This window comes from Diadema antillarum, unplaced genomic scaffold, assembly GCF_040938485.1.
Source record: "Diadema antillarum isolate AM-2024a unplaced genomic scaffold, OU_Dant_1.0 seq00001504_RagTag, whole genome shotgun sequence".
Taxonomy (NCBI): Eukaryota; Metazoa; Echinodermata; class Echinoidea; order Diadematoida; family Diadematidae; genus Diadema; species Diadema antillarum.
In genome coordinates, this window is record NW_027272238.1 from 1,109 (window position 1) to 73,197 (window position 72,089).

At 38.4% G+C, this 72,089-nt stretch overlaps 2 protein-coding genes across 2 annotated transcripts in view; one reads left to right on the top strand and one right to left on the bottom strand.

Annotated features, from left to right (window-relative positions):
• Positions 1-31,230: 31,230 nt before the first annotated feature.
• On the bottom strand, positions 31,231-47,803 carry LOC139710137 (pre-mRNA splicing regulator USH1G-like). Its single transcript, XM_071622070.1, has 3 exons — positions 47,293-47,803; positions 34,698-34,869; positions 31,231-33,705 (listed from the first exon to the last, which is right to left on the bottom strand). The coding sequence occupies exons 1-3, from the start codon at positions 47,454-47,456 to the stop codon at positions 32,791-32,793; spliced, it is 1,251 nt and encodes a 416-aa protein (XP_071478171.1). The 5' UTR covers positions 47,457-47,803; the 3' UTR covers positions 31,231-32,790.
• A 22,035-nt stretch (positions 47,804-69,838) lies between these two features.
• The window catches only part of LOC139710138 (small ribosomal subunit protein uS5), a 4,834-nt gene continuing 2,583 nt past the window's right edge, over positions 69,839-72,089 (top strand). The window contains exons 1-3 of the mRNA XM_071622071.1: positions 69,839-70,019; positions 70,602-70,762; positions 71,317-71,490. Of these exons, the coding sequence (XP_071478172.1) occupies positions 69,839-70,019; positions 70,602-70,762; positions 71,317-71,490 (516 nt within the window). The remainder of the gene's footprint in view (positions 70,020-70,601; positions 70,763-71,316; positions 71,491-72,089) is intronic.

Genomic DNA, 72,089 nt, shown 5'->3' on the forward strand with positions numbered 1-72,089 from the left:
TCTCTAAAACCAAATTGCTTCTTAAACAGAACATCATTTTTATCTAAAAATTGCAATAATCGCACACTTATACATTTTTCAAAAATTTTAGCAAAACATGTTAACAATGAAATTGGACGATAGTTGGTAAAATCATCTTTTGCACCACTTTTATATACAGGAATAACTTTTGATATCTTGCCTGCATTTGGAAAGACCCCTTTTTCAAAACAATAATTAATCAAAATACTCAAAGGTTTACATAAAACATGAATTGCTCTTTTAATAACTTTGATATCTATAAAATCATAACCAGGAGATTTACCATTTTTAAAACTTAATACAATATCAATAATCTCCTTTTCTGTTACTGGCTTCAGAAAAAGTGACCTAATATATGAACCTTTGAGGTAAGAATGAACAGATAAATCAGTATTTGCAAAACTAAGTGATAATTTTTTACCTATATCCACAAAATATTGATTAAATTTTTCAGCAATTTCCTCTTGACTATAAATCATACCAGAGCCATCTTTGAATTCAACATCTTCAGATACCGTAGCTTTTTTCTTAGCAAGTATGTTGTTAATTAATTTCCATGTTCCAGTACTATTTCCTTTCACATTCAAAAACTTTTGAGTATAAAATCTTTTCTTGGTATTTCTAACAGCATTTGTATACTTGTTCTTGTAAGTCACATAAACATTTTTACGATATTCAGTTGGATTATTTACAAATTTCCTGTATAATATATTCTTCTTTCGATACATTTTTCTAAGATTTTCATCGAACCATTCATTTTTATTGCTCTTAATGCAAACTTTCTTATATGGAAAACACTGATTGTATATGTTCAAAACAATATCGACAAACATATCATACAGAACATTTGGATCAGAACATGTAGAAGATATCTTATCAGCATCAGATAAAATTTTAAAATCAGCTTTATCTATTTTCTCCAAGAATAAACAAATATTATCTTCATTTATGATACGTTTATTAATATAACTTGATTTCCTCTGCAATACAAATGAGTAATTTAGAAAACAAAATACAGGAAAATGATCTGAAATGTCACAGACAATAGAACCAGATGATACATTACATACGCTATTCACAAAAATATTATCAATCAAACTTTTGGAAGTTTCTGTAATTCTTGTCGAACTTTCAATCAGAGGTTCATATGAATATGATACTAATATTTCTAAAAATTCACTTGCAATATTACAACTATCAACTTTATTTAAGTCAACATTGAAATCACCAAGTATAACACAATCTTTTCCCTCTTTATCAATAATATTCAGAGACTCTCCTAATTTTTCATTAAATTCTAATACAGATTGATTAGGAGGCCGATAACAAACCCCTACAAGCAAACTTTTATTTGGTTTTGGTATTTCAATAAAAAGCGATTCACATACATTTCCAAATATACTTAAATCTGGTCTGACTTTAAAAGACAATTGATTATTAACACATAATCCAACACCCCCTCCTCTTTTATGCTCACGTTCTGATCCAACAAATGTATAACCATGGAACATATGAGGAGGTAGAGCATTGTCACTAAGCCAAGTTTCTGTGAGTGCTATAACCTTGAATGGACACTCAATCTGACTCAACGTAGCTTCAATCTCATTGTAGTTCCTATTCAAACTTCTACAATTAATGTGCAATAAAGAAAATAATGTATTTGGATGTGACTTAGACAGTTCGCTGAATTCAGTGATGCTATATTGATTACCAATATCCATACTTGTGGGTAAAGGTCGACATTACGTGAAAGAACCTGACATCTGATGATTCATAAGGTACGTATAAAATTGTAAGTTCAAAATGCAAAATGTAATGACAGAAAAGTTTTGACGGGTTAACACTATTCGAAATTACATAAAAAAGATCAACATGTACATATAACAAAGAAAACCTGATCATAGGGAAGATATACACTATGAGTGAGATCAGCTCACCAGGAATTTACAAATTTCATCTCTGTTGACTGACAAGAACCTGTACTACAAAATGTGTACAGCGCTTATGTAGCCCTGTTTCAGTGGTGTAACTTTTGTGGTCGTAGACTATGCCTCACTTTCACTGTGTGAGACAATGAAAATCCATTCACAGAAGTAGGTCAGCATGAAGAAGAGTTTTTTCTTTCTTTGCCAGTGCCAATATTTGACAGCGTCTGAATGTGCCATGCTTCGAAAGCCAAAAAGCTATAATGTGGCTTGATTGGAATTCCTCATAATCGTGGTATTATCACTCGGCCACGTAAATAGGGCCTACAATCAATTATTATAATGTAAGAGCAATTTTCATGGGGGGGGGGGGCATTTTCGTAAAACGTTTTGTGAGATTTTTTTCTGACAAGCTGTTAAAAACTATATATCCTTGTGCTTGAGAGCAAATTAGTACAAAAAAAAAATACGAAAAAACTCTTCATGAAATTGCCCCGCGGGTCGTGGATTGCGAGTCGCTTTTATACCAATGATTATACTGCAGGCTGGATTTGACCATGCATGCGAGCAATATTTCTATTGATAGCTATAATGGTGCTTCTGCGTGCAGAGGACGTGGTTATTTATTCATTTTCAGACCGACTCATCTCAGAAAGATTACTATAAACTATTGATGTCGTCATCGTCAACGGAAGGACAAAATTGGTGGTCCCAGCGCAGACAAGTATATATTATTAAAACGTGAGGTCCATTGTACACACGTTTTTTGCTGTTTGATGTTGAACTGTAGACCGTCGGTAGATGAGAAGTCATGTACTCAGAAGAAAAAAAAAATGTCATCAGAAAAAAAAAGCGTGTGTGTCTGTTTGTCTGAATGTATGTGTGTGTGTGTGCGTGTGTGTGCTTGTGTGCGTGTCTATCTGTTTGTCTGCCTGTGTGTGTGTGCGTGTGTGTGTTCCTGTTTCGACAGTATAGGTCCTATTATATTTTTTATTATTACCTGTAACTGATGCTTGTCATTATTTGAGGGCTAAGTGGAGAACATTAATTATACATGATAAGACTTCATGGTCATCGAATTATTCTTTGCCTTCTGCCGTCAGTCGAAAGCAACTCGAGTTGCTCTATAGATTGGTGGAAGAAAGGGGGCAGTAGACACTACAATAGACACAGACAATACGATAGAGATATACAGAGGCATCAGTGAAGCTAAGAGAAATGACGGAAAGTTTGGGGGAAAAAGAGAGAAAGAAAGATAAAGCAGATGCAGAGGGAGAGAGGGGGAGAGGAAAGGGGGGGGGGGGGGAGGGAGGGATGGAGAGGGAAAGAGTAAAATGTATGAGACAATATAACCAAACCCTTGACTTATCAATTTCCTGTTAATCAGTGGCCGCTGAAGAAACGAGAGTCAGTCGCCATCCGCAGAACAATAGGAGTTCACGTGGTCGACCACAAAGATGCTTGTTACGTCAAGATGGTGTGCTAATTAGCAGGACTCTAGTCTATTGAACAAGAAATCGATAGGCCCCTACTTAATCATCAAGATGGCTGCTCAGCAAAGATGCCGTACTATATCTCGAATCACCGAATACATAGTTCTGTGTTTTCTGAGAACCGGCTGATAATGTAAAAGCGCGCGCTACATCTAATTACATTATGTACAGTACCGTATGTTCCCCCCCCCCCCCCAAAAAAAAAAAATACAACGGGACCCTCCGCATTAATATCTTTAAAAATAGTGAATCAATCCAAATACAAATTCAGGGTATGAAACTATAACTCATTGCCCACATCTTATACAGAAAACCCCATTCGACTTGCTTCAGTGGTCAAAGAGAAATGAGGAATTTTGTAGAGAATGACTGTCAAGAATCTCTTCCCTCCAAGTTATGTCTATTGTATTCACACACAATAACATCGAAGTGCTAAACTTGGAAGAATCAGACTCATGACATGGTTTACAACTTTTCACATTTCTCTGTGACCGCTTAACCAAATCGAATGGTGTTTTCTGCAAATAGAGCTAAGATGTTATTACCCTGAAGTAGCATTTAGATAGTTTAATCATATTGGGTGTTATCAATGAGAAAATTTGATTGTATTTTTTTTTTGGGGGGGGGGGGGGCACTGTAGGCCACTATCATAATGTGGATCACGAGGCTGATGCGTAAGATATCGTACCTGAATTTCTTTACTGTACAGAACCCTCAAAGAAAGAAAAAAAATGCGCATTCACAGCAGCGTCACAATGGGATTACCTTTAAAGGTGCAACTTTCTGGTCTGAAAGGTGCAAAGTTGCACCCACAAACATGCTCCCAGTGTGACACTGATCGGCACCTTGAAGTGCAAAATTGAATATATTTTTCCTAAAATAGCTTTAATTGAGCTATATTAGATATGGGCATTCGTCGAGGGATTTTTCCTCCCCCCCCCCCCCCCCCGGCCCCGTACGTTGTGAAATCAACGAGCAGCATATAAGAGAGCATCGAATCAATTTGAAAGCAAGGAAATCATTCTGATCATTGTAAGAAACTCTCCTTTTTGGTCTGCGTGTCTGTCTATCTGTCTGTCAGTCTCTGTCTCTATCTGTATATCCACCTATACAGGGTGGCCCAAAAAGAACGGAATACCTAAGATTTTTATTTATTTTATTGTTCCTAATATGTCATTATTTTGTACACTATTGGAAAGGCTATTCTTTTTCCAAAAGAATGACACAAAGTTCTTTCATTTTGGTTAATGCATCATGGTTTTAGGACCATTTTTGTCAACCCTTGCAATTTTCAAAATGTGATCATTTTGCATTCTCAGAGACACCGAAATCAGCGAGAATTCGGCTTGCCATAGAAGCAGTAACGTTCACAATGTGTGGAATGTGGCTGTCATTGTCCGTTACCATTGTGAATGAGACGACCTGACGACAATATTCACACTGTCCGCCCCACGTTTCGCACGTTGCGAACGCTACTGGTTCTACGGTAAGCCGAATTCTCACTGGTTTCTGTATCTCTGAAGGTGCAAAATGATCACATTTTGAAAATTGCAAGGGTTGACAAAAATGGACCTAAAATCGTAACGCATTAACTGAAATTAAAGAGCTTGGTGTCATTCTATTGGAAAAAGAATGGCCTTTCTAATAGTATGCAACATGATGACATATTTGCAACGATATTGCTGAAATTAAAGATCTTGGGCGTTCCGTTCTTTTTGGGCCACCCTGTATATATGTGTGTGTGTGTGTGTGTGTGTGTGTGTGTGTGTGTGTGTGTGTGTGTGTGTGAGTGAGTGTGCGTGTGTGTGTGTGTGTGTGTGTGTGTGCGTGTGTGTGTGTGCGTGTGAGTGAGTGTGCGTGTGTGTGTGTGTGTGTGTGTGTGTGTGTGTGTGTGTGTATGGAGCATTCTATATCGACCTTGAATGCTGGAAAGACATCCATTAGCTTTGCTGCCGCTGCATTCATTTCCTTTGCTGACTATAACATGTATAATGTGACAGATATTCGGATTGAAATATTCATGGTCGTCCAATATATCACCATGGATATATACATGTATGTATATTGTATCCATCCACTCGAAATCACAAAGACCATTATTCGATGTGCGAGGTGTATGAGTGCAATGACGTATTAGGTAGACTGTCTGGTATATGAATCACTAAGTGGATTTCAGAGAAGTTCTTTGGCATTTATTTTTATTGCCATTTAGTAGATTAGGTCATTCGCAGCTCTTTTTAAGGAATGACGGGAAAGTGTACTACCCTATTCAACACAGTGTTGCGAATATTACAAAGGAGCATGCCACGGAAAAAAATCATAACCGTCATCACTGTCATGATAATGATGAAAATATCAAAGTGTGACGACGATTGTTGAACTTAACCAGCCCGGCGTATGATTGTTAAAATTGTTAAAATGGGCTGTGCCACACACCACTTATATAGGGTGGCATTGTAATTCGTTCGTACATCATGCAGTGACGATATAGAAGATTCAAACAATTTAGATTCTTTGTTCAGACAAAGCAGACATCATTGTATTCTTTTTATTATTTATGTTTCATAGGCATAATGCTACATTGATTTTGGACTTTGAAAATCCTTGTACTTGTCACTTAATGTTGCCTCTTTCGTATCTTGACCACAAAGTGTCTGTAGCGGCTTCTCGCACTTGAGTCTTATATCAATCCTCATCGGCTCTGCGCTTTCCAAAACATTATGGGTGACTTTTAATCTGCATGCCTCTACCATTATCTACGAAGCTGCCCACAAGGCGGCATTCTTTCAGGAACGTTTGAGGAAGAGGAGTGATGTACGTGTTACAGAAGGGCGGGATGTCCTGACGATGTCCTCAAGTTCAAGAAGGTGTCAGAAAGTTTATTTCCGTGTCCAAATTTTGGTCTCGATCAGCATTTGGACGCGGACATTTTTATCTCTCCAGAACAGGGGCGGATCCAGGAATTCCGTAAAGAGGGGGCGTGTTTACATAATTAAAGGGGGGCGCACGCACCCCTCCCCCATTTTTTCTTTTTATTTCTTTTGTTTCAACCAAAAATAAAGGGGGGCGTGCGCCGGTTGTGGTCCTCCCTGGATCCGCCCCTGCCAGAAGGTGCACGCGGACGCGTTTAGCAGTGACAAAGACAGTGAACGGAAGAGGTTGCCAAATGAATGCGGAATCAATAAATTTGCGTTCAGCGTCTTGTCCGCGCCCTAGTGGACGCCAGGTTTAGATAACAGAGGTAGTGCCTATACGTATTTGTGACTTTACATCACACAAAAAGTTTACCTGACAAAAAGTCACCATATTTGATATTTCGTTTTAATCATGTTTAAAGGAATAGATTGTAAGGTTATACTGTATGTGATTTATAACATATTTCATGAAACTGCAACCACTATCAGAATGAATAATAGAATAGATGATCAAGTATGGGTGTGCAGGAATGCTACTTAAAAAAAAATCCTAGAAGTTTGTGGGTCTCTTTTATGGCACTGTGTAACTCTCAATATTGCGTATAATGTATATACCAAAAGGATTACTGACTTGAAACTCCATGGCAAGTGAAAGGTTATCATATTGACCTAAAATTTGGTATACTCATGCATGAGCATGTCAAATCGTCAAAGCTATGCTTGTTCATAGAGTGTCTGGAAGGTTTTTATTTACTCTTTTACACACCTTGATAGTGTAGAAAGGAGATAAAACAGACTTGGCTAGACAGAAACAACAAGTAAGCGCTTCATGAAAATCGTGAAAAAAATTCTTAGCTTATTTTTAAATATAATGTGGCCTCATTTTGAAATATATATGAGGCCCCATCCATTTAAAGCTTAACCCCTCACGATGGCGGTCTCCTGCATTCAGTCATAGCTGTTATTTGTTACTGAAATGTACTATTAAAAAATCTTATTTTATGTTTCTGTATATGTATACTTCTCACAGCAATTGCTTAAGTGTATCTATTTGTGTATTATTATGTTATCGTTTTGAATCACTGCACTTATTATCGTTTGTCATTGTGCTTTTGAAATTTGTATTCAATTTGTATTTGCTTGAATGCGGAAATGAAATCATTGTATATATAAATGTCGAAAAACATCGCATCCCAAAATCAGCTGCATGGTGAGGTAACCAAAATGCCGAATTTCAGCCTGCTAGTATATCAACTCAGATATAACAACACTTTTTAGGGGTTTCGGATGCAGACTCACATGGTCATAATCATGGTCATAGTCATAATCGATGTGTGTGTGTGTGTGTGTGTGTGTGTGTGTGTGCACCCGCCTGAGTCTGTGTGTGTGTAGTTTTCAAGTTTTTTTTTTGATGATTCGAATACTGCTGAAGGAATGGAGAATACAGAAAAAATGTGTATAATAATTACACCTTGAGAGATCGCTCTTAGACAGGAGTGAAATGTCCATTCAAGATGTGTCCCTTAGCTTGTCTGATTACCATGGCAACACCACGCGTTCGTTTGCTGTCGCGGTAGAAGGGAGAAATTGAGGAAATTGTCTCCAAATTTGAATAATAAATGAAATTCGACAAAAAAGTGCGATCCAGTTGAAATGAGAGTGCGTGTTTGCAGTTAAAGCCCAAAACGTCACACATTCGCCTCATCCAATCTAGAGATAGCAAAGGATGCGTCCATTTTTAAACTGACAGTTTAACCACAATCAACATAATTGAAATACGTAACCATGGGAACGCATGTCCTGCTTCCGAGAAGATTATGAGGCAACAAACCAATCTAGGGACCTGACACTGTGACGTATCATGCACCTATCTACGATAAACGCATCACGACAATGTATATGTTATAGACGTAGAACGTGTCTCGTTGAAACCTAATTTGATAATCTTCATGAATATGGAATATTATGTTCCGTTTATAATGCGCTTCTCTGGTGTTTTGGAGCTCTCATAGGAACATTTCAGCCCTTGGATGGCCTTAAACAGCTATTCTGACTGCAACATTGTCGGTGGGTATCATAGAGAGCACGTAGTTATCTTCTCTCGTTTTCTAGTCTCGGCGTGTTTATCACGTGACACCCCCTCCCCTTTCCACACAGCAAGCTAATCGCGAAGACTGCATTAGACGTTTCGTCTAGATCCCAATGTGTATTCTCCCTTCATGTTTTTGTCAGAAGACAGCTTTAAGTCTCTGCTAATCAGCATTATATTTAATGAGTAGTGAATATGTATCCTGCCTATTCATTCTATATCCAAGCCTATATACTGAATAGGATTTCCACGAGAGCTTGCTCTGCATGACTAATGATAGTTTTGCTATCTACGTAAGATATGAAATTCAACTAACTTGATGTGTATTTAACTCAAACGTTAAAGAATTAAGTTCTTTACAAATTGAGCTTGGAACATCTTGACAGTTTGGTTGATAGACCTCTGGGATATTGCACAGTGAAGTGATACGAAATCTTCTGCTGGTTGCAAAAAAAAAATGGTTGGGAGAAAAATGTTTTTCTTTTTTTTTCTTTTATTTGTAGAAACCAGACTAAATTACAGATAAAACACTTTAGTATTCCGAATTCAGCAAATTTGACCTGTTTTCACGCTTTCTGCTGTATGGGGAAATTCTGGTTTCACCTCCATAGGTAACTTGCTTGGGCTGTCTATGTAGATATGGGTTAAAGAAGGGCTGTGAAAAAAAAAGGAAAAAATCATCAAGTTGAAATACGCACGTGTAAAAACAGGGATTCGAATCCCTGACCGTCTCGTAAACGCCGCGTCAAGGTGTACCACTATTCCACCGCATATTCAAAACGAAGAATCGTTAGCAAACAAGGAAACAGCGAAGCACTTCAGTGACGTCATCGCAATGAATATCGAGAATCACCGAGATAAGATCGATCGCTATCGATGGTTCATATTATGTGTATACGGGGTTTGCCAACTTGAGAACGCAGAGTGAATTCAGACTGGTTGGAGCCAAGTGATAAACGCAGCGAACGATCTCTACCCAGCGTACATACTTGCCTCATTTATCGTGGACTGTTTACTTAACCCGTTGCTTCCGAGATTACTCGAATTCCCATTGCTTCAAAACAGGGGCATCCGGTTCCCGTAGACAACCGGTTGATATTTCATTATTAAAACGGTGGGCACAGAATAATGGTCAGTTTTACTCTTTAGAACATTAAGACTTTACATAATATGAATGATTATGTTGCATCAGGATCACAAAAATATGAAAACGAAATAATGCCCCAGGACTCTGGTCTTCATTCTGGCTACAAGCAGGTATCAAAACTCTGCGATGAGGAGAATTTTCCCCCTTTTTTTCTCGAGTGTGAACTTCGCAGCAATTAATTATCCATTCGGAGGTAGCTGGGTATAAAATATTTGCGCAAACAGAAAAAAAGCCCCGTTCGTTATCTCTCAGTGCAAACATTGCACGCCTTATGACGGCAGCATGCCTCCCAGATCGATAATGATTCGAGAACTAGACAAATAGTTTTCCATGGATATGATATTATATTAACAAACATTGTCTAAGTGCAAATTATTTGTAAAATTGGCCACTGTTGAGACCTAGTGGATAGAAGTAGATTCTTCTCAGACTGTATATGGTAGTCGAATAAGTGACATTATAACCTGTTCGATAATCCAGTCACCAGTCACAGAGCTATAAATCCATATGAAGAAGCTTTAATATGCTGAGGCGATCCGTCCATTATCTTTCTTTATATGGTCTTATTCGCACAACTTTTAAAACGCAACCAGCCCAAGTCTTTGGTTTATGCAGATGATGTATACCTATAAACAAAAATGGTGAAAATAACAACATCATTATGTTGCCCCCCCAAAAAATAATAATAATAATAATTTAACATTTCATTAATTTGATATCATCAAAATGAAATGTTACAAAAAAATGTAAAATTTCATTTGATATTATCATATGAAATGTTACATTTTTTTTTTTTTTTTGGGGGGGGGGGGGCGGCCACAGCGTACGTACAGAGGGTGCTTTGAAAGGGTCTCAATAACTACTTCAATGACTTCAGTAGAATGATGTATATATAAGACTTAAGGTGGATATAACTTTTAGTTTACGGCGAAGGCAAGATGTTGATGGAAGACAATACACTTGTCTTTTTGTTGCCAACTTTGACAAAACCAACATATTTCTCGACCCTACTCGGCACTCAGGGAGTACTTCAATACGGAACATGACCTTTAACTGTCCTATACTACTATGTAATCGTAATAAGATTAAACATGAATGCACAGTTTTAAAACATATGCCAAGGAAGGTTACTGCACTGAACTTAATGTATTTAAGAGAATAAAATTGAAAACTTCTCTCCCAATCGAGCTCGACATTATCACAATGACAGAATGTGTGGAGCTATTATCCAAACTTGTCTTCTTTTTTTCATGATTAGTTATACCTTGACTGAAAATCAAAACAAACGGACAAACAGGCAAACAGATAATGCACATCTCTGTCGATGGCAGAGTGAAAAGTCTGTTAAATGCATTGGGAGTATCGTTCTCGTTCAATCGACACGGGCTCAAATTCACCTGGTACTTAAGGGTTTATGTTCCCCTCTTCCTTGCTGTTGCAGAACATCTCAAGAAAAGGTATGTGTCCTGGACATTCAAGTGTACACCTTCCACGGTAAATTGAGTACTTTCCTCCTTTCAACTTTATGAGTCTTTTATGAAAATGCATGGCCTCGACATATACGGCAGACACGTTGGTTTCTATTCAGGTGATGATTTATGGGTATTGATTTATGCTTCTACATATAAAGGGTAAAAAGACCAGACGATCTTGTTTGCACTGGGAGAGGAAGGAAGGAAGGGAAACTGGTTGCTAGGCAGATATGTCTTCCAGGGAACAATCGTTGCTATGACATCGGGAAAATATAATCGGTTCTCTTACTTCCCACGTCTAGTGAACATCATTGTGCCCCTCACAGACGTTGAACATTAAAGAACATAAGCCCACATTCTATTCACCCTAATACAGCAACATCTATCTCATTTTAAGTTTGTAGGCCTATGTACTCTATCATTTTAAACTAGTACTGTCTACAATATGTTCTTTTATTACCCGAATCAAATGTTTCATTTATAAAATGCTTATAACTGTTATATAATGTAGATAAATTTTGGATACATACATGATATCATATTGTTTCTCGAACCAGCGAGTTTTACAAGATCCTCTTTTCAGTAGATCATTCTTTTCCATCGCTATGTCTACCTTTGTCGTTTGTCACCATTGCAAAATATGCATTGTTTCCTTCATCATTTTGTTCACGTAATTCTTTTTATTAAACTTTATGTTCCTGCTTGTAAAAAATATGATTTATCAAATATAAACTCTGTATTCGTATTTGTGTGATGAATGGACATTCCAGACAATTTTCATCATTTCACATCATGTAGTACATTAATCAACAACTCCATGTATAGATTTGTGGAATTTATTGTGGTTCTTGTGCAGAGAAACAATACTTAGAAAAACCTTAAACAAATTACACTGAACAAGGATGATGACACAGGAGGTTCACATATTTCAGAAATGTAGCAGTGTAATTCCATTACAATACCGCTTGCTTGCGAGTTCATCTGTGTATAATCTATGCATGCCTTCTTCTTTTGTTCTGCTTCCTTGAGTCCCAAATCATGCATTCTTATGGTGACTCTGCCATGTCATCATCCTTGTTCATTGCAATTTGTTCTAAATGTAGGAAATATTCTTATTCTTCATCCCAATTATCACAAATTCTGAGACTCTGTCCTCGGTATAACTGATTTATAGTTGTTCAAATGAAAAATCTGAAAATCATCCGGAGGTCTCCTTTAAATCAAATAGAGTAGATGGATACAGTATATACAGAAGGTCGAAAGCCATTATATACGATATTAATTAATGCACAAAATGATAGCTTTGGCTTGGTGTCGCACCATATCACGACAATAATATATAAATCGCCCATCTGCCTATGATTCGTCTTCTTCCTTCTATGGAACGATTTGGCAATAGACTTGTGCCATATAACAGTCTACATAAGTTAGGACAAAGATTTTAATCTTTGTTGTAGGAGACTTAACTTAACTCCGTTTTGTCGAAGTTTAGATAAACATTGTCCTAACAGCTAGTATTCCATGCCGATTTACACATTTACTAATCACCCTCACTTTGCCTCTGCTTCGATTTAATGAAGTTTCAGTCTCTTTCTATACCTCATTTCTCCTCTTTTTTCTTATGTAATATATATATATATATATATATATATATATATATGTGTGTGTGTGTGTGTGTGTGTGTGTGCGTGTGCGTGTGCGTGTGTGTGTGTGCGCGCGCGCGCGCGTGTGTGTACATAAGCATGTGAAGGGAGAGATACTTGTTAATCATACTGCATGGTCACAAATTGTTAAACAATACACTTTTTCAATTTTATTCCTTGCATTATGTGGTTACCTTTGTTGGATGGAAATAAAATATTGACGCGAATTGAATTGACAGAAGAAAACCCACAGACAACACGCGGCCGGATAGTCATTGCCTATATTGGCGTATCTAATACATTATACTTACATACGAGAAGTCACAGTATACTATCTACAATCATTCCATTGTTCCGAAGAAGAGAACATTCATGTTATACCAGAATACACCGCTATTTTATCATTATTGATATGTTTGTCCCACTGCCTTGCAAACACACCAAAAGAGACCTCGTTTCCATGGTAACGCTGGTACGACTGATGGACTCAGAATACCATCGGATGCTTGATGTCTATAGAGCAATTGATCGATCACCACGAATTGAACCAAACGAAAAGCAATGTTGACCCAGAAAATATTGAAGGGAAAGGAGGGGGAGGGGTGAAGGATATGCTTTATACATGCACCGGAGTGGGGCGTAATTACTTTTTGTGGCAGGTTGCTAATCAAATACAATTGGATATTGATTGCAGCATTCGCTCACTCTGGCAACAATCCTGAAGTGAAATTACAACAATGGCATGACAGGCATGTTGCAATTTTTACTTTCAGTGTTTCACCCATAGAGCTTGTGTATAACGTCACCTCGTACTATCTATTATTAATTACTAGGCTTCGAAAAGCATGAAATTTTGTATGAAATTATTAATTTGTTGTTGATTTTAGTCTTAGTTATGATGAGTAACGTGAGTAGGGTTTATACTAATCTACCAGTTACTTACAAATACATGGAATTCCATACTTGATACTTCTAAACATTAGAGTTGGCATCTGTACCAATGTCATCATTAGAAGACAACTTAAATATGTGGTAGGAAAGTCGCGTTGTTGTTATCACCAATATCATGTCTAACATTATAAGTATGATGTAACATAACGACTGTGATATATGTATTCGGAATATTGTTATCATTATTTCTTGGAATATTTTGCAGAGTATACAGACAGGATTAATCTCGATAAACCAAGGGATATGGTTGAATTGGATACAGGTTAACAGATGTCATAACTGTAGTAGCTACAAACAAACTCAAACTAATGCAGATTACTTTTTCATGTCACTTTACTGGAAAATGTGTCCGCAAATAATTATGCTTCAGCATGATTTGAACTGAAACTATAGTTTCACATGTTTTAAATGCATTCGTGTTTGTAATATTTTCTTTTTGTAATTGGTGGTGCCTACTTAGTCCCAACGTGAAATGCGAAATCATCTATACAAAATATATACAGTTTTGATACCATACTCAGTAAATACTTTTGAATCGAAATTTGTTGGTGTGAAAATATGAGCAGCATATTTCTTTGTGAGAGAGAAAATAATATGTTCTTTATACACTATCATTATAGAACGATGCGAAAAAGGGGGAATAAAATTATAGGACTTACCTTGACAGTGTTGAATGAATATCTGAAAAGCGAAAAGACATGACAAAAACGAGTAAATCACTCATTTGTCCATGCTAGAATGAGAACAGAAATATTCAGAGTACTACTAGGATATCTGCAGTCTTTGAAATGTACGCTCTAGCAAAATTCACAAATTAACAAATCTACACAGAAACTGAAATATCAAAGAATTTGAGCACTTGATGATGACAAAGACTATATCGTATTTATCTATCTTAGTTACTTTCATTAGATTTTTATATAAATCTGCTATCTAGTGATTATTCATTTATTTTATGTCCCCACCTCACTCTTTCTCTCTCTCTAATTTCTTTTGTCATAATTTCGTTCTTTCTATTCTGAGAAGTTCCTCATCTCAGTTTCAATAATAACATGCCTGGAGACGGTCATAGTAGGCCTACCAGAAATCTGATCAACACCGTGTGTTTTACTTGGTGTTATTATTGGTTGATCACTTATACTTTAAATCCTCCGCATTGATTTCGTATTTCCCAGCCATGAAAAAAGGTTTTACTTTTTGGCAGGAAGTGATGATAAATTTCATGATGAGACAGGCCATAATGTGCTGTTTCTCTCATCCAAGGTTTTCAAAGGAATTGAGATATTGATGTATATATTATGCAGTTTTAGTGCAAAAGCGCTAGCTCTGAAGTTTGTCCATGATTCCCGATACTATACACATTTCAAACAGCGGTTAGACTTGCAGTTGTTCCCAGCAGCGTTTATAAATGTATTTCGAGTAATTTTACTGAAGTTTAGAAACACTTGTGATCATAAAAACAATATTTTTTGACACGATATAAACACAAAATATTCCCAGTAACGGTTAAATGATGTACTGTTTTGCTTTTGTTCGCGCTTTGGCCAGTATTGGAATACTTTGCAGCCAGTTTCAGAAAGAAAGTATTCTATATACAAACGCAAATAAACATCCAAGAAAGGGCGACAGATAAATGCCTGTTAACTAATTTTGGAAAGCTGAAAATAATTGCTTTGTCCAAGGACAGGATGTGATTCAATTAAGGACTCAGTGAAATCGAATTCAAGCCAACCATGATACATAGTCCATGATCGTCACAACTGTGTACAATCTTTGTATACAGCTGTAAGATTCATACAATTCGAATATTTTCTCTTTCAAATATGGGTTTGTTTAAAAATGTTAATTTTTTAAACGGTTGATTATTACAATCAATCGAGTGTAATAAGTAACCTCCTTTAAACCTTTCATCATAACTTTATGTTTTCGCTTTCTGCTTTGACGACCCCAAAATTGAAGCTTTATCATAAATGTGAATATTTGGATTTTGTATTCAATATTTTGAAAACAACAAGTCCCATACTTACGTCCTTTTCACAAAGATACAGGTTTTTCAGTTTTGTTATATACATTATTTATTGTACCAAATGACATTTGCACCGGAAGAATTCGTGTCAATCATAATTTCATCTGCGGTAATGTTTTATCTTTGTAGAATATCTCATGAACTGTCTTACACTAAAAGAACCAGAGTATTTTGAGAAGGAAATATCATAATATAATAATGTTACTACTACTACTACCAGAGACTTCTTCATTTCAACACTTTGTTCAATATGACAGAAAGTTTTGGAAAGCATTGGTAGACGAAAGGGAGAATGTGCTTACCAAAGTGAGAACGAGACTCGCGACTGCTACGAAACATCCCATGTTCACTGATGTTGGCGGAAACGTATGACTTAAACCACAATAATCATGACAAAGGCATTAAAGGCTGCGCTCTGAATCTATTGTATTCCTTGATTCCATTGGGTGCCTGCTCTCCTCTGACGATTTGCTTGCCAGTTTATCCCTCTAGTGTGTGAGACTGAACACACTTTCTTTGAAGAATCACAAAAAAGCAACGCTTCCCACTGAATCAGGCAGATCATAGAATCATGACAACTTGAATAAAAAGAGTGGCGTGGAGTAATGTAGGAGCGCGTTCTGCAATTATTGACGTCAGGTGTATATCGTCTGCCCTTAGATGCTCAAATCAGTGGATCATTGGATAGGTGCAATAAACCGCGCATGCGCAGATTATTATCCTCCCCTCGTTAACATCCAACCCTCTGTGTTTGCTTCTCTCTCTCATACCCTTTATCGTCACTTTCTCCTCCCTTCCCCCTCTCCCTCTCCTTCCCCTTCTCCTCCCCTGTATCTACCTCGATGTCACCTGTTTTCGCTTCCTTTTTTTTTAAAATTCACTTCTATCCTCTACTTCACTGATCATTTTCATTTTTTCCAGTGACCACAAAATAGGAATTACAGGTTGGGGTCCCTGGAAAGTGTTATTAATTTCTTACTGTGACATTCACAACAGCGGAACATGATGATTGTACGTGCACTCGTTTTGTGATAGTGTATAGCAGCTGATAATCATATTCGTTGATTTGATGGAACCTGTTAATAGGTTTTGATCGAACTCATAGCGAAAATTCCAATATTCGGGGCCGTTACGATTAGGGTTAATGGCCGGGAATATTTTGCAGTCGTTCGCATGCATATTCCTGTCAGAATGTAAACTGTCTAAAGATTACCAAACATCATAAGTCCTGATGTCTAACATCCAGTGACGGTTTAGCTCAAGTCACATGAAAAACAACACATTCTTAATCACGCGGTTGTTTTTTGTGAGCTAATGCTTCATATGTGTATATATATGCATATATTTATATTGTGATAGATAAGAATATTGTATATCTAAAAAAATATATTTGACTGCTTCAGGAATACATTCATTTGTGCCAGGGAGTAGATTTATACCGGAGAATATCTGATATTTTGTTGTTGGGATGATCCCCTCAGGCTCTTATCTAATATGTATCTTTTTTTAAAGAGGACAATTTATCAAACATGTATTTTTGTAAGGTATTCTATACTCTGTACAGGGGGGCGTTTCATCAACGAGTTCGTCGGAGGTTTTCACCGACAAATTTGCTATCAGCCAATCAGACGCAAGGATTTCAGTAGCTTTTAACAGTTGTCGGTGTAAATCACCGACAAAAAGTTTCATGAAACACCCCCCCAGGTCTACGTCGAAACAAAGAAGGTTTCAAATTCGAAACAAACATGTAACAGATAAACATGTATTTGAAGTGAAATAGGAAAGAAAGAGAAAAGGACAATGCCTGTGCTTTTGTAACTTTTAACAACTTGCTATCTACAGTAGACAGGTGATTTCGACTTTATGCTAACACACGCACATACACGCAAACACACACATATGTATTTATGTATGTATGTATATATATGTAATATATATATATACATATATATATACATATATATATGTGTATATATATATACATATATATATATATATATATATATATATGTGTGTATGTGTGTGTGTGCGTGTGTGCGTGTGTGTGTGTGTGTGTTTGTGTTTGTGTATGTATGTGGGCCAAAATAGAAGCAAAAGTAACAATTTGAACCTTTGCTGCAAGATGGGGCACCTGAGATATAAATATGAATATATAATATGCTTCTATTATGATACTTATAATAGTATTCTGCACTATGTGAACGTGTGTGTATGATCGAAGAAAGAGAAAAACAAGACTCAATATATTGTCCTCCAACATAAATCGCCTGAGCGCCAGAGCCTGTTGGATAAAATCGAAAGTGGATTTCGACGACGCTGGAAGCCCGAGGAGGGGTCACCATGACAACGACTTAAACAAAATACCCCCATTCTCCTACTCCCTGCATGGCACTAATTAATGTCTACCCGACGCAGCCAATTTCATTTGCGTTGTGTTGAAGCTTTGTCATGCAAATTAATCTCTAAATTTGTCAATACGTTTTGGTTGATCCTTGTTAGTGTGCATATTAAAGTAAAATCCATGCAGTTCACTGAACAAATTGATTACCCTTCTCGTGCTCTGACGCAGGCATGGAGATTTAGGTATGCTAACCCCTTTCCATCATTTGTTTCATGGCCTTCAATAGAAACGACATAAATCTAATTTCGAAAGAAACGAAGCGACGATATTTAGAGACCGCTTCGTTATATCCCAGGCCTAGAAATTGGAATGTCCATGTTCACAGCGTTTTTGATATTAAAATTCCATGCCTCCGCGAGTCACTTACAATCGCCTTTCACATGCTTTGCTGAGAATTACGTTCAAAAAAATCAAGTCAAAACATTTGTATGGGGCAATATAATAAAACAAAGATATAAGTTTTACGTAAATTGCAGAAAAAAAAGCATTACGAATATGCTCTGGTAGTCATTATCTTGCTCATTCGGCTCCTCTTTTTCGTGAATTTAATACTTTGAATATATTTGATTTGTACACTTATAATACCGCTGTTTTGGGATTTTATTATTTCAAAGATATGTTACCTCAAAATATTTCATGTATGTTTTCAACTAATAATATAATTCATAAATACAATACACGAAATTGCAATAGATTTCATATTATTATTATTATTATTGTAATTATTATGTGGGTAGTAAAAACAAATCTGGTTTCAAACTCCGTACGTCACCAATTTCCTTTAATCTGGTATTCGATTCCTAGAGATATTTGTTCACACATTTTCACTGTTATATGTAAATGATTGATTATCTTTTTGTGTATTGTAAAATCCAATACTGTTGTATTGGATTTATCCGAAGATGAGATGAATAAACGAATTGAATGAAATTGAATTGAAAAAGCTCCCCTGATGCTGGTAGCGTTTACTGAATTCGCGCTTGTGAAGAATGTGACATGAAATACATAGTCTTGAATAATGAGACTCAGAGTAATGTTCATGTAAACATGGGTAACGTTTGTTATTACAAAGCTTCGTAAATCCGAAAAGGAAAATTCCGATATCCACAAATTCCCTATACCTAGAAGTTTTTTCACTCCGAAAATGAAAAAAAAAAAGGTTTCAATAATCCGAACATTTGTAACGCTATTCCGAAGGTTCGTTGTTCCGATGATTCGTAATTCCGAAAACGAAATGAGATTCCTTTTTTCGAAGGCTAGTTTATCAAAAATGAAAAGAAGGTGCGTACTATAACGAATCTTCGGAATTACGTACCTTATTTAATTTTCGGAATAACGAACCTTCTGAATTACGTTCCTTATTTCATGTTTGAAATTGCGGACCTTTTGAAGAATAACGACCGAACCTTATTCCATTTTCGAAAAAGAAAAGAAAAAAAACCTTTAGAATAAAGAACCTCTGGAATAAGGAACAGTATTTCATTTTTTTTGATAAACGAATCTTCGGAATTACGAACTGTAATCGTAAAAGCAGGAGTAACATTCAGAAGACCGAGGGGAGAGGATGACACAAAAGGTGTTGAGTTGTTGTTGTTGTTGTTGTTGTTGTTGTTGTTGTTGTTGTTGTTGTTGTTGTTGTTGTTGCTGCTGCTGCTGCTGCTGCTGCTGTTGCTGTTGTTGTTTTGCTGTTCTTTTTTGTCTTTATGTTTGTCCTGTTCTTGGTCGCATTGTCGACTATCAAACCCCCATGTGGTTGATGGATTTGACACGGATAATAACAGGGGTTGATATGCAGTAATTGCTAACATATGCCACAATGACTGCTTGGTAACATATGCGTCAGTCATGGTAACTGTAAATGGTAATGATGATGGTGATGGTAATGACTTCGACAACGACAGTGATAACTTTACTGATTACGCTATTGTCAACAATATGAATAATGAAATTTAAGATGATGACAAAAATAAACGACGATAAGAAAGATACGGATAATAATGATGATAACATTATATCCTAATCCACAATTGGAAATCTCCTGATATTTCCATTGCTTTTTATGGCAGAGGGCCCCCGTCTGCCATTAAGATTATTCCTGCATTGCTATGTAGTATGTATGTATTAAACACTTTTCGGAGTAGAACGCATAACCCAATTTTATACGCAAAAGCCAGATCCACTGTAATACCGCAGTGGTACAATAATGCAACTCTGTCGCCTGACGAAGGAATACATCTCGTGTACGTCATTCGACTTTGATCCTTGAGTTTCTTGTGTTGTTTTTCTTTTGTTGTTGTTGTTTGTGGCTGTTGTTTGTTTTGTTTTGTTTTTTGCATGAAATGATATACCTCTCAACAGGGTTCATATTTCCGTGTCTATACTGGTCTCAGTCTGCATGATTACCAGTCAACAACCTTACTGCGTGCAGATGTGCAATCGGGTGCGTAACTTTATGAGTATAGTGTGGTATGTGTGCGTGTGCTTGTGTGTGTGTGTGTGTGTGTTTGTGTGTGTGTTTGTGTTATTTTTTTTTTTGGGGGGGGGGGCATACGTTACTAGTAAATCACAAGATGACAGCTGTGTTGTCAGCGAAATCATGTATTCATGAGTTTTTACTTCGTTTGAAAAAAAAAATGGAAAAAAGTTCAGCCTGGAACAAGTTTGTTGAATTGAAAGTGCGTCATGATTATGAGACAATGGAGGGAGCCTCCAGTGCTTCTTTTCTTCTTCTTTTTTTCTTCAGAGGAGGAATAATATGATTGCGACATAACTGTTCCCACTGAAAATAAAGGGGAAGTGTTGGAAAATGAAAAACATGTACAGACAGTTCTAGAAGTGATCTACCAGCCAGCTGCAATACGGCAGAAAAAGAAAGAAAGAAATACTTCAATCTCAACGCCAGTAGTTCTTCGGAGGGGACTTAAAAGGCCTGGTTTTCTTCCAAACATTAATGGCTTCCTTACAAACGATATAAAACATGACCATGAATGGAGTGCTTCGAAAACAACACCTTGCTCACTCCCCTCCCCCAACAGACAAACACACCTCGATTCCACCGAAGCAAGCAGTTTGAGCAAGTCTGTCGGTATTATAGAAAGTCGGCGGAGCGTGGTGCTGCGTGTCGCCGCACCTACCGCTACATATAGTTTGCTTACTTTATAGTACCTGTTCCTCGCTGTTAACGAGATTGCATAGTTCACATCTTATGTCATACGGTTGTGGAAGAAGTTGTTTGGACATTCCTGCTTGTTGTATGCCTCATTCTACCTTTATTCCCTGTCAAGATTCCTAGAGATCATGAGCAAGTACGAGGAGAAGGTATGTGTCAAAAATATCACTGTGACAAACTTGAAATTGAATATCAAAATTTATATTTTATGCGAAGCGATATCTTCACTGTTTCACAATGCTCCTATTTGTTTCTAACTTCATGATGTTGCAAAATTGATATTTATGTCGATAATTCAGAGACTACAACCCCCTATCGGTTAAATTGGAATGCTTGAAATCTATGACGACTTCAATTGAATGTCGTAACTTCTTCTTTCTACGTGTCAAAAAGATAATATCAGTAAAGATTTTGATACAAGCGCATGTGACATTTGTTTTACTATGCCACCACCATCTAAAAAGCACGCATCTGATTTTATAAGAAGCAATTTCAGTTAAACTTCCACGATTTGATTTATTTCTCTTAGGGGGTGTTGCAAGAAAGTTGCAATCAATTGCAACTTGACTTTCTTGCAACACCCCCTTAGTCTAGTTGTATCCACTTCAGCTCCACGTGAACGTGCACGTCGCCAGTGGTATTGTCATGGAATGGTGCCTAATGCATTAGTGATGTATATTTTTTTTAAACCCATGAGTAACTGAACCGCCCAAAACCGCCCGTCCTATTACTCCCTATAAAACGCCCGAAACCACCAGTCCGGTTTTTATCTTTTTCAGTTTAATGCTTTCCCATTTTTGTTGTTTTCATATAGAATATATATTTACGTAATTGTAGAGAGGTGGCAAAAAATGAGACAATATTCGTTCAAGAGTCACTGAACATGAAGTGAAAGAAAATTCCTCAATTTTATCTGAACAGAACTTCCTGCAAGACGAACTTTTATATAACTGACAAAGCATGCTGTATGTTAGTGTCGATATTCACCTGGCTATAGGATTAGTGTGTCCTTGTCATCAGAGACTCTGCAGAATTTCAGAATCTCCACACACCCGTGGAAACAGGCAAAATGTGTCAATTCTTTAAAAATGTGAACGAATCATCTTAATTATATATGGTTGCAGGTGTTTGGCGGCAAAGTGAATGAGGGCTTTGAAGGCCAATATAAAGAATGTACCGACCCAGACAGACCGAGCACATCTAAAGCCGTCGAAGAGAGCACATCGGGCGTCGATGTCGTGACCGACATCGACAAGAAGCCCCAGAGACGATGGACATTTTGCATGGGCTTCCAGATTTTCCTTATCTTTGTCACCATCCTGATGTCAGTCTTTTTGATTTTGTACTTCATTTTCGAAGGTACGACTATACCACTTCTATTCCCTTCAAATTTATTTTTATCATGCATATTGGATTCATAATTTACTGTATTTGTCTCATATTTTGATATATTTTTAGAGAATCATGTATGTTCTTTTTTGGCATGATATTTTTTGTACACTCATACTCTTCGTTGAACATGAAAATGAATGAAATGAAATTTACGAATGTAACTGGCATAAAGCTTTGTAATCCACGCACACAATAATTACAGTCCCACAGATATTGATTGACATGAACATCAACCACTATGAAGATGATAATGATGCTAATGTTAGCGTAACTACTAATAGTAATGTATCACATCCTAGTGCTCATGGCGCTTGCAAATAATAAGTTTAGTAATTACCATGGTAATGAGAACACTGAGAGCAATAGTAATGGTAACGTGAACTCCTACCATGCACATACATCATTATCAAATAATTCTGCTTTTAATACCAGCACTGCAGTGGCTACAAGCCCGACGTCCATACATGAATCATACGGCCCACGAGCTCGACATTGAAAAAGAGGGTCCATGAGTCATTCAGCCCACGAGTAGTACGGCCCATGAGCTCGACACTTCATGGGCAAAAAAGGCCCACGAGACCGACACTGCGTACATCAATCCCCGAGATGTAATGTCGGACTCGTAGTCCTTGTTTGCCTATCGTCAGACTCATGGGCCTTCTATGCTTAATAGTGTTGAGTTGGTGGACCGTACAGCTCGTGGGCCAATTTTACTTGACGTCAAGCTCATGGGCCTTTTTCTGTGTCTAGCTCGTGGGGTGTATGGCACGTCAGTGACAGACTCGTAACATGCACGTGTCTGAACACCAGCTCTTTGTAGATACGAGCAAATTAAAAGACATTTAGAACATCGCAGCAGTAAGAAAAACAAATTTTTAGACGTACACTACAAAATGAAACTGGGATGGCTATAACATTCAGCATCACAGAATCTTTCCAAAAGCTTTCCCCAAATATGCTTCCATAATAAATTGAATTTAGGCAAATCTGAGACTTCGCCCTTTCACCCCGGTGCACTCTTGGATGATATGAGGGCTACAGAAAAGCAAGCATTTTGACTACAACGTGGGAAAAAACAATTGTAACATGAGCATCGATAAAGCTCCAATATACATTTTTGTCATATGCAATTCTTGTTATCGTTTCTTTCTACTTAATACCTAATTCCCATATTATATTTTGTTTTATATTCGTCTCTCATCCACTTATCTCTTCCTCCCCCGTTTCTCTTTTTCTCTGCCCGTTCTTCTCCTGTATATCCCCCTTTCTGCGTCTCCATCACCAATCATCATTTTCTCTTGATCTTATTTAACTCTTTTTTCGCCTAATTTTTCTCTTATCTTCTTTTAACTGTCGTCATTTTCTCTTTCTTATAAGTTTCCCCGTCCTCTTTATCTTGTTCACTCACTCACTCACTCTATCTATCTATCTATCTATCTATCTATCTATCTATCTATCTATCTATCTGTCTATTCATCCATCCATCCATCCGTCTATCTATCTATCTATCTATCTATCTATCTATCTATCTATCTATCTATCTATCTATCTATCTATCTATCATATCTCTATCTCTCTGCATCACAGAAAGAATCATTTCTGGCGAAACATCACTTCCGGCGCCGTAGCTCAGCTGCGAATCTACAACCGCCCTCTCGAGGAACTGATCTTACAAGGAGGTAGAGAAACTGGCAACGACTAGAGTTAATCCAGTAAATCTTACATCTTATTCACCCTTACAAATCATAAGACAAAAAGCCACTTTCAGATAACTATCGAGGAATGTATGTAATGGTCAAATCAAAATAAACGTCACCATGTGGCGGCACTGTGGCATAATAGTGGATAAGACTCTTGGCTATCAATCGGAGGACCCGAGTTCGAATCCCGTCCTGTGCTCACTCTTTTGAACAAGATGTTTTTACCCGCAATGTCCCTCTCGACCAAGGTGTATAAATGGATAACTGACAACCGAAGGGTCATAAAAATAGCAGGATCCTTTGGTAGAGGACTGTCAGCACTTAAGAGGCTACCCCTGGATAAAGAAGACCATTGTTATTATTGTTATTATAATTATTATCATTATCATTATTATTATTTTCATTATTATTATTATCATCCATTCTTTTTCCCCCTTGTCTAAAAGGGGGGGGGGGGCGTAAAGCATGGAATTACATTAATATCTTAGTTGTCTGCAACTGATCACATTTTAATTACACAATGCTCTGACTGATTAAAAGGAGGAAATGTGTGTGTGTGTGTGTGTGTGTGTGTGTGAGAGAGAGAGAGAGAGAGAGAGAGAGAGGGAGAGAGAGAGAAAGAGGGGATTGGGAGAGAAACACGCTTTGCCAAATGGATTCGAATTTAATCAAATATTCCCAGAAGCCTCGGGCATTTCACATAGCAATGAGCTGTGAATTCTTACAGCGTCATGCCAGACTTGTGCCAGGGAACCTAGTAAACATTCGCTAGACAAAACGTTTCACATTGCTCCACGTTTTGTTTACAATCCAGGCAATGTGAAAATAGTAGGCGGCGACCAACCGTGAATGTACCGTGATCTGACCTGAGACTCACAATCAGAACCCGAACAATCCCAAGGGTATTTGCTGTGAAGATTCTTTCTATATACCCCAGAGACGCTATTCAGGATTCTAAAAGTACCCCCCCCCCCCTCCAGAAAAAAAAACAAACCACGAACCTAACCAAAAAGTAGAGCTGTCATAATAATATGAGTAGAAGCGTCACCTAGTGGGAAAACACAGTTAGAAATTATCGTGCCTCTTTGTAGAAGCAACCGCCATTCCCATATAATCATCAATCTATGCCATAACATTATCTATATCCAACCCAATTAGACTTATCGAGGTTTATTGTTAGAATACTCGTAATGATAAAACGTAACGAATCATTCGATCCCGGGTACTCGTAGAAGAAAGAAGAACATGAAACTCAATCAAAGCAACCACAATAGTCATGATTACCTAAGTTTTGTGTTGTTTTGTGTTGTTTTGTTTTGTTTGTTTAGATTTCGGGAGGTGGGTCGAAACTAAATGCATACTGTGTCAAAGTGTTCACTGTCATGATTTCAAATAATCACTCCAAATGTTGCGAGAGAACTTAGCGGCATTGGTGCTTATCAGTGCTTATTGTGTGTGTAAACAAGTTCACTGAGCGTCGCAAAGCCATTTATTACTCAAGGAAATATCCATCCATTCATTCATTTGGGTTTCTTACCACATTCAAGAGAAATGTAAATATGATTTTTTTTTCAGAAAGTAAGTGCATATATCGACATTATTAGAGCGTAAATTAAAAGAGATTTGCAATAAATGAGGAAGATTTAAGAAAAGAGTGCCCTGAATGTATGAAAATTCTGGAAACGGGACCGTAGGTTATCTATGATCGGAGTTGTTTTTCACAAACGTGCAAGTGAAATTGGGAGGAAATGGGCTATTACTGTATTTTTGCTGTCGGCCCTACATGAATTTGCAAAGATGATAGTGATAAATATTAGTAATCTTTAAAATTGTGGGTTTGAATTTTGAGAAGGTCTAAAGACATTTTGTTTGACCTTATCCGGCAATGCAATATTTGAAGATGAGATTTTAAGGTATCCACCAAAGTCTGAGGATCTTAATGTAAGAGATATACATTTGAGTGGTCTGCAAATAGCAGGAAAGGTAGGATACTGGAAATTATGTATTATATATATATATATATATATATATATATATATATATATATATATATATATATATAATGTCATTATGTATGTAATAATCAACTGATGCACTCTCGACTGCTTTGTGGAACACTTGGTAGCAATGCTGTAAACAGCGAAAACAGAAACTTTTTTTAAATGAAAACTGTAGATTCCTTCGATTAAATTGCTGACATAATCTTGTTTAGGGTAATGTTATTCTCTCTGCCTTTTGAGAATAGTTCGCTAAGTGAAAACACGTCGAATTACCTTTGAATTTCCCTTATATCGTTGTCCTACCATGTAGGACGATGGTATCCCACGAGACCGACACCCACGAGTCATACAGCTCACGTGTTTGACATTGAAAAAAAAAGGTCCATGAGTTATAAAACGAGTTATACAGCCCATGAGTTTGACACTAGGCAAGTAAGGCCCATGGGTTCAACACTAGGTAAAACAGCCCAAGAGTTCGACATTACAACACGGGACTTAATGTGTCGATCTCGCGGGCCTTGTGTGTTTGGCGTCAAACTCATTGTCTGTGAATCGTGGGCTGTATAACTAATGGGCTGTATGACTCGTAGATGGGCTGTATGACTCGTGGGCTCTATGATTCGTGGGTGTCGAACTCGTGACGTGCACCCGTCAACAGGAAAGCTGTAAGTCTATGATCATCATCTCATCTTATTTTCGTTACATGTCTTGTGACACGATGATATGGATAGAGGACCATTGCAGAGATATTACAACGTATTAGTGCACTTTGAGGAAAAATCGGGCAATCCGTTCAACATTTTAAAATTTTAAAGGTTTCTGTTTCACCACGCCCTTTACTAATGTTTTTGCTTTTTGCTCTTTTTTTCGGGGTTGGGGTATTGTTGGAAAATGTTTTATGGTGATCAAGATTGGAAGACACAAGTTAATGCCGTATGGATCAGTCGCCGCAGAAGGATTTTTGTACAAAGATGTATAGATAGGGTAACTTTTCTTTCTGCCTGATTTTTCAATATGGTATCGCAACTCGCATAAAGAATATTTTGGGTGTTTCGTTTTTCATTTTAGTTACAAGTACAAATCGAGTACATTGCCCCACTCACCAATTAGAGTCTGACATAATGATTATATATCTGTCATTTTTGTTAACTCTCTTCAAACCCCTAGTATTTTTCTTATTGTTTCACAAATATTAACATTATTCAAGAAAATTGAAGTCTTTCTGAAAATCTGTGTATAGAGAACCCAATGGTACATTCATGGCGGCACACAGTTGCGAACTCAAACAGTCAAATACGGAGCAAAAATGGAAGGTTTATCAAAACTTTTGAAAAATCATACCTCTTGGGTGTGTCGGCTAATTAGATTCAGGGGTTCAATTTGGGGTTTCTTTAGATGGTTCAAAATCAATACTCGAGTAATTACTCTGCCATGTATGTTCTCTTACAATCAGTGACCACTCTATTGTGCAGTTGTCCAGTGGCCTATTAAGATAAATACCTTGTGCTAAGTCTACGGTGGCGAGACATTCTGCTTGTATATAATGATAATTTTATGTAATAATAATGTTCAGTTCAATTTACTTTTATCGTGCAGTCTTGTCAGGAATAATAAGTAGGTCCTTTGCATAAAAGCTGAATGCATGGCGTAGTGTCATAAGTTGTGAAAATAATCGTTTAAAGTTGACTTGATTTATACATTGTATATACACAGTAATGAAAAAATATCATTATATTATTTTGTATGAAATTGTTTACAACTGGTATAGATTATGAAAATGGAGTGTTACTCTCTAAAAAAATCGAGTGAAAATATTCACTCTTGAAGGAGTGAATACAAAAAATAGTGAATTTCGAGTGAAAATGTTCATTTTCACTCATTTTGGAGTGACGTCAGGGATCACTCGAAGATTTTGGAGTGATCCCTGACGTCACTCAAAATCGAGTGAAAATGAATTTCACACAAAATCACTCCATTTCACTCTAAATTCACTATTTTTTGTATTCACTCCTTCAAGAGTGAATATTTTCACTCGATTTTTTTTTTTACCTAAATTGCTCGTTGCTGGTTTATATTTTTCATGAAGAATGAGATTTCACCGACAGAACCTTCATGATACATTTGTAGTTAAACATGGCACTAGATGGAATGACTTAGAGCAATATGAATGGAATGAGAATAATTATGGTAACTTGAGAGTCAAATCATTAGTTATTTTCTTATTCTTACTGTGTAGAAGTGTTGTGAAACCCAATCCCTGAATGTGCGTAATATTGGTGCCAGGTTAAAACGTTATTCACTGAGTTAGAAAGACTACTTTTAAAATAACGTTCACCAAAAGATCCTTGAGAAAAATGTATGGATACAATCACGACAATAGAGAAACATTTTTTCTTTCGATTTTTTTTTCCATCCTGATACTTGTTAGCCATAATGCAGTCTATCGCCCTGGTAATCATTACATGCCGATCTCTCTGTTCTTCCGTGGTCGCAATAACGGTAGAGCCAATATCAGCAATTGACATTGCCAATTATGTTTCTTCTCTTTTTTTTTGCGACACGCACACAGTCAGATGAGAGCTTTTCATTGCTTTCATTCTTTCTCAATGCTTTCCTTGTTTGCGCGCTGATCAAACTCCACCCTTTCATGTTGATATTTTGTTTTAAAGGGATGATATAGTTTTGCTTGAGACATGGCTCCAGGTTTCTAACTCTTTTTCAGATGATATCAATAATGAGAAACCAGCAAGTAATTCTAAGAGGAATTCAACGTTTACTTTATGAAAATTGTTTTTGAAATGGCCGAGATATTCAAAACAAAGTGATCCGAATAAAAGGTGGGACCCATCTTTCATTAGGATTACTTTGATATGGAATATGTAAGTCATTCTAAAACAGATTTCATCGCATAAACTTTGAATTCCTTTCATTTCATATCTCGCAAAAAATTAAAAGCTCAATCCTCATCCCCACCAATACTATACCATCCCTTTAAAGTAAACCACGCAGATGACAGTAATGTACTGTACTACATGTATTTATCCCATGTTACATCGCTGCACGGACGTGTTTTGTGCTTGTTCCGTGAATTTGATTTACAAATGAGATTAAATATTTGACGACAACTGAGGAAACTTTATAATGTCTGCCTCTATTCTTGGTTGCTCATCGTCTCTCTGAATGATAATAAATCATGCTTTCGACCCTATTAGGTGACATCCACAGCCAACCGTGACAGCATTCGCGCCATTATGTGCAATCTCACAATAGGTTTTTAAGAAGACAATCCAGGTACCTGGTGTGCTATTATTTTATACCACATACCGGTATGGATGCGCACCCGGAAGTGACAAAAACTGCAATAATTGACTGTACATAAGAAGTAAAGTCCAAGGGTTGGGCTTGATGTTACGTAGATTATGAGGGAAAATCGCATGTTATGCATACTTCTTGCACTGATGTCAAGCAATGACTTGATATCCGTGAAGTACCGCAAGCCACCCAAATGACACTGAACACTGAAGGAGCATGTTTCCATTCATAGAGGGTGCAGCTCTATATTAGCGATAGGAAAATTATTTTCTGGAAGAAATGCTTGATTAGTTAGACACAGGGTTGATTATCTGTGGTTCAACTGCAGATTTAACTCCACCTGAAAGGGGAGGGGATATTCTTTATGTTTCCGAGTAGGTTTATGAATCTGTGCAACGTTTATGCAATTTCGCCCCTGGCATTATTGATTTATGCGTAATCTATAAGTAATCGCACTGAACTACCATTAGTAAGCAACTGGACACACAGCAGACGAGAACATTCTAGAATTTGCTCGAGATCAGACAGTTAAGTAGAGGGTATACTGCATAGTTGTATGATACGTGGGTAATACGTGGGTATCTCGAGAAGATTTTTTTTTTGGTCGCGAAGCTGCGACAAAGCTTGTGCATTCCATTATGACTAATCCTGATTTGTTTTGCCGTTTTCGATAACTTGTTATATCGAACTAAACACAACACTCAAAGTTGTCAGAGCAACGCAACTAAATTTTCATGATTATTTCTGATAAGTAAATATACGTCAGTTGTGATGACATTATTGCTATTCCACCGCTGGCATTATGCCCAATCCTATTTTGTTTTCTTTCGTCAAAATAACCGAAGTTACTATTAAGGGCATAACACAGGGCTGTTAGGGCATTACGTTTGAGGTGAAAAGTTGGGGCTTGATGTGAAATCTCGGTTTTACTTTAGTGTCCTCTATTGTTACGCACACACACCCACACGTGTGTGTTTGTGTGAGTGTGTTAGTGTGTACAGGTGTGTACTTTGTGTTTTTGTTACTAATGACAATGAATGAGATACTTATCTTGACTTCTGCCTCACTATTTGTCTCAAAGATAACAAAAAATAAAGAAAAAGAATTAGAATATAATTATACACACACGCACTTACACACATACTTATATCATACATAGTACATATATTATATATATATATATATATATATATATATATATAATTTCTTTATCGTTTGTAAGTTGAAGATTTTAGATAGGGCTATTATATATATATATATATATATATATATATATATATATATATATAATATACATGATAATCTTATATGTGTTTATGTGCATGTGAGCATTTCAATTCTATTTCTTTATTTTATGTTATCTTTGAGACTAATAGTTAGGCGGAAGTCAAGATAAGTATCTCATTCATTGTATATATATATATATATATATATATATATATATATATATATATATATATATTTATATAATCTGAAACTTACAAACGATAGAGAAATGGTGTAGTGGACGCGGTAGCTCTCTCTCTTGTTTCGAACAAAGAGGGAGACAGACACAAATTTCACGAAGGCTCTGATTTCACGTATTCCACTACAGCCACGCCCAACACACATTGAATTAATCGTTCTCGACTTATTACGCTGGCGCGCCTTCGTCCTTGTTTATTTATTACACGAGATACAGAGAAACGTTGACAATTAACAGAGGTATACCTAGAGTACTATTACATAATGATTATCCTAAGGTAACCAATGACTGAAAGATACGACCATTGATAATCGTCCGTCTAGAAGTTATCGATCAATCGGTGACCACTGTGCTGATAGCTTAAACACCTTAAAGGCAAACATCCTGAAACGTGGTGAGTGAAAAAGAGAGCAACAACAACAACAACTTGACAATGATATAGAGAGACTCGGTATTTTCTGAAAGTATGTTCAGTTAACTTATACACGATTTCGCACCTTGAGTATTTTAACAGAACTATACATGACGCGGCATTTTTAACAGGTTGTTAATGGTATGTTCTTTCTTCTCTTCCTAGTATGGAAAAAGACAAAATGTACTATTAACAACCAACGGATAAAAATAGAAATTCTCTATACTGCTTTTAATCACCACTCCCGTTACACATCCAATGTCACTACAGATTCATGTGTCAATGCCATCTTCATAGAGATATCCTCCAAAGATGCAAATTATTGCATGTGAAAAAAGAAGACAAAAGACTTCGGCAAAATTTACTTTGTACAAGATCGTTGAAAAGCTTCGAGTCGAAAAGACACTATAAGATACACGGGCAGATTTCACGAAGGCACTGACGCACTGGATGCTCCAACCAACATCAAAAGTGGCGTCTATCATGTACAAAGATCCCACAACAGGCACGAATCAGCATATCTCACTCACTGGGCTCTTCTAAATACTCAGTCGACATTTTAAATGGTTGCAGCCTCATTGTGGGTTCTGGGAAAACTGCAACAAGCGGCGATTCCTTTCAAACCAGTCATGCCAGTCACTGCAAGTAGCATAATTTTATGATGGAGGATTCTTGTTGAAATGCGTGTCTTCGATGTGCTAGCTACTTGTCCATAATGACAGCTTCAATTCAACGATTTCAGGCCAGTAGTGCGCATTCCAATCATTGAGAAGTAACGCAGACGACGCAGACTGAGGCTCAAACTGCTTTACCTGCTCAGACAGTTTTAAAGTTTTACCTGCTCAGATATAATACTCTATTTTTGTTATGATGCATTGCTGATTGTCTTTTCTATGCAGTGGTTAAATACTACAAGCTCTTGTAACTCAGCGAATCAGACCATGGACCTCTCAATCTTTAGGATAGCGGTTCGAGTCTGTTGATGGCAACGGTAGTCCGTAGGAATCATCTCAAAGCCATAGGTCCCGTACTCAGTTGATTGTATGAATTTACTTGCTTCTCAGTGACCGTCATTTGAAACCAGGTTAAAAGTTTTCGTGAGGACATTCTGAACGAGTATTACCTTGAATTAATTGTAAAAACATGACGCATTATTAATTGACTGCATTATATACAAAAAAAAATAAGTTCATCTTTGGTGTTCAAGTTTACATATCCATGCTCATATCATGATACTGTCTGTCTCAGCGGTGGTTGCTACAAGGCAGAGTCCTGTATAACTCCAGGTGACGACATCGCAGCCTTCCGCGTCGCGATGGCTTGGTTCAGCTTCCTGCGAGGTCCAAGGGGTAGCCCCAGCTCCAGGATGTCCTGCTCTGTCAGAAGTTCCAGGGCCTTCATGTCGATGTCCTCATCGTAAAACACGCCGATGTAGTCCTCGAGGTCATTAACTGTGAGAAACAGCTCAATGGCCGAAGTTGCAGGGTCGACATCATCATCCAAGTCCACTTCGACGTCGGTCCACAGAGCCTTGTCACCCCTGAAGACGGTACTGATGGAGTCACCGGGCTTGGCAGTCCTGGAATGCCTACTTCCTGAATCCTTGGACTTTGCTGATTCCGATGTGTCTGCTGAAGGCGAGACGTCAGTGGGATCGTGGATGCTCTTATCGAGCTCATCCAGGGCATCATCGATGTCGGCTGCATCATCATTCTTGGGTAGGGACATCAGTCCATCGGCGGTGCGGTTTGGCAGCCAGAAGCGAGAGTCGCGTTGCCCTGGGGCGACGCCGTTTGGATCCATCTCCTCCTCAATGGTGTCCCCACTCTCGGAGGCGGGGATTCCAGTGGACGAGTTGCCGTCGCCATCTCCCCGCTTCCTCGAACCGCTCACCACCTGAGACAGCGACGTCACCGTTCCCTTCTTGGAGTATCTCTGATTGAGCACGTCCGAATAGGTGGAATCCCCGGAAGGTCCCCTCGCGATAGAGCTCTTGGTTCTTTCGTCTTTCTTCGCCTGCTTAGCCATCTGCTTTTCGTGCTCCTTCACAAGCTTATCGTATTTCCTCACCCTCTCGTCTGCCTCCTTTACAGCTTTCTCCTTGGCCTTCTGGACCACCTTCCTATTGGTAGCCGCCTGCCTGGATGACACGTCATCTAGGACGGCAAGTACCTGTTGAGATGACGTGGGATATTTGTTTTATGATAAGTGGGAGGCATAATTGGGTCTTCATGAGTTCGAATCCTACCCGATATGTATGTTATATTGGAACAAGACGATTTACTGACAATCCCCCACCAACATACCAAACCCTGGTGTCAAAATGGATAGTCAGCAATGCTAGGGGTGATAATTCCAGGATGCGTAACCTCATTGGACACCAGCGCTATTACTGAAGGCGCAAAGAGACATCGTGTCTGCAATATTCTTCTTCTCTTTTCTCGTCATCCTTTCTACTTATTTTTTTTTTACCTCATCATCACGATAATTTGTATTTTTGATTGTTACTTCCATTGTCATTATCATAATCATCATTATTATTTTCATTACTCATTAATCTTCCTGGTACATATGTATTTGTCATTCAATCATTAGGTGCTTGAATCGGTCGATGGGTTAGCGATTACTTGAGAGACTCTCCTTTTCTGCACTCTCTTTAACGACAATAAAAATGCAATTTGCCCTTCTACCACACGGATGTACAGGAAATACATTAAAGTGTCTTAAACTCATGTTTTAAAATCTATCTCGCTATAAAAGTAGCGCAAACTACAAACACAAGTGAAAAAGAAGTATCAATCAATCAATGAATGACAACATAATGAATCAATTATCAATGTAGTAATTCTTAACAGGTTGCACAACAAAAATCACAACATAGACTACTGCACATGACTATAAGGTTTTACATGTTCAGAAATTGGCAATAAGCGACTTGAGAATATGGACAACCCTTTCATTTTGTCCATTTACCGAAGCATATGCCTCAAAGCTCTGCAAAATGGTTTCCTGCACCTTCTCTACAAGAGGAAGCAAATATCTACTAACTACCTCTCTTCTTTCTTATCCTCTCCTATACGGGTATGATAATTTATAGAGAACCCCCCCCCCCTCCACACACACACACACACACACACACACACACACACACACACACACTTTACCTCTTTCTTTCCGTTCTCCGCCGCCAGCTGCATGGCTGTCCGGTACTCGTTGTTCAGGGCCCACAGGTTGCAACCCAGGGCAATGAGGTACTCAATGATGGTACGGTGGCCGCAGAGAGCAGCCAAGTGAAGTGCCGTATTTCCTTGAAGGTCCGCCTTGTTGGGGTCACCCCTGGAGCAGTGGGAGAGACGGAAGTACGAGGGTGGGGTTGGAGAGAATAGGAAAAATGAGAAAATATGAGTAGGAAAGAGGAAAAGAGACGCACAGATAAAGGGGGGGGGGGTGACATGAATGGATGAAGATCGTGAGTAAAACGTAAAGACGTAATGGGAGGAAAGATAATTATAGCATAGTTATATCTATAGTCTTGAAAAGTTCAACAAAGTCTCTAATTGGATTGGTTGGCTAGGACACGGGTTCTATACGTCCAACTTCCCGCTTCGTTAATTTCCTTGCTATCACATTTGAATACAGTCTCAACCCCTTTTCTATTTGCTTAAGGCAACCCAGCACATTCCCTCCTACCGCCTCCTTCACCCCCTCCATCTTAACCCTCTTTATTTCCTTCTCTGTCTTGACTAACTATCTTCGTTAAATTTTTGTCTAAAATTTACCAACTACAACATGTTGAGTGATGAACTAGCATGATCATAATTTCATTGCCTTCAACTGTCTTCATTTGCATGCCTTACATGAAGAGTTGTATAAATACAGTGGTATGTTGAAGAGAGTATCATTTTAGAAACTCCCATAAAGTATTGAAAGTGGAAGGTAACATTTAGTACATTTTTATAGACCGTTAGATTTTGAATTGAATTTTTTTTCGGGGCTCACCGTAAATGCCAGTACATTACTAGGCTACCTTTGCAGACCCATGCACTGCATGTGTGTCCATCATGTATATTTTGTGAAGAAAGTTCATCAAAACTTACAAACATTTCTATATACATTCTTGCCACACACTCTTTATGCTATCACATCAGCTCTTATACTTTTAGATTTGTGTTTATAGATAAAAAATACAGAAGACTGCAACAAAAAGGCTTAAGTGTGGCTGACACACAGAACTACTGAGTAGTTGAGTTTTGTGCATTATTCAAATTGCAGATAACTGTTGACTTCCAAATTTCTCAGCAGTAGCCTAAACAAGTCCCCTGAGGTTCATATTTAATGTTCTGCTGCATTTTGGGAGGTCCGTAAAAGGTATCCCCTACCTTTAAGAGATGCCAAATTTAAATGTTAATTTGTTTTGCAAGCTAGCATACTGGTTCCTACAGCTGTAATTTACTTGTTTTCCATCTTTGATCATATGTTGTTCGGATCATTTCGGATCATCCTCATTTTATGAGGAGAACTTAGAATGAGAATTTTCGAAAAACAAATTCGCATGTCATATAGATCTTAATAGTGTTGTTTACAACTTGAAATTTGTCCATGGTCTGGCGCTTAATGGTTTAACAACCAGTGTCAATTTGTGTTTGCTCTATAGTCCTAAAGAGCTGCCACAATAATGATATAAAATGATGAAAATGAAAATCTCTTTAGAAATATATAATCCATTTTATCAAACATACCTACAAAATATATCAAATTTGAATGTCATTCATGCAATGTCGACACTGTCGTTCGTAATACTGTTCGTAAGGAATGTAATTGTCGATTACTTAAGGACATTATGGTGTCTTTCCGTACTGCAATCACATCATGATGCGAGTTACGATCCGATAAGGTACATATTGGTACATAATTATTATTATATTTCATAGATCTATCAAGAGTAATGTGACGTTTAATCACTCTGTATTGTAGTCATTTAGACAGGTGTTTCCAATTATCAAGGAGAACTGCATAATTTACGAGATCTTTAATCGAAACTGATGAAATACTCAAAGTCCTGTAGTCTCTATGACATTCTGATGATGTTTGGTATATTCAATTCCCGCTGAGCTTTATTTTCGAGTCGAAAAGTAGCTCGGACGCGGAATAAACATTATAGGATAATCTTTACACGACTGAAACCATACCCTCTGGTCCTGGTATCGTATTGTCATAAACGATGAGAGTAAACATTAAGAGGTTTAGTGTTTAATATTTCAAGGTTTTGAGGAATGTATATCTTTATTTCTGCCGCTACCGTCACTATCAAGCACTTGCTGAAGATGGCAGAACTCTGCATTTTTTGTCTTGTCTCTCTCAAATTGGAATGTGTATTGATTGACGACTTACGTCATTGATTTCATTGTACATGTATTTGATTTTGTTCAAATACTATAAACGCTTTCGTGATTATTATCGGAGTACTTTGGATTACATGTTTTTAAATTCTAATACATTCATCGTTAATTTATGCATAATTTTAGTGTCATATCTAATATTCTGTTTCTTTTTTTCTATTTTTACATATCACAGTGTCACGTAATTCATTCTGTATGTGTAATTCAGTTTTTCTGTTCTGTAGCCATGTGCTTAGAAACACTATATATATGTTATTTATTGTTATTAGCATTTTCATGGAAAAATGCAGAAATAAAATCTAAATTGACCTGAACTTTTAAAAAAGTTTGATATTTCTGTTTTTATAATCAAATTTAGGGCGGTGATTTGGCTCACTCGGTAGCGCGTCTGCCTCCAGATCCAAAGGACCTGCATGGGTTCTATTCCTGAGTCTTACTGAGCAATGCTCGTGTAATTACCCCCCCCTTTTTTTTTTTTTAGTAGGAGGCAAGACACTCTGTCCCTCGGATAGGACATAAGATAGAGGTCCCATGTGGTGAGAGAGTCACAACGCATGCACGCAAAAGATCCCGCTTCATTCATTCGTCGCAAAGAGCAGGGTGCATAACCCAGTGAAGTGGTTCCGCCTTACATCCAACTGGATCCCATGGACAAGACCAGATAGTGCAACTGAATATGGGGCTATCCAGCCATTTTCTAAAATTAAAACAAACAAATTTGTTGTCTGTTTTACTTTTTAAACCTCGACGTTGGAGACACGACTGAGTGAACGAATCCTGAGAGCTCTCAGATCATAGACTGGTGGTATCTTGAGCATGGCCTTTGCTTGGCAACTAGTGATGTAAGGAGAGCCATATGTTCGGGCTACTGTCAATATTTGACGAGAGATAGGCTATTAACTCTGCATGGTCGGGACACACGGAAAATTGATCACAACCGCAAACTGATGCCATAAGAGGATTGGCAAATTAACTCTGTACAATTATAGCACTCCCCCTTCAACAGAACAGACGGCATATGAGTCACACGGGTCAGCGGGAAAAAAAAAATCATCACTACAATATCCTATACCGCAAAGATTAATCATTATTATCATTATCAGTATTACTCTCCTCTCTGTCATTATCAATTTTTTTTTAAATTGCAGTCTAAACATAGCAAGTTTCGTTCCAATCATCGTATCTATTATCGAGACTATACCATTAGTAAAACAGCAATAACAGCAATAACAGTATAATAGTAATAGAAATAATACTAATGCTATACTAATGACAATCATCATCATCATCATCATCATGACAATAATGATAAAGATGATGATGATGATAATAATAATGATAATAAAAATAATAATATGATATCATAATGACCATCATCATCAGAATCAATGTACGTGGCAACCGTGGAGAGTCTAGTATACTAGCATAGGCTTGCATATCTCTATGCTTACAACAGATCTGAAAACCGTGGGTAACAAAATTTTGAACTGAAACGATTTTGAACGCTTTTTTTGCAGTGCACCTTGCATGGATTAATCCATTTACTCCGGAGGAGGATGATTTCAGAAGAAATTTGATGGTGCCATGATTAGTACGCATGCGCAAATTTGAGGTTGAAGTCTACATCATACTTTGACTCACGCACTGTCTGTTTCTATTTTTTGATGCGTATTTGCAAAAACTAAAAAAGCGAATTTCAATAGGCCACAATGATATTGATTCATGATTGAATTATTTGGAATTTGACCGACTATTGAATACCAGTAATCAATCATTCTGAGTGGTTCTGTCATCAGACTTGCGTCAGATGATTTATAGCTATATTATCTTAACCCTTGAATGATGTCTCAGAAAGCTTTGTCCAGGCACGCTTTGCCAAGCTGTGTGTATAGCCACCCTCAAATAAACTTGTCTTTTGTAACCTTTCAGGTTATCACGTTCGATAGATAAAAACTGCAGGTATGTGATGATGATAACGATGGCTTTCCAATGGAAAGAGTTCAGGGTGTTTCATATAATATTTACATCTTTATACCATTATGAATGAGAAACGGCACTGTGATTATCAACGGTTGTGTTTTTGAGAAGTGTATTTGAACATTGCTCGCTGTATGAGCTTAATGTGCATGAAACCCATCCGCCATGTTTGTTCATCGTTATTTTGGTTTAGTTTTATTTCTTCATTTCATTTTCGATAAAGCATAGTGATAATAAACAGAATTTGACAAAATGGCTATTGTATCAATATCTTGACCCAAACCATTACACAGGCATATATTAATTGAGAAATACAGGGCATCAACTTGCTATCTCACCCGGGCTAAAGTAAATTGCTGACCGTATTAGTTTCAAGTTTGTTCATGGCGGATCCGGGGGAGCCCCGCGACGGAATTTCTCCAATCTTTGCAGGTAGCAGACCACAAAACCCATAGTGTTCGAGAAGACTTAAAGCCCTTCTCATTCTCAACAGACGTTTGTAGGGTGATAGGATCTTAATTTGTTCAGTTTGGCAAAATGCCCCCCCCCCCCCCCCCCGCCCATGAGGGACCCCGAAAGCCCCTAGATAAAGAAGTCTTTAGATATCTATTCTTCTCTAGAACCAGAAGTGATAGAACTCAGTTAGTGTTTAGAGTAAGTCTAGCCTATTGGTGACTACATTTTCGGGTTTGTTCATGATGGATCTGGGTTGCCTCCCTCAGGACGTGGAGTGGGGACAAATTGGCGTCCAATTAAAACGCATGATCCATTTTTTCTGCAAACTTGGCTCGTATTATTGCCTACGTGACAGAATATGCAAAAAAACACCATGCCCTCCTGGAAATCCTCCAAAGTTCACCAAGTTTGCTACATTCTTTTTGGGTAGTCGGCAAGAATGTATAACTTGATAGAAGGTGAACTTTGCTATACTCAGGAGAGCGCGAGATCCCCTTGGTACTCTTGTTTTGAAAAATGCTCCGGATTTTTTTCCCCTTTTATTACTGCATGATTTCTCGTGAAATTGTCTGAAATACTGTCAGGCTTGTCAAGATGATAGCATTATGCTGTCTTTTGAAATTCCGTGTTTTCCATTGTATCAGTGTCTTCGAACAAGAATCACTGCTACCCAAGACCATAATTTCCCCTTTGATATCCACCCCGGCCCTCCACCAGCTCTTTAGTGGTCACTTGCTACTCCCGAGTTTACACACTATTTACTAAATACCCTGATGGAAAGATCACAGTGTCCCCACAGTGTAAAACACAATGTGAAACACAACGTGGACATATTGTGAACACAGTTGGAAATCTTTAGCGATGTTTAGCGCCAATTAGCAACACTTCAGCGAATGTTAGCAAATGTTAGCGACAATTTTGCAAATGTTAGCGACAGTTTTGCAAATATTAGCAACTGTTTGCAAATCCTTTGCGACAATTTGCGAATGTTCTTGGACCTAGATAAGTACCAGGCGAGTAGTCAGACCCATAAAACGAACGTAAAACCTTCCCCTGAATTCAGATCTCTTGTGACAACCGTTCAAGATGGATTTCCAGTATATGGAAATAAATTTCTGCCAAGAAGAGGCTCAACGTGTTGCTATCCTTTAAGAGCTGCTTTGTCTGGCTGCTGCTACAGCTATTGTGCAGCATAAGAGAAAGAAAATAAAGAAAAACAAGAAAGGAAGAAGAAAAGAAAGACTGTTGGGGTCAGAGAGTGGTTGTTGCAGAGGACAGACTTTGGTCAATATGAAAAGCTTTTGCAGCAATTACAATCATGATGGAGATGTCAAGAGCTTCAAGAACTTTCTTATAAGCGTTTTACCAATGTGAACATATCGTTGATCATCAATTCATATTTTGAATCATCAATTCACAGTGTGAAACAGAACATTACTATGTGAACTCTCCATTAATAACCACGTCACAGTGTGAAATCATCTTCACACTGTTGAATTCGAGCGTTTTCACATAGTCAGACTATATGAACACATTGAACACACTGTGGGACACTGTGTTCTTTACAGCAGGGTAAGTTTGATGCTTATCGGTTACCCAAGGGGTCTCCGGTAGTTTTCTGACTTTTGTCTATTTTACGGCTGTCATATTTCAATGTCTGCAATGTAAGCTAGAAATTAAAAAAAAAATGGCATTAGAACCAAACTAGAAAATAAAAATAGACTACACCATGTACACTGAACTACAGGACTGGTGATGTTGCGGGTGGGGTCACTCTGATGCAACGAATTCGTCGGCCAGACATGCTATTCTACAGATGATTTCTTTTAAAGCAAACTCGGATTGCAACAATATCCCCAAAAAGTCACATTCTCATTTTCTAAACGGATTATGCTATTTTTAATCGGTGAGTCCAAGAGTCCAGTTACTCCCATGCCGTCAATCGAACTTCAGATCCAATCATCACTAATACGTGTTCATATCATACTGAGAATTGCTACTATCATAATTATGATCTATTCTTTTTGATGACTACAGTGTGTGTAAGTGGGCAATTATTGCTATATCAATAACACCACGCACCTTACCATGTCAGGTGGTCGTAATCAAACATCAGGTCCCTTGAATATTGTTGCTATATATTGCGTATAGGATCAAAGTACAAGAGTCGAAAGGTCAAGTAGCTCTACGTTTCCCCGCCTTTCATCTATGTATATCCGATGTGCTAGGTTCGACCATGAGAACTATAATACACACCATCCCTTATATGCACTGTGAACTTTGTCCCCATCCTATATTCCTTCTTTGCAGAGGAGTGTTCTTTTCAGACCCTCCTATTAATTCTATCATTTTTTAAAAAAAATGATTATCATCTTCTGTCTTTTTTGTTTTAATCTATTCACTTTGTCGTTACGTGATCCCTCATGTTGGAATAAGGTGTGTCGAATTCCCAATTAAAAAAAAAATGTAAACTCAACTCACTCTTTATGTAGAGAAAATAATATTGGGAAACGGTCGGCGAAGCAGTTGACATAAAGTTTTTATTATGAAGTAAATCATCGAGGAAGATATAGTGATAGTGGGTGATCATTGATAGACCGTGGTCCCGTTTCATAAAACTTGTTATCAGTAAAAACTGCCACATTTCTATGACAAGTTTGCTCTCAGCCAATCAGATGCAAGGATTTCGGTAGCTTATAACAACTATCGTAACTTGTTATTGATACCAAGTTTTATGAAACGGGGTCCTGGTGAAAGTTTTTTCTTACAAGACCGCCTAGCTTCAGAAACTTTGGTCGCTTCGTCTGCTTGAGTAGTTCTTTTTAACGGTAGTCGTCATCGGGTGCACGAGTAATATCAAACAGTAAGGAAAATTGCATGTATAGTACATGCTTCTGAAAAGATATATGCAAGAGCTAAACCTTACGTGGATACTTTGAAAGTTTCGTTTGAGAAGACAACAAGATAAGACTTTTTAAGTCATAGGTCTATTAGGTCTATAGCAGTTTCCCTTTTTGTCTTACGTGCAGTAGTTTCTTTACAATCATGTCCCTATTACAGGACATCAGCATTGAAAGGAAATCTGGGTCACCCGTAGCCAGGGTGTGGCCTGGTGATATCCATATTTCAAAACGCTTTACCTGGACTGCACGAAAGAAGACTCCACACAAATAAGTCACATTAAAGTTTGGTGTAACATTTGACATTTTATGATGATTATGTTATCAAAGAAAATGGGAGGGTGTGTAAACGATAGAATCCATCCATTACTGTAAAATTCTACTTTCATAACCACACTTCCTTTTCGGAGTGTGCAAACACACGTTATTTTACCTGTGGACGTGTCAATATTCACATATATGGAGGAACCACCCATACAAAACACGTAGGCGGGGTGCAGTTGAGTCTGTAACCATATTCAGTGAAGTTTATGGATTTATTGCTCCTGTAAAATGAAGGGGGCACTTTATGTCCGTTACTTTGAGAATATATAAATAAGTATTAATTCACTACCAGTTGAAACAGTTGCTATAAAGAGAGCAAGACCGGTGTGACTTTATGATTATACAGCGAAAGCTTCATGCAGTAGTTTCAATAAAAGCAGTTAAGCAGATACTGGTGAAATTTTGCACTAAGCGTGTTAAGTCGACAAAGACTTCGAGATAAAGTGGATGCTTCAAAATGGCCGTTCATTCACGAAACTTTTGATTGTAATAACACGAAGTCATGGTTCCGTTTACTTGGTACTCTAGCGGTATTCCTTTCTGGTTCTCCATTTATCGATATTTTCTTTGTTAACTTTATATTTTTAGATAGATAGATAGATAGATAGATAGATAGATAGATAGATATAGATAGATAGATAGATAGATAGATAGATAGATAGATAGATAGATAGGTAGGTAGATAGATAGATAGATAGATAGATAGGTAGATAGATAGATAGATATAGGTAGGTAGATAGATAGATAGATAGATAGATAGGCAGATAGGTAGGTAGGTATAGGTAGGAAGATAGCGAGGTATTGTAACGCTTTGTTTCCTTTCCACAAAATTGAATGTGATAATATATAACTACATGTATAAGTGAGAAAGTGAGAAAGAAAATACGGTGTGTAGTCGTTTGAAATTATTATTCCTCTTACAGTTCTTCCTTTCTTCTTCTTTTTTTTCTTCTCTTTTTGGAAAAAGTGGATGAGTTGAAAAATTAGTCTCCGCCGGGAATCGAACCAGGGTATATAGCCAACGCCTTGACCGCTCGGGTTTATGTGCACATAGGTCGTCACTTCACACTTGATACCGCTCTCGTTTTAGGTTGATGCGCTTATAGCATTAACCTTCTGTGATTGACCAGTTATACTGATATTATGCGTCATTCTTCGTACAGACCTGTGAAGAGAATGAAGGACCAGCCCTTTCGTTTTAATTGCAAGGAACATGGAAGGTTTGAGACGAAAATAACGACAGTCCCTGTTGTCATATCAAATACACCTAGGATTCTCCTTTGAAAGAATAATTTGTAGTGTAAATGGAAATTCTGGTTCCAGGTGAGCTAACAGGCTGGGTAATAAGGAATGTGTGACACTTCTCTTTCCTACCTCTCAGCTGTAACAAATTGTTTCGTGATTACATTAACAGTGACGTCACGTACCTCATTATCCTCAATTAGCCTCAACAGGCAAACTTGTTCTCTCGCTCTATTAGCCCTATTATCGCTCCTGTTTATTCTTGAACCTTGTTACCGCTCTGAAGGTCAGGTGTGCTTGAAAGTAATAAAATCAAACGATCATTCCAAAATTCGTCATTGATTGTAGTGCCTATGTTGAGAATACGCTATGAAGTATTACAAAAAAAAACCACCCCATAATAATGTGTATGGAACATTATTAACACTATAGGTGGTATCACTATACCGATCAGTAAATATCTTGTCAGAATTAGATGAATAGAACTCCCTAAAACGGTAACTATTTGAACACCAGTAAATCATTATTTTGAAAGGCGTCCTTTCATTAATCGCCATTGTTTTCATGTTGTTATTTCATACAGACTCTTCTCTTCTCTTTGCGATCAATGTCTCTTATGTAGAATATTATTGTCGCGGAGGTTTTTTTTTTAATGAATCTACGATAAGGTCTTATGAATGTTCTCACCTTATTTGCACTCCTTCATTCTAATTTAAGAGAATTCTAATGTGTTTCTGTTATCATAATTATGTCTAATATCCTTGTTCTCATCACCATCATCTTTTAAATTAGTTTATCGTGATCAAATTGTCTCTACTATCATTAACAGAAGCATCATCATCACTATAGCATACTTATCGTTGAGCTGTGATAAGAAACTATATTTATTACCTCCGCCAAGGGAGGAGGTTATGCTTTACTGTAAGGAGTTGTATGTGGCGCATCGGGACACTGTATTTTATATCATCGTTAGTACGATTATGCCCAGACCAATAAAAGAGCCTCTAATGAGATACATGGCATCCATGCAAGGCGGCCGTCTCGTCATCAAAATGGGATGCCGCGTTTCTAGCTAATTCGTCTGTCACCATCATGCGACTTTCCTTCATGCTCCCTCCAATATCCTCACGATCTTTTGTTTTAAAGGGACAGTACACTTTTGGTTGGGAGGGCGCGTCATCATTTTCCAAAAATTGGGGTTTTTACATAATATTGGGTTTTTTACATGTGATACAACATGAAACAAAGTATGAAATATGAAAAAAAATAATAATAGTGCTAGGGAGAAAACAAAATATATCTGATCAATAAAGGTCTTGAAATGGCTAATACATATATCATCCTGTAACAATTGTGAGTAAACAAATCGAATACAAGATGAATTCCGACTTTCATTTTGACTGAGTTTGTAGAAATCCTCCACTGCTAAGCTTATCTGCTCTTCCTTTGCTTTCATGAGAAAGGAATATACAATGTACAACATAGAACGCGTGAACATACATTTAAGACGCAGAAAATCACTGAATGATCAAACATTTTACCACAAAGTTTTCGACACAATTTGCATCACTAATTTCCAAGTTATCTTTTCATTCGAAGCCACACCGGTTATCACAAGCCTTCCCATGGAATACACATATGATATACCAAGAAAAGCAACTTATCTAATGCCCTTGTCATCAGCAACGTTGTTATTGTTGTTTTCAGTTATCATCTTATTCTTCAAACACAACGATTTCTGCGCTTATTCAGGGAGAATATCAGCCGACCCAACTTGATCAGACTCGGTGCATATACCATATATGTTTATTTTTCTTACTGTATACATGTGAGAGGAAAAAAAAAATCGTTCCGTGGATGACGTCATACGGGCTGTATCGTTTAGGTTAGGGTGTAGAATGTCTTGAGTAAATTGGTGAAGCGAAATAATGTTCATGAATATTCCTTGTATAATGCAATGCGACTCGACGCGACGGAGTCTAGACAAACAATGCATTCTGAATTCCTGTCGCCGTTTACGAAACTTAGGCCTACTCGAAAACTCGACAGGAGACTTGTATGGTTGCTAAAGTGTTTCTACCGCAAATCAAATTCTATATGAGCGACAGGAATATGATTGCACACGCCGCGCGCTTTTATGCTTTATTGGGACCAAAGCATGCATAAAGAAAATGTTTCTTCTGACTTTTAGAATTGCATGTAAATGTATTCGTGGGGGAGGTGCAGGCAAAGTTGAAGTATAGCATTGTTGTCTGCTCGTTAATTGGAAGTATGCAATCATGTCCCATGGAGAGTAAACAAACACAATCATTTTACTTTCCTCATATTTACTGTTATTAGTGAAAGTAAATATGGCGCTAATGTTCATTAAATTTTCAATAAAAAAAGGTAATTTGTGTGAATAGAGACACTGTGTGTTGGCGAGTATTCAAAGGAGAATTCTGGATGATTTTCAGACTTTTGCAATTGAACATCTATAAATTGGTTATACTGGATACAGAGTTGCTAACAGAATTTATATAGTTTTGGGATGAGGAATAAAAATCTCTTCAAAATTGATAACAAATCACAGTGAACGAGGATGATGATATAGGCCTACCTCAGCTTCACATAAATGCATGCATCAGTGATTGGGTGCCCAAGCAAGCAGAACAAAAGAAGAAAGTATATGCATAGATTATACGCTGGTGGACTTGTTAAGCAAGTGGTATTGTAATGAACTTCTATCATCATTACTGGAGTATGTGAGCATGGAGGTAGAAGAGTCCACCTCCCCATGTGATTCCCTCCCGCTACGTCATCATCCTTGATCAATGATTATTGTTCAGTGCACATGTAATATGTTTTGGGTATTTAGTGTCATGGTTGATCAGTGTTCCAGGACCACAGATCTATAATATGGCGCTATCCATTTATGTACTGCATTATGTGAAATTATATAAATCGTATGGAATGTCCCTTTAAAATGCAAAATATTAACTAAATATAGATATCAACAGCTTGAACAAATAGTAATGATACGAATGATGTTATCAATAATACAGATGACAATTATACTATCATTTATCTTAAATGACAGTGACAGGAGGCGCAATGCTTGTTTTACAAATCTCATCAGATTCTCTTTTTCAGACCTCCCAACCTTTCTGATTGAAAAGTCGGGACGATTTGGCTCAAAAGAAGGATAGAAAGAGCAGTTCCCATAGGAGTGTGTAGTAAGATTGTCAATAAAAATAGGAAAACTTCTATTGAAACGTGAGCTGGGAATGGTCAAAATTCAGATTCTTGCCTCAAAATTCAGAATGCTTGGGAGGTCTGGTGTTTTTTTTTTGTTTTGTTTTGTTTTTTTGTTCTTTCACAGACACCACTGTTTCATCAAAGTACAGTACAGTGTAGCGCAAATATTGGTTCTATTCGTCGTAGTTTCATATTCGGAAAAAAAATGGGTGTGATGATCTTACCCACGGCTCACGAGGAGTCGGAGAGCAGCGATTTTACCGTTGTAAGCGGCCCAAAGAGTCGGCGTCATTCCCGTCTCGTCTCCTCGGTTGCACTCCCGTTTGGTAGCCTCGTGGAGTGGATCAAGCCGCCCGGCCTTGGCGGCTTCGTGCAGGGAATTCGACATCTTCAAGGATCGAGACGAATAATTATTTTCGGTGTCAACTGGGTGGATGGAAGAGTTCGGTGAAGTCCAGACCTTGCTTGGATTAAACTGATGGACTAAGAAATGACGCTTTAAGAGCAGATAAGACACGAAATGAACTCAAAATTCCAGCTTAGTTTCGATTGAATTGGGACATTCCCCGAATACGGGTTTCCGGTTTGAATTTTGGTGACGACCGACGACTGTAATGATCGATACTTAAATGATTACCGGTAATCGCCAAAAAAAAAAAAATTACAGTCGTATGCTCAAAACGCTGAACTACAGAACGATTATGGCAGGTCACTCCGGCAGATCTCCCGCGCCAGTAGCAGATGAAAATAATTATGGCAATGATATGGCATCGGCTCGCTCGACACTGCTTGAAGAGCAAGTGGGTGTCTGTATCTCGAAAAAAGGACTTCACACTTTGCCCTGTCAAATGTCTAACGCAGACGACAAACAATGCACTCGAGTCCTCCGAAAGATCTCGCCTCTACCTGCACAATGCCAATGGCAAACGTTATTATCACCACACTCTGCTACATTGTTCTATGGTGTGTTCAATACTCGTTACCTTTTGATATCTTCTTTATGAATCTCTCCGTTCCACGATTTCTCTTAGTGTACACGACAAATAAAGTATCGAAAAACTAATCTGAGAAGTCCGTGCAGCCTATATAGATAGGGTCTACTCTTCGCCCCTCTCGAGAGAACATAATCGCAAGTAACGTTACTTGACATGATAAGCCCGTTACATGTAGGAGAATTTTATCGGGAAGAATTTATTGTACGTATCCTATAAATAAACTATACACGGTGTAAGATCTCATGTTAGTGCCAATAACGATATGACATAATGGCCGTGATAAATAGTTCATAGATATGTTTCTGAGATAAACTTAAATTCCGCAAGTACTCGAGATATAATGCCGACAAATATGTTTATGTGGATGAAGAACATTTTTATCAGGAAAGCAAAGAGTGTGAGCAAGGTGATAAACAAGCAGAGATATTCACACCTTGTTGAAAACAGTGTACCAAGTTTACCACAAAATACTCCTCTCTCTCTAAAAGCTTCGCAAACACACACACACATACCTATATATGCATGTATATACTACACACTATTATACGCCTTACATACCAACGTTTATTGTAATTACATTGTTTTTGTGTTAAGCCATCTCGACCATGGTCCACAGAACCTGAGGGGACGGGGCTATGAAAAGAAGAAGAAGAAGAAGAAGAATCCAACAGAATAACCAACCAATCAACAACAAAACCTATCCCGTGGTCCTGCGCTGCACTTGAAGAGTTTGTTCGCAAAAACCGATAAGTCCATTTTTGTAGATTTTGAAGTACGGTCTCTGTCATAAAGTACAAAATAATACCTTTTAAATGATATATTGGTCACTACATATAAAGGTACGTTTTTGAAGTTATGGTCAAAAGAAGCAAATATTTTCTTCTTATTCTCTTTATTTTTCTTGACCTTTAATCGCAAATATCTCCATTTGGCAAATATGGACTTATCGGTTTTTGCGAAAAAACTCTTCACTTGGACACGACGATAAACCAGAGAGGCGGGAAGAGATATAAGCCAAGTCATAGGAAGTCAACTAGACAAGCCTATCTTCTTAGTCTTACAGGCGACTCCGCTATAACGAATTCCCCGGGGCCAGCATTGCTTTTCTCGTTACATCAAAATTTCGTTATATAGTCGAACTAATAAAGAATGTATAAGGATAAAGATGTGTAAAGATGTGTAGATAATAATTTTGGGACCTGAATTTTTTTTTATTCGTTTTAATAAAATTTTGTTGTAATGAAATCTCGCTATAACCGTGCGCACGTTATAACGGGAGCACACTATAGATTGGCGATGAAGGCAGGTTGAAGTGAAGACGACGGGCAAGCTTTCGACCCGGGCTTTCGACACCACCCTCAGCTCAAGACCGAAATAATCCACTATATAAGTCATGAAACCAAAAAGGGTGCATGCCTTTCAAAGGCAAGAACGAATACAAATACAAGTACAACGATGGTATCACGGACCTACACTCCGTTTTGTTTTGCCTTTAATAAAAGGCATCTAGCAGCCACGAGAAGGAGGCAACGGAAGGACTGGTGTTCAGTGAAAAATTTGTGCAAGAAAAAATGTCGTTCGACGGCACTTGTCTGTCGTTCGATCATGGAAAGCTCCCTCATACGACGGCTTTCAGACAATGTCATCGCATCCTACTTCCTAGTATGACCGCAAGGCATTCTGGCTGGGTACTTTTCAGTACAGTATAAATAGCTCGGACTTATGAACCCTTACTACTACAATGTATGCCACTAATCTAAAATACCACTACATGTAGTATCTTGTGCAATGTAATTGTCGGTGTCAGCGGGGACATTGGTGGGAGGGATTTATCTGTGCACTTGTCTTCTAGTGTTACTTTGAATAAGCATGTTTGTGTGTTTGTTTGTCTGTGTGTAAGGGTGTGTGTGTGTGTGTGTGTGTGTGGGTGTGTGTGTGTGACTGTGTGAGTGTTAGAATGCATGTTAGCCAGTGGCCTGATGTATGCAAGTCCATGAAGACTAAGCTGAGTGTAAGCAGTGGCTCAGCAATAACACAAACAAGAAAGAGTGAACAAATAGTATAAGTAGATAAAATGCATTATACACTCCCACACACCAATATTATGTAATTAATCAATAATAAAAAACACTAAATTCCTATTCAAGATGAAATGAAATGCCACCTTTTCACTCTCACATCCCTTGCTGCTACTCATGGCACTCCGTACCAAACCCTAATACTGTATGTGTACTACAAATGTACCTTCACGACAGCTCTCATTGTGACTTGCTATAGTAAGTACCGTATGTCCCCCCAAAAAAATTACAACGGGACCCTCCGCAATGATATCTTTAAAAATATTGAATCAATCTAAATACAAATCCAGGGTATGAAACTATAACTCAATGACCACATCTTACAGAAAACCCCATTCAGTGGTCAAAGAGAAATGAGGAATTTTGTAGAGGATGTCGGGGATCCCCTCCCTCCAAGTTCTGTCTATTGTAGTCACGCACAAGATCCTCGAAGTGATAAACTTGGAAGATCAGACTCACGACATGCTTTACAACAATCCACATTTCTCTGTGACCGCTTAACCAAATTGAATGGGGATTTCAGCAAAATAGAGCTAAAACGTTATATTTTAAGACCCTGAAGTAGCATTTAGACAATTTAATCATATTGGGTGTTATCAATGCAAAAATCTGATTGTAATTTTTTTGGGGACATACTGTATTCTGTACTGCTCTGTCACATCCTTCCTCCACATACTACAATGTATTGTACTTGTCCCCCTCTCACAATCCACTTTTAGAACACACATCTGCTAACCAGCAAATTGCGCAGTACAGTGCATTGTACCACCCTTCCATCGAAGACACTTCCTACATTAAATTTTAATCATCTTTACTGCCAGGTGCTTCCCATTCTTTTTTTTTCAGTCACTCTCGCCCGTATGTACAAAACACATCTTTAAGAAATTGTGGCACTTTATATCGCTTACTACAAATAAAGACAGCATACTACTTCTGTACCCACAAGCTCACACATGTCTAGTTTGATAGTGATAACTTATATTTTGTACCATGTTGCCTTGATCATGGCAGTGCTAAGTACCAAATAAGATATGACAAGGAAAGTCATACAAGGGCTGAAAAGACAAGGAGGTCATAGCTAATAAACAGGAGAATTACGTGCATGGAATTACAGGTAAAATCTTTTCTTATTTATTCTCAACACACACAATTTACAGTCATCCAGTGCATACTCTGTTATATGTGTACCACGTGGCAATTCCAATATTATAGTGAAAGCAATATCATCAAAAACAGGAGAATGTCACAGATCAAGAAGGACAGAATCTAAGAAATATAAAACTAAATTTGAGAGGATGCAAGACAACTCAATTGCTATCCATTCTAAAAACAAATGAAAGGAAGAAAAGATGAATGAAGTATCAATAAATCATTCATTCATTGACATCATTAGCTATCAGTAGGTGCTCTTTCTAACATTAGCCACATGGAAAATTAATTTTTGTTTTGTTTTTTTGTAGCCAATATCTCATAATCATTCACACAGAATTTCAAAGTATGAGAGGACTAACATGTAGTGATCAAGCTCATTGTGCTCAATAACATAGACACAAAAACATAAGGAGAGACAGACACACTAACACAAACACAAATAAGAACATACACACAAATGCATGCACTGACATATCTCTGCATTGGCCAACTTAAAAATGTGAAAATCAAAGCTACTTTTTCATATTATTACAACAAGAGGATTTTTATCACATTTTGAATACATGTATATATGCAGCCTATATAAAGAAACCATCCACACCCCCAATACTTATTGATGTTTGTTGAAGATCACTTCTAGTATAGTGCACAGTTAGTGTCACACACGTAAAATTATAATTGATGTGCAAAACACTAGCCCGGAACATTATGATTTTCCTTGGTAATCCCATTTTTTATTTAAATGAGTGAAGCCTAAGGGAACTAACTTAATTGTGACTGAAATAGATTATGAAACTTACACAAATCATAAATACAGTGTACATGCAGTTATTTTCACTTGTAAGTAAAGTGTCATCAACCAACTATGAATATGTGTGATTTAATAAAATATACCTGGGTAATTAGCCTTTTGTCACACACAAAAATAAACTCACAGCTAGATATTTTTACTCATTTAACCCTCTCTAGTGCAGTCGAGCATATGAACTGAATCTACTGGGAAGAGGATACGTAGATAAGATAGTACCAAGGTCTGTAATACAATGCATAATTTGTGATAAATATTCTAAAATATTCACAAGACAATTCCCGGCCTATGCTCCTGCAAGATGGCCCAAGATTCCATGTCCCTCCACCACATCATTGCAAACAGTGATGTCTCGACAGTAATCTACATCCAACGATGTGCCATCCATGCAGCTGAGTGATCTTTCTCCATCGTTTGCAGGACACACTACGTAGAGAAACAAAATATAATGCTTCTTTATAAGAAATTTAACATCCGTAAGACAAATGAAACAACAAACCAACAAAAACTAAAATTGTTCTCAGACCTTTTTAATTGGACTTAAGACTGATGCCTAACCCTTAAGCTGACATATTTTTAATATATTCAAACATATACAATGTATTGAAAGCAAATAGCTCTTACCATGCTTGATTGCAAATATTAATCTACCAAGTTGCATTCACCCCAACATTTTCACCATCGATCAATTTCACATAGATACGAGGTACACAAATAAATACACAGGGTTGCACTGTACAGACAAATGACTGTGTTCCCTGTGATAGGGATGATATGGGCCTCATGAGCTAAATACAGTGCACTCCCGTTACAACGAATACGGTTATAACAAAATCATCATTACAATGAAATTAAAATTCAGGTCCGAAAATTACCATCTATATACACTATGTGTACCGTTTGGTTAAGACAAAATTTCATGACAATGTACAAAGAAAAAAGGGTGAAAAATACCGCTCCCAATGTTTGATAGGAGTACACTGTAACATGAGGACAATGACCATCAAAGGACCCATCATTTTATGCTACTGAAATCCCCCCTTTTTGTCAGGAGACTAATTTATAAAATTTTTCACCATCTCAATAGTATTTTAAGGATAAGGTAATGAATTTCTTAATGCAAACAACCCTTGCAATCAAGTTGTGCATCTCTGCATCTCTTCTATTTATAGAAGCATCTCACTCTGCTTGCAGTTTGACACCCACAGTACTAAGATAAAACATTTAACCCATTGAAGACCAGTCCTGAGTATACTTGGGTAGGTGTCTACGGGAAATGCATGTTATAGCAAAATCAGCCTATCCTCAAATCCAATGGGTTAATCTAGCCAATCAATGACTCTACACAGGTATTACCTTACCTAGGTGCCAAGGCTTGCAGAGTATCAGCAGAAATTAAGTCATCTAGTCATCATCCTCGGGAACAAAGATGTCATACTCTTCTAGAAACGCTGCTCCCTCTTTGCTGATCGTTGCACCGATGTACAGGAATGGAAATATCACCGTGATGACCTTTGGTAGCCCAAACCTAACAGTGGATGGTGAAGGGAGGACTCCCCCCGTCTCGGTGATGCATTTGTGCCTGACAAACTGCTGAAAGCACACCTACACAATCATTAAAAATAAAACAAGAAAGAAATACAAACCAATAATAGCATACACATGTAACTCCTTCTGGTGGCAGAAGTTGTGAATCCAACTACACACATGTACCCAGACTAAAAGCAGTTTCAAATGCTCAGTCATGCCACAGCATTGTTCATAAAGCCCAAGATTTTTCATGTGTAAAACCACAATATAGAGAATGTTGTTACCTATGACAGCATCTTACTCTACTGTATTGCTGGAAGTGGCTGATATTTCATAGTCACTGATATACATGTGCATGGTTTACAACACAGCTCATGGATATCCAGATACAACATTTAGTGCCACTTGCAGATCTGCTTTCATTTGTGGTAAAGTACCAAAAAGTTGACATCTACAGCTGTGCAAAAAAAAATGAAGTAAAAAATAAGGTGAAAAAAGTGCAATGTACTGCAAAAACTGGCACACATGTATAAAAATATGAAAATCTCTATTTTTTTTTTTCAAGCCCATGATGCAATTGCAACATGTACCCAAGGTCCAGGGTGACGCCCGCGGATGCCTAGGATTTTATAGAATAAAGGAATAGCGCATGACTATAAACCTCCTTCACATTGTGGTTGGGGGAAAATATTATTTCATTATTCAAATTACCCTTTTTGTAAGTCAGTGACAAGTCGACTCGAGGGCAGCGGGGGAATGTGCGCTTTTCATTTTTTTAAAAATGAAATTTTGTGGAATTCTTGCTTTCGACCTGTCTTTTTTTTTTTTTCATCCTTCCCTTACTGTGACATCATGTAGATCTGCCGTTTTATTCTCCTTATCCAGCAATGACAGCATTTGAATTCCAGCAAACTTTGAAAATTTAAACCATTTTGAACGAATTGTTCAATTTTCCTCAAAATGGTTAAATGCAGGCCTAGATTCTAAATCTACACAGCCTAGTCAAATTTCACCTGTTCACTGGTGAGTTTGGCTCAGTAGTCGGTAGCGCGTCTGCCTAACGATCCTAAGTGCCCGGATTTGAACCCGAGTCTGGACTGAGCAATGTTGTGTGTAAGCATACTGTCCCCTCTAGCTGCGAGCAAGAGGCAAAACACTCTGTCCGTCGGATAGGACATAAAATGGAGGTCCCGTGTACGAGAGAGTAACAACAACTCATGCACATAAAAGATCCTGCTTCATTCATTAATCGCAAAGAGCAGGGTGTTTGACCCGGTGAAGTGGTGCCACCTCACATCCAACTGGACCCCGTGGAAGACCAGCTTAACGTAGCTGAATATTTATATGGGCTACCCAGCCAGTCATCTTCTCAGATGGAAGTGAACAAACAAACAAACTGACACTGCATTGTCTGAATCACACTTTTGATGTATTTTTCCAATTTTGTGAATTACATGTAGAAAAACGTCTAGAGTAACTGCGTCAGTAAGCGGCCGTGCAGCCGTTCGCGGCAGGTACAACATACACGGTAATATACAGCTAAACACAGCATTGCACTGTCACATGCACACTACACATATACTAACACACTAGCAATCAACAAAAACCAACCGATAGAATGGGCACGATCTCTGACGAAAGTGAAATTTTCTCACCTAAACGACAACATATCGCATCCAAAATGAAATTTTCGGTACTTCTTAACATAACAGTTAAAGGACAAGTTCACCTTCATAGACATGTGGTTTGAGTGCATGCAACAATATAAGTAGAACACATCAGTGAAAGTTTGAGCAAAAATCGGACAATACGTTAAAAAGTTATGAATTTTTGAAGTTTCTGCTCAGTAAGGGCTGGATGAAAAGACTACTATAGCTTGTGATGTCACATGAGTACAACGATATAAAGAAAGAATAAAGAAAATTCAACATATTTCCATTTTTATCGCATAACAAAAGAACACGCGACTTCTCTCTTTCAGAAGGCAGGGGGAATAGTATTACCCTTAACATACGTCAGTAGCAAGTCGAAGAAATGTGCATTTTATTCAAAAAGTAAATTTTTGTGAAATTCTCTTTTTATTTTCCTTATATAGTTGTACGCATGTGACATCATACACTGTAGTAGTCTTCTCTTCCAGCAGTGACTGTGCAGATACTTAAAATATTCGTAATTTTTGAACGGATTGTCCAATTTTCCTCAAACTTTCACTGATGTGTTCTACTAATATTGCTGCATTCTCTTAATCCTCATGTATATGAAGGTGGACTTGTCCTTTAAGAAACAATGATCCAAGAAACTGGATTTTTTGTCGTTTTCTCGATGTTCATGAATTTTGAAAATATATCCTCACGTAAAATAGAACTTTCGCAAGCCGATGTGGGCCGCCATTTTTTTCGGAAAGTGGATGTTACCATCGAAAAAAAAAATGAGAAAAACACGAGAAAGACATCAACAACACTGCCAGAATTGCGATCTTGTTTGCGGCCAATGCATGTGCGCACGTTATTTTCACGTGCTTTCGCAATGGGAATTGGCGCTTGCGCAATGTTCGCGAGACATGTGAAGGCGTTCAGCTAAAGATCGCGGAGCACGCGCGTATTGCATAGGGATTGTACATCGTGCCGCAAGCAGAAATACTACGTCGCATATCGCCCTTATCGGCGAAAATTGTGCCGGGTTTTGCCCTGGTAAATCATGAAAACTGCGTTGGTCAATGGTAAATTTCTTTCATGAAAACAATTGCGTTAATGAATAATCTTGTCTATGATATATGAAATGGTTGAAAATAATTTGCCTGATTTGTTTACAAGTTGGAAAAACCCTCAACAATGCTTAAACTGCCGCAAAAGGGATATTTTACTCTAGATTCTAGGAACTGAAATTATCGCAAGCTGATTTCGTCTTTCCTTGCCAAACTACTGCGTGTGTAGACATAGATCTAACGTAAGTATATGGTTAGACTCGAGTGTAAACTACTTTTACTGACTACACTAGCCGTGCTACTACCGTAGAGTAAATTTAGTACGTGTAGACCTACTACTGGTAGTGGTAATGTAGAACTCTACCTGAAAAAAAAAAACAAAAAAAACCTAACGCAACATTTACCACGTATGGTTGGGGCACCACCTATCGGCAGGGCACCTTCCCACTGGCACCCTGCGTATCATGGCTGTTTGCGTATAGAACGAAAAGGTACGCGCGGGATTAAGTGTCATTAGCTATAAAGACAATGAAAATGAAGAAACGAAAATCAAACTCAAACAAACCAAGCTAAAAATTACACATCCGCTCAGTAACGACGCATGGCTGTGAAATCCACGTGTTATGGCCTGTGAAATTCACATGTATATACCTATGCTGTGAAATTCACGTGTGTATGAAGGGGAGGGGGTGCCGATCGCATGGTTCCCTTTTTAGCTGCGCGAAGAAAACGGAACGCACGCACTAAAATTGCGCTATTTTAAAACGGAGATTCATAATCAACGAGACGGTCACGACATTCAAAACTGCAGTATTTATGGCATATTTGAGGTAAGAATTAGGCGGATTTGAGTTATATTTTTAGAATAAACAAGCTACAGATCCTTAGGGTGATGATACGTTGTACCCCCAACCCTACTGTTACAAATAATCTATATCAGTTCGGGAAACCCACTCACAAGGGGGGCCCCTCCTTATAAGTAACCCGTCCCCCTTATAAGTAACCCCCGGGGCACCCCTTATAAGGAGTCTCCACGCTTTTTTGCAATGCAACGCGAAAATGAAAGGACTGCGGCAATTCGCTTGATTATGTCCATAAAGCTTCACAAGTTTCCTAGTTACTCTCGAAATTTGAGCAAAATCGGTTTGAGGCATCATATCTAAAATCATGGATTTAAATGCGATGTCAAACGACCCATGCGAATGCTGAAATGCGAGCGATTACTGGCGTGAGTGTCGCCAGGCGCGGCGGCGCGGCAATGCTTGAGTGCAGACGTGGCGACTGAGTTCATCACTAAGAACTCAGTCGCCACGTCTGCACTCAAGCATTGCCGCGCCGCCGCGCCTGGCGACACTCACGCCAGTAATCGCTCGCATTTCAGCATTCGCATGGGTCGTTTGACATCGCATTTAAATCCATGATTTTAGATATGATGCCTCAAACCGATTTTGCTCAAATTTCGTGAGTAACTAGGAAACTTGTGAAGCTTTATGGACATAATCAAGCGAATTGCCGCAGTCCTTTCATTTTCGCGTTGCATTGCAAAAAAGCGTGGAGACTCCTTATAAGGGGTGCCCCGGGGGTTACTTATAAGGGGGACGGGGTTGGTGTGCCCTATATAGGTTGCCTAGATGTAGGGTTGGGGGTACCACGTATCGACACCCTAAGGATCTGTAGCTTGTTTATTCTAAAAATATAATACAAATCCGCCTAATTCTTACCTCAAATATGCCATAAATACTGCAGTTTTGAATGTCGTGACCGTCTCGTTGATTATGAATCTCCGTTTTAAAATAGCGCAATTTTAGTGCGTGCGTTCCGTTTTCTTCGCGCAGCTAAAAAGGGAACCTTGCGATCGACACCCCCTCTCCTCCATAGGTATACACGTGAATTTCACAGCATAGGTATACACGTGAATTTCACAGGCCATAGGTAATACACGTGAATTTCACAGCCATGCGTCGTTACTGATCGGATGTGTAATTTTTAGCTTGGTTTGTTTGAGTTTGATTTTCGTTTCTTCGTTTTTATTGTTTTTATAGCTAATGACACTTAATCCCGCGCGTACTTTTTTGTTCTATACGCAAACAGCCATGATACGCAGGGTGTCGATGGGAAGGTGCCCTGTCGATAGGTGGTGCCCCAACCATACATCAAGTAGACGGGGTCAATATATAGGCCAAAGACCTACACTTTTGTAACTAATTTACGTCATATTCAAACAAGGTTGAGAGGCACGCGCACGCTTTGCAATAACTAACACTAAACACAGTACACGGGACTGTGTTGATGGAGAGGTTGCCTAGATGTACATCAAGTAGACGGGGTCAATATATAGGCCAAAGACCTACACTTTTGTAACTAATTTACGTCATATTCAAACAAGGTTGAGAGGCACGCGCACGCTTTGCAATAACTAACACTAAACACAGTACACGGGACTGTGTTGATGGATAGCTACACACCCATACATACAACTGCTGCTGCTGTATGTTTTCTTTTACACAAAAAGTAATGGCAATGCCACATCAAATGGGACCACGTTTTTTCCTGGGAGAACCATGACAGCCCATCTCATGAAATCAACATACCCTTTGGCTTGTATTACATAGGCCCGCTGAGTGCCTCATCAGTGAAAATACGCTCCTTCCAATCGCAGCCATTGTTTCTTCGATCCGCTCTCTCGCTGACACACTCTTCTATTACCAGCAGTGTACAATGTACATGCAATGTATGTACCCTATAAAATCCCTTTGCCTTGGTGTACATCAAAGAGATTACACCGTGCACTAAAAAAAGAAAGAAAAAAAAGGTCTTCAGCGCATCTTTCTGATTCCATTTCCGGGTTTCTTCAGCTGACAAGTTAAAAAAAAACACCTTTCCATATGTTTTCTTTTTTTCTGGTGCCACTTCCGGGGTGAAAAAAGTGTGTGTGTGTGTGTGTGTGTGTGTGGGGGGGGGGGGGCGGGGGGGGGGGGAGGGGCCCAAAGTGGTGGCCTGGCCCAAAGTGTAGGCCCTACTAATTGTGCAAAAAAAAAAGTGGTTCTGCCGGCCCTGTTTTTAGGCCTATTGCGTGCGCGTGTGGCGGTAGTCATAGCTATATGGTCATACCATCTGTTTTCTATTTACATCAAGCTGAAGATACACTTTTAATGTACAGATTTATAAAGCCTTTATGATACAGTTTTGGTTAAGACGGGGCATGGCCGGTGCCAAGTTATCAAAGGGGGGGGGGGGGGCACTTCCGGTTTCAGCAGCTGACAAAAAAAGAAAAAAAAAGAAAAGAAAAAAAAAGGCCTTCAGCGCAACTTGTGTGCCACTTCCGGGGTTTTAAGCTGACAAGAAAAAAAAAAAAAAAAAGGGGGGGGGTAGGGGAAACGCTGCAAAGACAAAGGCACTAAATAATGCGCTCACACTTTAAGGTTTCATATTTCTAGTGCCACTTCTGGGGTAAAAAAAAAAGGGGGGTGTGAGTTGGGGGAGGGGGGAAGGGGGGCTCCATCCCCCTCTCCGTTCCGCCGGTTCTGTGGGGATTCAGGCCTTGACTTTTAGGGAGTCATAATTAGAAACCATAAAATACATGAATATTGGGGAGCACAGTGGGGTCTATAATTCGAAGAGGAATAAATAGGTTTGATGAAAATCATGTTTATGAATGGCTGAGATATCATATAAAGAGAAAGAGAGAGAGGGAGAGAGAGAGAGGGAGGGGGAGAGAAGTATTTACAGTAAAAGTAAAACGAAGAGAGTGGTCCCAACAAAGGACCTCTATGTTTCTATATCTCAGCCATTTCAAAACCGATCTTCATGAAATTAACATTGTAGTCATGTTCTTTCATATTTCAGAAGTAGTGCTCTGCATTCAATATTGGTATTGTACTATTGCGCGATCAAATGAGTGAAAGAGCGCCCTCTGGAGTGCATATATCGTTCTTTACAACAGAAATTATCACGTAGGTAGACGAGAGGAACTAAAAACGCTACAAAATCCTCAAATATCTAGTCAATCCGTGTAGACAGTGCCCTTTAAACTACACGAACATGATCTTAAAACTATGAAGAACATGATGGTGTGCGGGCTTTGCCATATTTTTGGGGAATTATATAACTTTTCGGTTGTATTGTGTGTCATGAACTGGTGATAATATTATGAAGGAGGACACGGGCTTGGATGTTTTCAGCATAGGGTCTACCAGTGCAGTGCACTGGTCTAGCTATATACGACGGGTAATGACAATGGTAGTGACTAGCCTATGGGGTAGTGCAGTGGGGAACGTGTGTGTATAATGCCATGCTGCTGGTCGATAGTCCATGGCATGGCCTATGTTCAGTCAGGGAGGTGTTAGAGAATGAGAGGCAACTAAAGCTCTCCTTTGAAGTCATGCGCGGCACCGCCGAGAAGTTATGCGTTCAACTACAGCAGTGTTAACCATGTGCTTTGACAAAAGAGAGCATCAATCGGGACTAGCGCTCTCACATCTAACGTGGTTAGAAATATGTTTATTTGATCCTGGACCGTGGACCTACTGCAATTCGCTCTCTCTTTCGATGTGATGGCAACAATGAATTTGTGTACCTTGAATTGGAGCAGCGAATCAAAATGCAGTGTAAAACTCACAATTTTAACAGCAAATAGTTTAAAAACACGCTGGAACACGCTTTAATGGAGTACTTTATTTGAAAGATCAAAATAGAACTAGACTTGGAATTTGTCAAGACTGACAAATTAGGTGATCCGATTTGTTTTAATCGATGATTCGAGTCCTGATCGCAATAGGCATGACCATATAGGTTTCATCTGTGTTTAGAGACATTGGCCGTGTGATGTTTGGATTCCCATTTAGAAAAGAGAGTCAGGTCTGCCATCTTTGGTACCAAATTCGGTATACACTATGGGCAATTCCGCAGTTAGAGGGACATGACCATAAAATTTCAATTTGGTTTTTTCCTTGATTTTTGTGTTTGACTTTAGAAAGAACACATTGATAACTCAGGAAAAACTATTTTTCAGGGTATCTTGATAGTTTAAGGTATTCAATTCACCAATTTTGAACAAGTAATCTTTCAGATTGAATTTCATCAGCAAAATCTCCATAATGGCAAAGAAGATAGCTAGTCAAGTTAAATGCCATTTTCTAGCCACAAATATTGAATTCATAGAGGCATTGCAGTGCTTTCATGGATAGATTAAGTAAAATCAACTTACATGTCTTCAAAATGCAAACATGTGTGCATTTCCCCAACCATCGGACAGTCATGTAACGTTACTAACCAAAAAGTGAAATTATTTACCTCCAGAGAGTATAAGGTGTCTATGAATGATAATATTTCAATTTTTCCTGCTGTGTCCAATGACTAAGTGAAATATAAAAATAAGTATTACTAATCATTATAGAAGTTAGAAATAACAGCAGTCAAAATGTGTAACGTTACTAACCACGTAACGTTACTAACCACAGCCTGTGTGTATTGTAACGTTACTAACCATGAAATCAGTGAATAAGACTCCAATGGACAGGTCCTGGTCTGGCAAAATTTTGCCTGATGATAGAGCCAGATGTCAACTACAAGATTACGTGTCATGCAGTAAAAAGATATTGGCTTTTTTTTTTATAGTAAATTAATTATGCAAATTTACGCATGAAATCATATTTTCACCTCTAACTCCATAAAAAAGACTGAAGGATTGCTAAATTTTTGTGTAAGAGTTCCTCAAGACACATCAAACAATTTTCTTGCAAAAAAAAATAGCAAAATCAAAATCAGTTTCTTTTGTTTTTTATTGTTTTGTTAATTTCTTATGTATTTTAGTGTTTTTTTACCTTTTGTTTTCTATTGGTTTTTTTGCCAAAATTTGTTGCAGGCACTTTTTCAAGCTTCTCTACATTACAATTGATTAATTTCACTGGTCAAAGGTTGAAACAATCTAGTTAATATCAAATTAACAAAAAAACACAATTTGCATTGGATTTGCACACGATATCATGAATTTGAGCTGTTTTCAGGTCGACATGCATTTATGTAAAACATTACATAACTGCAGAACGGTGTACCCGGACGTCGCAAATTTGGTCTCAAAATATGCGGGAGACTTCAATGAAAAAAGTCATGAGACGATGCGGCAAAATCTTTGCGCGTTGCGAAATCGTGGTGGGAAATGTTGGGGGGGGGGGGGGGGTCTACAGCATTCGCATCACTACAGAAGGCTCACAAGGTGCACATTGAGTGATTTTTTTTTTGCCACTTCGAAGGGGCAATTGATGGAATCTGTGGGCCAGCAGAGCATTTTGTGTGGAAAGTAGTGTTAAAAACAATTGAGGCCATCACTTCAAATTTTCTGTCCCAATTTGAAATTATCATAGAATGGTTTGTCGGGGTTAATTACGCTTCAGGTACAGCGAACAGACTTTTGTTTTCAGAACAATGCAGAGATTAGACATTCAAACTGGTCTAAAAGATAAAAAAATACAAGTCTCTAGACTTGAATAAACATGAATTCAACTAATACACTGTATTATTTGAGTTAATGTCATATGACTTACAATTTTTGTAAACTACTTTCACAATAATATAAAACATTGCATTATGCTGGATTCCTATTATGCAATGACTACGCACACCACAATTGGCCATACACTGTACATACTACAATTTTTATACCGGTACATTAGTTTTTGCTCTTTGATTTCTTTCCCCTTTATTAAAGGTACTCTTGATAAGGAACACATTAACTGTTTTGCTCAATAAAACAGGCTACTTTTGTGAATTACTGTGAGTCATGATGAACAGTGATTGGCAAAGTTATAAAACTGTGGATATCACTTGACCCAGTCTTTAAAAGTGGTACTTTTTTTTAGTTTGTAATTTATGCAAACTTTTTTTCTAGTCTTTTTTAACATGTACAAGTACAATGGTACTATACTGCATGAGTTTGATGATTGAAATATAGAGTTTAATGTCTTATCTGATGTTTCTTAGCTTTAACTTTGCATTCTCATGGGGAAACATGTAATGATTTGAGTTAACACACAATTCTGTAATCACTGGACAAACCGTAACGTTACTAACCGTAACGTTACTAACCATGATTTTTGTACATAATTTTCAAACAAAGTTATAATGAGAAAGGATATTTGGGGTAGATATTGCCCTTAAAGCTAGAAATGAAAAATAAGTGTTGATATATTTCAAGCTATACCAGTTTTAGCAAACTTTTTGTTCAAAGATGCTCATCATTTTTTTATGTCCTTTTTTTGTAACGTTACTAACCGGCATTAAAAGCAGACCTTTCTTCTAAAATAATTCATGAAATGATTTCATTCTTTGCTCTGTTCTAGGTCTACACTAGAATGATCTCTGGTGACATTAATGAGACTTCACATCCACAGATAGAGAAATGAGTCTAATCTAAATCATGACAATGTCCCTAAAATGTAACGTTACTAACCGCGGAATTGCCCCTATAACGAAGATACAGAATGAAGTATATTTGACCATTGACCCAACTTTGCGCAGCCAAGATGGCATCTGAGCAAAAAGTGGTTATTTTGTGAAATGATTCTTGTAACATGGTCTTTGCGTGTGGAAAATACGGGAAAGATAGGACATGTATTCACCAAGATACAGGTTGAAACATTTATGACCTTTGACCCTAATTTACATACCCAAGATGGTGTCTGATCAAGTAGTTGTTATTTTATGAAATAAAGTACGTGACATGACCTAAACATGTGCAAAATATGGGCGTGATAGGGGCTGGTTTTTTTAACTTATTGCAAAGAAAGTGGCATAAAGAAAGAAATATCTCAATACATCGAAGATAAGTATAATTTCAACCAAGTTTTTTGACGTGATATCGGCGCCGTATGAAAAAATGGAGGGTATAGTCGCGATAGCCCAAAGTCTGAGCTACAACATATTAAAATCTGGGAGAAATTCACGAAAGAGTAAGTGAGCTAGTGTTCGATAAAGACCGTCATGTCAATTTTCATTTCCAGAAAAATTCCCTCCCGTAGAGATAACACGTAAACTGGTTAAATTTGACAAGGTTACATTATATCTATTTTCACGAGGTGAAGACATCATCCGATTAAAACTTTGATTGAACAAAACTTAAAGAGTATTACATTGGCTACAACATACTGAAATCTGGAAGAAATTCACCGAAGGGTAATTGAGCTAGTCGTCGATAAAGACAATCATGTCAATTTTCACATCTAGACAAATTCCCTCCCATAGAGATAACACGTCATAATGAAGATAAAGAAAGAAGTACATATGACCTTTGACCCTACTTTGCACAGACAAGATGGCGTCTGAGCAAAAAGTAGTTACTTTGTGAAATGATTCTTGTAACATGGTCTTTAAGTATGCAAAATATGGGAAAGATAAGATGTATTCACCAAGATACAGGATGAAACATTTTTGACCTTTGACCCTAATTTACATACCCAAGAAGGTACCCGATCAAGTAGTTGTTATTTTATGAAATAATGTACGTGACATAAACTAAACATGTGCAAAATATTGGGCTGATAGAGCTTGTTTTTCTTGAGTTATTGCAAAGAAAGTTGCAGAAAGAAAGGAATATGAAAATACATGGAAGATAAGCTTTAATTTCAACCAAGTTTTTGGGCATGATGCCGACTCCGTATGAAAAAACAAAGGGCACATTTACGATAGCCCAAAGTCTCAGCTACAACATACTAAAATATGGGAGAAATTCACCGAAGCATAAGTGAGCTAGTGCTCGATAAAGATAGTCATGTCAGTTTTCATTTCCAGAAAAACTGCACTCCCATAGAGATAACACGTAAACTGGTCAAATTTAACAATGTTACTTTTAATCCCTTTTTACGAGGTGATGCCGTCATCCAATCAAATTGTTGTTATTATATATCTGAAAGACCATTTAATAAGCTACAACATATTGAAATTTGGACGAAAATCAACTAAAGAATAAGTGAGATATGCTTGAATGAACTTGAAATTTGATGACGTCATTTTGAAAATTTACTTTTTTAACTTTATTAAGAAATTTGATATATTTCAATCATTTTTCCAGCATTGCCAACCCATGAAATGACATGTACAACTCATCAGCTTTCAGAATATGTAAAAAAAATGGGGGGTCACCGTCCATCCTGACGAGTAAAATTGGATTTAAAATTGGCAGTTTTTTGGCATTGTTGCACTGTATATCGCCATTGACGCGCGCGCGGAATTTCAACTTTGACGGACCCGTATGACGTCATCTTGAGTCGGATTGACTTGAAACTTGGTAGAAATATTCCTTGACATTTCACACATCCGATCAAAGTGAAAAAACGGGAAATTTTCATTGCATATGAGCTGTGCGTGCGTATATGTGCGCGCGCGTACGCGTCCGTCCGATTTTTTCAATTTTTCAAAAAATGCTCCAAATGGTCTGAAACGTATGCAAAAAAAATTTGAGCTTGATTGGAGCATACAAATATTTCAACGCGCGCGTACGCGCACGTCTTTACGATGCGAGGAATTTTGAAAATATGGGTAGAATTCCCTTGAATTGAAATTTATGTGACGTAAATTTCATTGAGAAATTCCACTCCATTAATGAGATATGATTGAAAATGTGTTTTCATATAATGACGTCATAGTGACGTCACGGTCGACTGATCACTACGATTTTACTTGACATGTCGTCTTTGGGACATGATACACATATGGTATAAGTTTGACATTCATAGGCAATGCACTTTCTGAGCTCATCTCTACACAACTTTTGCGGAGAAATAAAGAAGAAGAAGAAGAAGAAGAAGAAGAACAAAGAATCAGTACAGATACAGAAGGTGATCCGAGAGGATTCTCGGATCACCTAATTCTATCCCTTATTAAAAGATAGAAAATTAACATGCGGAAATGTGCGCATTATAGAAAAAAATTAGGTTTTTAAGAGGGCCTCATTTTGGCAATTGTGCACTTTACGGCCCTATATTATCGCCCAAATCGGTACCTTATTCGCCGTATCAGTTCGGGAAACCCACTCACAAGGGGGGCCCTCCTTATAAGTAACCCGTCCCCCTTATAAGTAACCCCGTCCCCCTTATAAGTAACCCCCGGGGCACCCCTTATAAGGAGTCTCCACGCTTTTTTGCAATGCAGCGCGAAAATGAAAGGACTGCGGCAATTCGCTTGATTATGTCCATAAAGCTTCACAAGTTTCCTAGTTACTCACGAAATTTGAGCAAAATCGGTTCGAGGCATCATATCTAAAATCATGGATTTAAATGCGATGTCAAACGACCCATGCGAATGCTGAAATGCGAGCGATTACTGGCGTGAGTGTCGCCAGGTGCGGCGGCGCGGCAATGCTTGAGTGCAGACGTGGCGACTGAGTTCGCAGTCGCCACGTCTGCACTCAAGCATTGCCGCGCCGCCGCGCCTGGCGACAGCGATTGCTGGCGTGAGTGGCGTGAGTGTCGCCAGGCGCGGCGGCACGGCAATGCTTGAGTGCAGACGTGGCGACTGACCGGTTCAGTCGCCACGTCTGCACTCAAGCATTGCCGCGCCGCCGCGCCTGGCGACACTCACGCCACTCACGCCCAGTCGCCACGTCTGCACTCAAGCATTGCCGCGCCGCCGCGCCTGGCGACACTCACGCCACTCACGCCAGCAATCGCTCGCATTTCAGCATTCGCATGGGTCGTTTGACGTCGCATTTAAATCCATGATTTTAGATATGATGCCTTGAACCGATTTTGCTCAAATTTCGTGAGTAACTAGGAAACTTGTGAAGCTTTATGGACATAATCAAGCGAATTGCCGCAGTCCTTTCATTTTCGCGTTGCATTGCAAAAAAGCGTGGAGACTCCTTATAAGGGGTGCCCCGGGGGTTACTTATAAGGGGGACGGGGTTACTTATAAGGGGGACGGGTTACTTATAAGGAGGGGCCCCCCTTGTGAGTGGGTTTCCCGAACTGGTATGCCAAGGTGATATCCCGCGAACCACCACGCACCGAGCAGCTGACGAGCTTTTCTTGCTGTATGGAACGCCGTTTGACAAGTGATAAGGTCACTAAAAGCCCGCCTCACTCACTGCGCTTCTGCGGAGTGGACACATCGAACACTGTGTGATCGCGCCAACCAACCATGCTGGCGAGGCTTGCGTGTGCGTGTGTGTGTGTTCATGTAATGGCTGCCCGTAAATCGGTAGCTATACACACTTCGCACGGCGTCTGGTTGGGCTCGGGGAACAGTATTGTACATAGGCCTGGACGAAATATACACTTGTAAGAGACTGACAAATTGGGATAAGATTTTGGTTTTTTTTTATCATAATTTCACAGAATAATTTCGCCAAGGCCGCGAGTGGACATATCGTCGCTGGGGTGATAAGACCTTGTATCTGCAATTTTGGTGAAAATGAGTTTTTTGGTGTTTATAGAGCAACCATGTGGCGTACCGTAAGTGCTTTCATCACGCACACACCACAGTTCGGTGGCACAATCTCATACACATGCACACAGCTACAGTACAGTGCTAGTGCTGGAAGACATGCTGTCGAACCCGCAGTGTCTGATGGGTACTCAAATTCGCATGCACTGCTCGATTAGGGTAAACTCTCGCACCGATAATATAGGGCCGTAAAGTGCACAATTGCCCTAATTTTCATTTCCTTTCGATTTGCGAATTACAAAGAAACTAGAAATAATGTTAATAATATTGAATTCTTTCCTAAACTATTCTGTGGTGTGCGTCAAAAACCCTGTGTGGTCAGTCAAAAAATGACCATGACGCACCTACAGGCCATGTCCGGGGGTAGTGGGGTGCATCATTTAATACATTGACAAGTGCATACCATTTACCAATTGCATTGTAGAAAGTAACAAGGGTATACTGCTGGGGAAGGAAGAAACGAAGATTGGATATTACATCAACACTACAAGACACTTCAGTACATACGTTATGAATGTTATAGAATCGAAAGTTGGTTGGCTCGAATGGTGTTTTCGGAAGTGCTTCTACTAAGTAAATTTAGAGCCATACAGGCAATCCTGGGCTGGATTTAGGGGGCTAAATTTAGGCTTTTCCTAATACAGCACAGTCCTATCCTTTTTCGTATGATTGAATTGGACTTCTTGGAGGAGGCAAAAGAGGGGTTGCCAGCAAGGGCGCACACACCAGAAAAGATTGAAGAAAAAAATTAAGCGGTATGCATCAAACATGGCTGGTGTGACACGCCCACGTTTTCAAAAGTGGGGGGGCACTTTTTTATAGATCTACTTATTCAGCCGTGCCACTTCTGGGTTTCATAGCTAACAAGCAAAAAAAAAAAGGTCTTCGGGGCAAAAGCGGAAAGGCCTTGCCGCACTCGCACAAGTTTTCATTTTTTTTGTCTAGTGCCATGGGGGCCCGAAGTGGTGACATCCTATGTAATCCTACTATCCTAGACTGGTCTCTATATACATAGAATCCAGTACAAAAAAAAAGAAAAAGACAAGAAAGGGGGCCCGTATCGAGCCCCCCCCCCCCCCCCCCCCCCCCCAAAAAAAAAAAGAAAAAAAAAAAGAAAAAAAAAATTTGCGCGGGATTGTGTGCAGTACGCTTGAAACTTAGGAGGGTTACCACAACCAAGCAAAGTGAGGTGAAGACCAGCCCGTTTTTTTTGGAAAATCTGAAGATTATAGACCTGTAGGAATAAGTGTTTTAAGTATCACCATGTTCCCCCGCGCATGTCTTAGTTTTTGCTTTGTGTATGGGGCGCGAGGTGACGAGGTGCAGGCTCCTTCCTTCGAGCACAACTAAATGACATTGTTCACATTTGAAAATGATAGCTACAAATTCTTGGTATTGATCACTGAATTTGGTAGTGGTTCCATTTGAATCTTCAGCATTTTTCCGCATGTGAGCAGGATTTCATAGAATTTCAGTAATGTAGTGTGAATAAAATATACACAAATGTTAACTATGGTTATGTGCCAAACACTCAAATATGCCTACACAGTAGTAGAACGTTTCTAGTAGATTTCTAGTGTTACTGGGTAGTAAATAATAAGGGTTGTAATTTTGGTGTACATTCTACCAGTAAACTGCTCTTGAAATGATAAACGTAAAAGAGTATTATTCATGTCAGAGGAAAATTTATTTATATTTTCAAGGCAAGTGAATGTTGTTTTCTATTAGAGATGTCATAGACCTACCACAAACAGTGTAGGTAATGCTTTCAGTAGATTATCAAGATGTTTAAGTGACCCGTCATTGTCACTGTGGAATACCATGTAAGATAGCATTCATTGAAGCAGTCACAATCTCATGAGAGTCCAGTTTTGATTTTGTGATTACACTGATCTTTTCGTCATTGGCATTTCTAAGTGTCTATTACTGACAGAATTTAGAACCACACCTCCATGCATGGGATGCATGATCATTAGAACCGAGTGAACTGCTTTGTCAGTCCATGCTAATTTTATTTTGTTTGTGTGCTTTTGTCTCATTCACATTGATTGACTTTGTGAAACAGCAATGGCGGACGCAGCAGCAGCACCAGCCGGTGGTAGTCGAGGCGGTTTCCGTGGCGGATTTGGGTCTGGCGGGAGGGGCCGAGGCCGTGGGCGCGGTCGTGGACGGGGTCGCGGCCGTGGAAGAGGCAAGCCAGAAGACAAGGAATGGATGCCTGTCACCAAGCTGGGCAGACTTGTGAAAGGTGAGGCATGAAGTCACCATTCAATGGGTGACTGACTGATGCTGAAGTTTTTCATTACCATACCTTTCTATTTATTTTAATTTTTTTTTTGACAGCACGCTTTGAGATCTCTAGAAGTTGAATATCCAACAGTGCACCCATATTATAACAAATATCCTTATATAACGAAATTCTTGTTACAATGAAGTGAAACTTCAGGTCCTCATATTATCATTGATATAACTGATGTACTTGACTTGGCTGTAATAAAATTTTGATATAACGAGTGAAAACTGCTGGTTGTGATGATTTTGTTATTGTATTAGCAGTAGTTGCCCATATGTAGGTCATTAGAGTGAGGCCTGCTGTAATGTGGAAGTGATATACACTTTGAAATCCTCTTGATTTCTGAGGAAATTTTGCTGCTGGAAACAATGCTCATTTATTTATTTATTTATATCTTCTTCTTTTTTGTCCAACTAAATAGCTTTAGCAAACTACTGCTAACTTGGAAAAAAAAAATACCCTCATCTACATTGAAATGAGATTACATTCCTTGATTCACCACATGTCATATGCCAATCTGTTGTCTACTACTTGCAGACCTGAAGATCAAGTCTTTGGAGGAGATTTACCTCTTCTCTCTGCCCATCAAGGAGTTTGAGATCATCGACTTCTTCCTTGGCCCCGCCCTCAAGGATGAGGTTCTCAAGATCATGCCTGTCCAGAAGCAGACGCGCGCCGGTCAGCGCACCAGGTTTAAGGTCAGCAGTCCAATTTTTCTGTGGGGGCATCATGGCTTTTCATGCAGTGAGTGAAAGACAAAGACTATAGAGAAAGTTCTTCAAAGGCTGACCAATGCCTGTCTCGAAACAGCATCTCTTTTCTTGCAGGAGTTGATAGAGAAGTGACAGGATCTAGCGACGATAGTGTCTGTATCGTGCATGACTAACTGACCTCAAATTGCTAACGGGGACTGAAAGAAAGGAGACCATTGTTTGATATAGAGAACACAGAAAAAAAGAAAAAAAAAAGGAAAATACTCTATTTCAGAATATACCTTCACGAGTTGGAAGCTAGATTTCTACTTGTGTAGAAAGCAATGATAAATGAGTAGAATTGAGCAGTGGGAGAAATATATAATCTGACCGATTATGTTTGTTGTGTCAGTTGGAAAGGGGATATATGCTCTGAATACCTTACTACGTAGCAATAAAAAAAATAACCCCAAAGCAAAACAAAACAAACCTAAGTCCTGTCTGAGTAAAGTAATGCAGATGCTTTAAACTGAAGTACTCTTTCCTCTATTTCTGTGTAGGCCTTTGTGGCTATTGGTGACTACAATGGCCACATCGGTCTTGGAGTCAAGTGCTCCAAGGAAGTTGCCACGGCCATCCGAGGCGCCATCATCCTGGCCAAACTCTCCATCATCCCCGTCAGACGAGGCTACTGGGGCAACAAGATCGGCAAGCCCCATACCGTTCCCTGCAAGGTGAGAAAATGGCCCAAGGAGTCAGTGTAACATCAGGGCACCATTTCATAAAAAATGGTTGGATGGCAACTCTTGCTGGAATGGCAACTTCCCATAGCAACAGCCAATCAGGAAACTGAATTCTTGTTACCATGGCAATTTCTTTCCAGCAGGAGTTGCTCATATCAAGTTTTTATGAAACGGGCCCAGATGCAGTCAAATGCCAAACAGGTCTCAAACATTTGTCAAAGGTTAGCTTGCTGTCTGTTTTGTTAATTTTCTTAGGCTAATCCAAGGATTTACGCCGAAAGTTGATGAATGTCTTTATATCGATTGTGGACCATAAATAAGCTGGACTCGGTCCACTCCCAAAATTTTTTCAGTCATTCATAAATGTGCACAAGTTTGATAGCAAGTTTAGTCACAGAATTTCTAAAGACAGTTGACAAAGGCAAAGACAAAAGTGAAGAAACATGAGAGTCATAAATTGGTTGTCAAATTCTTTCTTTTTTTATGAACAAGCATTTGCAAGCATTAAAGAGGATGAGTTTCAGTGTAAAATAAAGCACCCTTTTCCTGTGTTATTTGCTACTTTGGGAATTATACTATTTCATGTATTA

Coding starts and splice junctions, on each gene's coding strand:
- LOC139710137 (XM_071622070.1), bottom strand. CDS start 47,456: ATGTCGAATTCCCTGCACGAAGCCGCCAAGGCCGGGCGGCTTGATCCA. Junction 34,870..47,292: donor CGACTCCTCGTGAGCCGTGG/GTAAGATCATCA, acceptor CCACTGCTCCAG/GGGTGACCCCAACAAGGCGG. Junction 33,706..34,697: donor CGGAGAACGGAAAGAAAGAG/GTAAAGTGTGTG, acceptor TCATCTCAACAG/GTACTTGCCGTCCTAGATGA.